We start from the raw sequence: 72,076 nt of genomic DNA, 5'->3' as shown, positions 1-72,076 counted from the left end.
CAGGCTCATACCTAATATTTCAGCTCTGCTTTGAAACTTACTATCTCTGTGACCTTGGACATGACACCTAACAACCTCTGAGCCTGAGTATTCTCACTTGCAGTAAGGCAATGACATGTCAGTTGTAAGTATTAAATGATTCAAATAAAGTGTTTGCACATTAATACAGGCTTCAGAATGTTCATGCATGAACCACAGACTGCTCTGCACACAGCCTACCCCAGACAGTGGCACCCCATGCTCTTGGTATGCCAAGCTTGGGCAGTTCTCCAATTACCTTGCAGGCAAACTTGAGGACTTTCATTTTGCTGGTTTCATAATAAGAGCGCAGGCCCCAGAAGAACTCATATTCAGGGGGATTGCTATTAGGGACTCTGACATAGTCCAGGTACCTTGAAAAGAGAGGGTCAAAGCCTTTATGTCTATAAGACCACTAATGGCCCATTCATGCATTTAGGTGGCAAACTCCCCCACTGACTACTGCAGCTTTTCTTCCAATCTTCAGCCCTACCTCACTGACCCTACCCAGCAGCCATGTGGAGGTACAAGGGGCCTGTATAGAGTATTTCTTCATAGGAAGGCCACAAGTTTTGTGCCCCTGTCACAATAACCCAGATTCCTATTGGGTGTATTGCAAATAGAGAAGCCAGTTCTTTAGGCCCCCTGCTCTGAACACACCCCACCAATGGGCTCATCCGTGGCCTGGCTGAACCCTGGTACAGTCCATCCTAGGAAATGACTGTATGGGACAAAACAGTCAACCAAGAGCAGCGGATTCAATGCATACTCTCGAACATTTGTGTGTGAGCATACAGGTATGTGGGCTGGTACAGCTGCGTGAGTGCACACATGTTCTCCAAGGACCAAGAACAGGGTGGGACCTGGCCAGAAAAGTCAGGAGGACTGGGCTTCAGATCCAAATGGGTCCTTTACCAGCCAGGGCCATGTTCAGACTTCTACTCTCTGAGCCCCAGGCTCCTCAACTGATACTGGGGTTGGGATGATGGCAGCTATTCTGCAGAGTAGCTATGAAAATGAAATGAGATGTTCAAGTCAAGACTCCAGGACAGTACATTGCTGCCTAAAGCTACCATTCTATGGCATTTCTTTATGGAAATTAATTTCTATGAATCCCCAGCTAGCATAGTAAAAAGAATCAAGGTATTGAAGTCAGGATTTAAATACAACTCTTCTATCTGCTGCCTGTATAACCCTGAGCAAATTACTTCACCTCTGTCAGTTTCAGTTTCCTCACACATACAATACTGGTGATGACAATCCTTCCGCTGAAGAACTGCTCCAAAGGCATATATGAGAGCACAAGTAGGTCGGTAAACGTGTACTCATGTTCTCTGCCACTACCTCAGGAATAAGCTACCACTTGCATATGCACTTATATAACATGCACAGGCACATGCACATGCACCACAGCTTTATCACTCATTTCGAAGACAGGCAAAATGCATGGAACACAGCAACACCATACAGACTTACTTCTGCTTCACAAACTCATCGGTAATGAGCTTCTTCACATCTCCAAAAAGCGAATGATGTATCCTTACAGTAGAGAATGATAAAATAAATAAATACATACATAACTATATACACAGATAAATATAACTGGGGCTACAGCACTTCCCAGATAGGACAGAGACATTTCCCACATGGAAAAGAAGCTTCCAGCATAAGATGGAAATTCCATAGAAACCCAAGAGTCAGTGACATAGAGCAGAGTTCAGGACCATTTCCCCATCCACCTAGGTCAGAACCCTGGACCCAATCCAGCACCCCCGCCCACCCCACCAGACCACCAGGCTGATGCAATCCTGGGACCATCCTCTCTTGCCAAAGGACAACACGGACAGCAAGTGCTGACAGAGTCCAATCATACCCAGGGCGCAGCCCCAACTTGCGTAGCACCTCCCAGATGACAGCTGCAAGGGGAGAAAAAAGGAAACAGGGATAGAAAATGAACATGTGCAATTCTGACCATGACCCCCCCATCCAGCTGCCAACCCAGCCACTCACCCTCACTGGATCGATTTCCATTCATGAAGATGATGCTAAGAAGCACCATGAGGAGACCGAGCTTTGGTGAGTCCTTGGTCCTAGGAGAATAATGGGACAGAGAGAAGGTTTACATCCAGCAGCCATCTGCAAAAAAAAACTCACTAGCCAGCTCACTAGGCTAGCTTTTCCCAGATTCTTCAAATATGGGAGAATTCTGCCCAGTCTATACTTCAAGCTCTATGTATCCTGGGTAAGGCACTTAAGATTTTGAGCCTAGTCTCCTATTCATAAAATGGGAAAAACACATCCTTCTCTTCCTGTGTTGCTGAGAGAATAGAAGAATGGTATGATCTGAGCACCCAGTCAACTCTGAGTCCCTTCTTACTCCCCTAGACCCATCAGTTTCAAGAAAATTCTAGGCATAGCCCCACTGATGCCCCTGCCCATCGAGCACCATGATCCACTCATACCAGGAAGCCCTCCTGTGAGAACTATTCTACCAAGGCCAATATGAAGAGACAAGTTATGACAAGTCTGCTTTCTTGGAAAGCTTCTGGAAAACCAGAAAATCTTACAGTAAGAGTGCTTCTACCCGAGGCTTCTACACGCTACAATCATAATCAGGTACCACTCCTGTGTGCAGGGCTCCAACTATGTGTGGATGATAGAAAAGGGGTCTGGGGTTCTGTCCTTCCTATTTCTTAAGGGGGTATAGGGAGAAGATAGGGATGAACTAGTACCATGAACGAAAGCAGATGCCTCCCTCCCATCCCAGCCCTATCCCAGCTTACGTTCCCAGTATGCCTGCATCAGTGGGCTCTAAGGTGCTGAGAAGAATGTACAAGTGATCATTCTTATCAATCTCCTTTAATTGGATCCCAAAAACCTGTGGATGGGCAGAACAGTTTGTGAGACCACAGAATTCAGCTTCCTTGGCATCCCATAGCTCCCCATGTACTCAGGAGTCTGTGTGTGTGTGTATGCTTGTATGTGTGTGTGTATGTGTGTGTGCATGTGAAATCAGTGAGATAATGCACATAAAGCACTTAGCTGAGTGGCCAGCACACAGCAAACAGACAACAAATGCATTACTGTTATTGTCATCTTTGTGATCAGTGGAATCCAGGGAGCCAGAGAGTGGGTAAAGAAATTGAGAAGTGAGTATCTGAAGTACATTACAGGACTGTCCAGCAGTGGACAGAGCCAAGACTAAGCTGGGTAGCTTGGGTTCTAGCTGTGCTTTTACCATGGACTTGCTGTGTGACCTCAAGCTAGTCTATGCCCCTTGCTAGGCCACTGTCTTCCCATCTGCACAGTGATGGGGCTGGATTAGTCTCTGTGGTGCCCCCCAGAAGAGACATGTACACCTTTGTTTGATTCAAGGTTTCCCCATTGCACCCATCCCCCAGGTCTGCCCCTTCACCTTCTCCAAGGAATAGCCTGCTCGTTCAATGATTTCAGGGTACACATCAGTGTATTCTTTGATGATGTCCTTCAGCATGTCTGCAAGGGGAGAGTGTTGCGAGCACCTGGGCTGAAGTGAAGCCAAGTGGCCCCCATACCCAAACTATACACCCTTTACCAACCCTGCTGTGGGTAGCACAAACAGGTTCTGAGCTAGTGAACAGAGATGCTACTACTGCCAAATTAGAACTTTGAGAGGGCATAAGTGGAAGCAAGAGAGCAAGAAATGCCCTCAGCATGTGGGGGACAGGGCAATGGAGGGCAGAGCTGGAGGAAGGAAGGGGTTAGTAGGACTCTACCTGAGCGTTTGATGGGAATCTTTGTCTGGTCTTTAACCAACAGGTACTTCACCAAATCGTTTGCCTGGGAGAAGTGGAAAAGATGGAAAGATCAAAATGTGTTTGCAAAAAACTTGACACAATGGCAGAGAAGAAGGCAGGCAAAGCAGAGAATAATGCAGAGTGGAGAGGACAGGGTTCTTACCCTCCCTTGCAAAAGGGCCACATCCCGGGGTGGTGGTGCTTCAGGCTCTTGGGATGACTGGAGCTTGGCAGCTCTGCGGCGAGCCTTGCCCCTACGGGCCTTGGGTGATCTCAGAGAAAGCAATGCTCTCCGGGCCCAAGCAGCCAACCGAGTCCTTGATGCCCTGCGGGCCCAAAATGCTATGGGGCCCCTTGAAGCCCTGCGGGCCATTGAAGCCATTAGGGCCTTTGAGATCCTTCGGCCACTTGTGGTTCCAGAAGCCTGACTCTGATCACTGCTGCCATCCTCTTCCCCATTCAGATGCTTCACCTGCATCAAGAGAGCAAACACAACATTGCCAGATGAAACAGATGGTCCTTTTTCCTTCATCTTCTCTCTTCCAGAAGTCCCCTCTAATCCCACCCTTGTAGTAACAGCCCGACTCACTAGATATTGGCCATGTTGAGTCTTGGATTCATCTTTCACTGGTTTCCAAGTAGGAGTTTCATCTTCCCACCAAGACAGGAGCAACCCAAGTGTAAAGCCTGAGGCTTCTCCTCTTCCTGTGTCCACCACTGATTCTGTTTATATCACCCTGGACAAGTCACTCCACCTCTCTGGGACTCAACTTCCTTCTCTACAAAACTAGATCACTTTCAGGATTTAATGAGATAACCTGTGTGAATATGCCTAGCTCAAGCCCTTGACATATGGTAAGCTACTACGTAAACATAAACTGCATTTTGTTTAGATTTCAGCTATGTGTATTCCTATCTCATGTCCAGTCTATGAGCTTTCTGAAGACAGGAATTATAACAAATTCCTCTTTGTGTCCCCCCACAGCTATTATGAGGAGAGGGAACCAACCTTCTAAAGGTTTACAGAACCAGGAACCAACTAAGAGAAGTAGAAAAGCAAAGATCTTACCTTTCGGGCTTTCTTGGCCTTGATCTTGGGCCGGGTATCCTGATTCTCCTGAGCCTGACCAGCTGCACCCTCAGGCTCAGGTTCATCTGCCAGAGCCTGAGAGGCAGTAGACTCAGTCTCCAGGGTCTTTGTATTGACCTTTGTATCAGCCACAGAGCTAACCTTTTTGGTCTCAGTAGCAGGCACTGTCACAGCCTGAGGGTCAGTATGCTGCATGTTGGTGTCAGCTGCCAGACTCTTCTTTTTGGCTGCTAGAAACTGGGTATCGGTCAGCTTAGTGGTAGGTGAAGCCTGAGTGGCAGATACCTCCTGAGCCTCAGTGGCCTTTGAGACGCCTGCAGCATTTGAGATCTTCGTGGCCTTTGAGACCTCTGGTGTCTTTGAGCCCTTCGGTGTTTCTGAGGCCTCTAAGTTCTGGGTCACTGTCAGTACGGTCTGCATCTTCAAGCCAGGGTCCTCTTCTGAAGCTTCAGCCTGCAAGATGAAGCAGGGAAGCTCACAAACTTTCTCCCCACCCCTAGTTAAGCAAATGGCTCCAAAATTCCAGGGCCTCACTTCTCTTACCTATACTAATTCCTATTTGCGGTGTGCTCTGACCACCTCTGCCCAACAAGGCCTCTCCTGAGCAGAAAAGGGGCGGGCCCACTCTCCCTCTAGCGTTGCTTCCTCCCTCCTTCCTTCCCTCCTCCTTCCCTCTACTTGGGGGAGGGGGGCAGCACCCAAGCAAGGAGGTAGGTGGAGAAGGATTAGGATGGGAGGGGAGGTGCCAAGGGATTGGGGGCAGCAACAAGAGCTGGAGAGCAAAAGCAGCTAGGGAGAGGGCAGAAGGGCTTACCTGGAAGCGGGTTGGACCCGTACCACTCTCGCTTGTGTCAGACATGTCTCAAGTCGGCCTGGCAAGAGCTGAGCCTGAAGGGGAGAAAGCCTGGGTCAAGAGGCAAACCCACTGAACGTCTTCTCTCCCGCTCTGCCTGGAGGCTGATCCCCATCCAATCCCAAACCCTCCCACGCCCCCCACCCCCACCCAAAGACTTCGTTCTCAAATTCAGTATTCCAGAACGTCTAGGTCTCAATTCTCTGCAGCCGCACCCTCCCCTTCTCCAGGAAGATGTGCCAGCGCGGCAGCCCTGAGGACCCCGCCCCCTTCCCTAGTGCACCCCCCTCCCCAGCCGCAAGTCGACAATGCGCATGCGCATCCGTTGCAGGGCCCATCTCAGCCCCACCCGCTTTCCCAGCAGAAGCCCTTTCTTTGATGTCCACCCTGCACATGCGCACTCTGCAGCTGGTGTCTCTCCAAGCTGGCCCTTCTCTACACGCCCCTTTCTAGCGATCCATAGTGCGCATGCGTAATAGTCGAGGACTCAGTCCAACACCTTTTTTCCAACACGCCCCTCTCCAAGTTCATAGTATCATTCGGTCCCGCCCCCTCCCCAACAAACCTCACTCTCAAATTGTCGCAGTGTCCGTTAGTCCTGACTCCTCCCCTACTGAATACACCCCAAGTCCAGAACACCGCCTGGTCCCGCCCTTTTTCATAATATGCCCCCCCTCCAAACAGTGCCCAAGTGCATCTTGGTTCTTCCCCGTCTCTAATACACCCCCTCCTCAAATCAGTACTGAGCTAGTGATTCCATCTTTAGGCCCAGCCAAACAGGGTCCGGTCCCCTCCCTTCCTGACTGGATGGATCCGGTATGATCCGGTCCTTTAGAGTAGGATTTCTGCATATCCCAGAGGGTGGGGCAGATCCCTCCCGGGCTCAGATCCAGGGCTGCTCACCTCGTCCTTCTACAATTCCTGAGTGCGTCCACTCCCTCTGAGCCCCTCATAAACTCAGAGACTTCCCTCTCCGCTCCAGGCCGGAAGTGGCCCCGCCCCTTTCCGCCTCCCTAGGGGGGCCTCCGTCTGCCCTTCCCCCGCTCCCTACTCCTCATTCCTTATCCCCCACTTCGTACCAGTCCGTATTCCCTCTGCCTTGATCCCCGCTCCCTAGTTCTCCATTGACTTTCCTATTTACCCCACAGGATTCCTTATTTCCATTCCTCACACCATCCTCCTTCATGTTACTACTGCACTCCCTCCCCTAGTATTCCTTAACCATTCTCTACACTCCCCTATTTTCTTTTCTGAATTTCCAGTTCCCCTCAGCATTCCCCTTCCCCCTCATATTCCCCATTCACCATTCAACACGCCCAGTTCCCAGTTTTTCTCCCCTCCCTTCCTCAACTACTCTCTGCTCTCCAGTCCATAAACCTACTACTCTCTTGGTCGTCTTCGTTGCCTAAATCCCACTCCAAGTAACCTCTCCCCTAGCTGCAGTGGTGCAGTAAAAATTGCCCACCTGCCTGGCTCTATGTTCGAGAGGACTGGAACTACTGTCTGGAAAACCTCAATCTCAACGTCCCTCACCTTGTCCTCCAGCGAGTCCGGAATTTGTCTTCCGTCTCTTAGTCCCTCTGGAAGTCAGCGTCCTGGACTAGAGCTGCAGACAGCCCAGCCCAGCCCCTTTCCGCAGCCCCCTGCCACCCCCCTTCTCCTTCCTCGGGGGGTGGGGCAATGGGGCCCAGCTCAGGGCTGTCTGACGCCAAAGCCCGTGTTTATGCCACTGTACCAGGCTCGGTCTGAAGCCATTCCAAACCAAAACCACCGCCTCAAAGCGATTCATTCATTGAATATATTTATTTTTATATCTTTATTTTTGTTTATTGCAAAAGTAATGTAGTTGTGAAATTTCAAATAATACAGAAATTTGTAACATACTTAGCTCATGCCCCAGAAATAGCCACTATTAATATTTTGATATACATTCTTCCAGATTTGTTTCTATTCATATACTGATTATTTGAGTTTTCTCCCCACAAATGGTACACTGTATCTGTTACTCTGTGACCTGGGTTTTTTTCCCAGTTGTATATTCTTTAGAATTGAGCTGTTTACAGCTTTCCATAGTGTACGTTTTTCTTAACTGCTCCATAATCTTTTTTTTTTTAATATAAATTTATTTATTTTAGTTGGAGGTTAATTACTTTACAATATTGTATTGGTTTTGCCATACATCAACATGAATCCGCCACATGTATACACGTGTTCCCCATCCTGAACACCCCTCCCACCTCCCTCCCAGTACCATCCCTCTGGGTCGTCTCAGTGCACTAGCCCCTAATTTTTTCTGTATAAATGTCCCATAATGTATTTAACCAGTCCAGGGGTACATAGACATTTAGATTGTTTCCATTTTTTATTTACTGTTACAAGCAGAGCTGACTCCATTTTGATACACGAACTTGTCAGCTTACTCTAAAAAGATACACAGAATAACATTTCCACAAGCAATGTCTCTTGCACATTTGTGTGCTGCATATATTACAAATATCTTTCATGTTATTTATAATATTCTTAGCTGTACAAAAAGGTTTAATTATTATGTAGTGAAATGTATCAGGTTTTCCTTTATCGTGACTGATTCTGCTTCATGCTTACAGATGCTTTATAGACTTCTACTGTATAATAATCAGTTTTTTCCAGTTTTATGGCTCTATTATTTACATTTAAAAGTTTGATCACTCCAGCATTTGTATAAGGATTATTTTCAAAAAAAAAAAAATGCAGCTTCTTCCCTACACCATGTGCAGATTCATCCATCGTTCCCCCAAATGATTTGAAATGGTACTTCTACCACATAACAGATTCATATAAGTAATTGAATCTATTCAGGAGAACAGAATAAGATGTATAAAAAATGGAAAGACAACATTATTATTAATTACAGAGTATATGAATGCAAAGCTGGACAACCTGAGAGCATCAACTGATATTATTAGAAACCATAAAAATTTCAACATAGTGGTCAGTTATAGAATTAATATTCAATGCCTTTCCTACATCCAAAAATAATTTAAATGGTTATGCCTTCTGCTTTATGAAGTCACCCTTTCCTCATTTAAGCAAATGAAATGTGAATCCCTATGTTCTGTGAACAATTCAACATATGTATACACATATACACACTTTATAGATATTCACAGTGGGTTTCTATTCTCCTGGTTTTTTCTCTAAATTGTTGCTTCCTCCAAGTTTGTGACATCAGCTCACGACTTTTCTGTCTCCTAGGTTCTCTCCCCCAGCTACTGCTGCTGCTGCTAAGTCACTTCAGTCGTGTCTGACTCTGTGCAACCACATAGACGGCAGCCCACCAGGCTCTCCCGTCCCTGGGATTCTCCAGGCAAGAATACTGGAGTGGGTTGCCATTTCCCTCTCCAATGTATGAAAGTGAAAAGTGAAAGTGAGGTTGCTCAGTCATGTCTGACCCTCAGCGATCCCATGGACTGCAGCCTACCAGGCTCCTTCATCCATGGGGCTACAGGGCTTTATTTTGCACTAGACACAGCCCTTCCATTCTTCCAGTTCCAGTACTCTAAATCCCCATTCCTTTCAAATCACGGCAAGCCTTGAATGCCAAGGTAAGGACTTTGTTCTTGATCTTGAGAACACCAAGAGGTTATTGAAGGGTTCTAGGCTTGGATACAGCATAGATTTGTTTTAAAGAAAGAACACCATTCTAGTTGCCTAGCCCATTAGAAGTATGACTTAGATGTCTTCCTGGAAAAATGGAGAGTAGTCATCCAGCTAAGCAGTGACTGTGGTTAGGCCTAGAATGGTAGCAGGGGAGGTGGTGAGAAATGGCTGAATTCAGAAATATTAAATTAAAAATGACAAGACCTTATGAATAATTGGATGTAGGAAAAGAAGTGAGGAGGAGGGAAGTGTCAAAGGGAACTCTTGGGAATCTAATTTGAGAGATCAAATGTGTAGAAGGTAACCCCTTTCAGTAATACATGGAATACTAATGGAGGGGACCATTGATTTTGAGGTACTTGCGCAACAGCCAAATGGAAATGACCCACATGCAGGTGAATATACATATCTGAAGCTTATAAATGAGGTCTGGACTGAGGTTACAGATCTATAATATGAACAATTCTTTAATCCATGGGAAAGAGCAAGAGCACCTGGGAAGAATGAAAACCTTAAGAAGAGAAGGAGGCCAGGGAAGAGCCCTGGAGGCCAGCAGTGACCTCAGCATATGCAAAGGAAGAGGAGCCCAGGAGAGAGACAGATAAGTAATGACAAAGGAGATTGAAAAGCAGGAGAAAGTAATGTCACAAAAGCAAGGGAAGAGAATATTTCAAAGGGAGGGAGGGGTCAATAGCATTGAATGCTACCCAGAGGTCAAGAAAAGGCCTGAAAAAATGGTTAGGGATTGTAACAGTCAGGTGGTGGTCTGGTCTCTGGTGACCTTGGAGGGGATAGGTTCAGTACAGACACTTGTGGCATAGATTTCTAATTATTTACCTCAATATACACTCCCGTCTCCTTCCCTAGTGATAGAACATCTGATTTTTACCTGGACACAGGATGTCTTCTGGAATAAAGGCTCTGAGGACAAAGGTCATCACCCTAAGGATAGTGGAGGAGTAAACTAAAAAGAATAGGGACCTCTAACAATTTCAAATTGCCAACATCCGCTGGATCATGGAAAAAGCAAGAGAGTTCCAGAAAAACATCTATTTCTGCTTTATTGACTATGCCAAAGCCTTTGACTGTGTGGATCACAATAAAGTGTGGAAAATTCTTCAAGAGATGGGAATACCAGACCACCTGACCTGCCTCTTGAGAAACCTATGTGCAGGTCAGGAAGCAACAGTTAGAACTGGACATGGAAAAACAGACTGGTTCCAAATAGCAAAAGGAGTATGTCAAGGCTGTATATTGTCACCCTGCTTATTTAACTTATATGCAGAGTACATCATGAGAAACACTGGGCTGGAAGAAGCACAAGCTGGAATCAAGATTACTGGGAGAAATATCCATAACCTCAGATATGCAGATGACACCACCCTTATGGCAGAAAATGAAGAGGAACTAAAAAGCCTCTTGATGAAAGTGAAAGAGGAGAGTGAAAAAGTTGGCTTAAAGCTCAACATTAAAAAAACTAAGATCATGTCCTCTGGTCCCATCACTTCATGTGAAATAGATGGGGAAACAGTAGAAATAGTGTCAGACTTTATTTTGGGGGACTCCAAAATCACTGCAGATGGTGCTTGCAGCCATGAAATTAAAAGATGCTTACTCCTTGGAAGGAAAGTTATGACCAACCTAGACAGAATATTCAAAAGCAGAGACATTACTTTGCCAACAAAGGTCCATCTAGTCAAGGCTATGGTTTTTCCAGTGGTCATGTATGGATGTAAAAGTTAGACTGTGAAGAAAGCTGAACACCGAAGAATTGATGCTTTTGAACTGTGGTGTTAGAGAAGACTCTTGAGAGTCCCTTGGACTGCAAGGAGATCCAACCAGTCCATCCTAAAGGAGATCAGTCCTGGGTGTTCATTGGAAGGAATGATGCTAAAGCTGAAACTCCAATACTTTGGCCACCTCATGCAAAGAGTTGACTCATTGGAAAAGACTCTGATGCTGGGAGGGATTGGGGGCAGGAGGAGAAGGGGATGACAGAGGATGAAATGGCTGGATGGCATCACTGACTCAATGGACGTGAGTCTGGGTGAACTCCAGGAGTTGGTGATGGACAGGGAGGCCTGGCGTGCTGCGATTCATGGGGTCGCAAAGAGTCAGACACGACTGAGCAACTGAACTGAACTAAACTGAACAATTTCATAGGGCCACCTCACCAGATTTGGACTGCCTAACTCTGAATTTCTTTTAGGTGAGATCAATATGTGTAGGCCTTATTGAATCCACTGTTTGGGAATCTATGCCATATGGAAGGTTTCTTTTTTAAATTTTTGATGTTATGTTTTTAATACAATTTTGAAAGGCTACTTTCCTTTTACACTTACTACAAAATGTTAACTATATTCCTTGTATTATACAATATACCCTTGTAGCTTATTTTTTTCCTAATAGCTTGCATGTCTTAATCCCCTTCCCTCTCCCCACTGATAACCACTAGTTTGTTCTCTATATGTGAGTCATACAGCAGTTCTATGATTGCAGTGAGTTGAAATGTGAATTGCAGGTGAAGTATTCCTGACAGTGTGTATAAACTACTTTTTAAAGAAATGTCTGACTCTGATTCTGAGCCTCTCCCAAAATATAGCCCTGACTAGTTTTTCAGCCTTTTTCTTGCTATTTTTCTGAGTGCTGCCTATATTCACTATCACCAAACATGTCCTGCCTTCTCTTATGTAGGAGCCTTTGTTCATACAATTTCTCCCCGTGGAATGCCCTCTGTTACATCTACCTTCTGTTATACCTCCATCATTTTAAATTTCACAGCATTTTAAGTCCTGGTTGTGGCCATTAGGATCCTGGAGTAACTTTAAAAGAATATAAAGTCAGACTCTTAGCAGTTATTGGACTCAAGAAACTCAGCCGAACTCTCAGTCCATGTCCATTGGAGAGGCATTCCCCAAAATTTTCAAAGTCAAACTTCCTAGACTTTGAAGTTTGTCTAGAACTATCACCACCTTCCTAGAAAAATACTATAACTGCCCTTATCTTATGATCTGGGGGGTCAAAGGACAGGATGAAACTTTATCAGGAGAGAACAAAACAAATTCACTTACAATCTTCACCATTTGACTAGAGAGATTCCCCAGTGATCTTCTCTCCTTGTGAACTCTTGGAATCTTTTGATCTTCAGCACCTGCTCAGAAACTCTGAACAAACCTACGTCACTGGGTCCCAGATGGGTTTCCAGCATTCACGGATCAGCAGGCAAATACCTGCAATCACATAGATCCTACACATTTACTTGGAACAAAGATGAAAAGCTGAGTTATTACCAGGTAGCTTTGTTCAGGAGATAAGGAAAGGCAAGCTAAAGACTGCTTAGTGCAGAATATCAGGGAATGAAACTGCCTAATACTGGAGCAGTCAAGATTTCAGACCCCTAAAGTTCACATGGAAAGCCCAGAATATCCTCACCACCAGTCCTCTCCTAACACATTTCCCTTTCCCCAAACTATATAGAATCAGTACCTCTGAATGTTGGAAAATTCTCAAAGCTGGGAGCAAGTGGCAAAGGTTTCCTTCCAAGGCTACCTATCACTTCTTTAGTCATCTAAGTTGTACAGCACAGCATAGCAATCAAGTTAATATTGAACATCAGACTTTCTTGCTCTTCACATTTCCTAAGCTGTTCACATCACTGAGACAGGCTTCCTAACCAACCCTTCTCCTGGACCCCAATCCATATCTCTGTTGGGCTCTTTCTGTTCCCAACATGCAGAGAGAGGAGGTCCCCTCCTTTCCATTTCCAGGCTTATGTGCCCTCTCCCTTGAGCTGCTAGTGAACTCTCATTGTTTTCTCCCTTTTATGTACAGGGCAATTTAATTAAATTTGTATCACTTTAAGCCCTGAGAGCTATTGTTTCCACAATCAAAATGACTACATTTTGTTAAACCAAAGGCAAATTTCTCTTAGACAAGGAAACCAGCTACCCACTTTTGGACTAACACTCCTCCTCTTCTCTTTGCACACACCTGTGAGGCAGGTTCAGGCCTCACATGCAAACACTGAACACCAACTATATATTAGGCACCTCTACAGAGGTGACTTTTTCTCTTCAGGGGCTTACATTTGACACCTCCACAGAGGTGGCTTTTTCTCTTCAGGGGCTTACATTTGACACCTCTACAGAGGTGGCTTTTTCTCTTCAAGGGCTTACATTTCTACTGTATGAGCATTAGCCTCACTTTCAGTTCAGTTCAGTTCAGTTCAGTTCAGTCTCTCAGTCATTTCCGACTCTTTGTGACCCCATGAATCGCAGCACACCAAGCCTCCCTGTCCATCACCAACTCCCAGAGTTAACTCAGACTCATGTCCATCGAGTCAGTAATGCCATCCAGCCATCTCATCCTCTGTCGTTGTCCCCTTCTCCTCCTGCCCCCAATCCCTCCCAGCATCAGAGTCTTTTCCAATGAGTCAACTCTTTGCATGAGGTGGCCAAAGTACTGGAGTTTCAGCTTTAGCATCATTCCTTCCAAAGAACTCCCAGGGCTGATCTCCTTCAGAATGGACTGGTTGGATTTCCTTACAAAGGACAAATCGAGGATAAGGGAGGTAACTTGCCCATGACAGATCAACTAGTGAATTGCAGAAAAAGAACTTGAACCCAGGTCATTGTGATGCCAAATACCAGAGACTTTACCACTATATGGGATATTAAGTCCCATAATATCCTTTCCAACCCTCTTCATGAACATATGCAAGGCACATTACAGTATCATTTCCCTCTCTGGAGGGCAAGTCTAATTGGATATCCACATACCCTTTCTGATATTGTCATAAAGTATCATAGGATATATAAATATTTTGTTGTAAAATCATTATAAATTTTTAAGATCTTATTTTTATTAGAATAATGTGTATACAAGGCAAAAATCAAACAGTATGGAAGGAGAATGACCCTCCTCATCTCCGTCCCACCCCTTCAAAGCAAACTTTTAACAGTTCTTGCGCTTAGTTCTGCTGGTGGTTGCCTTACAACTCTAGATAACACCTATATACTTTAGGTTTTGGTTTATAAAATTCAGACAATATCCTGTTGACTCCCAAGTATGACAATGAGGGCTTTGCTTATGTACACTGCCTCACTTTTCCCTCGACTCCCCTGCAATATTTAACACTGATATTCCTCTTTTGTTCCTAGTTGACTTTGTAACTTGAAAAGACTATATACTTAAACTTTATTCCATTTATTTTTGACAGTTAATTTTGACCACCCACTTTTTAAGACAAGGATATTAGAACCACCACCCTCCCTCTACCATTCAATGACCCACATTGTCAGTCTCATCTTTCCTTTACATTGTCTAGGTTATTAACATTTACATTCTGTTCTGCGGCCACATCCAGGTCTTCCCTGCTTTGTCCCCAGATTGACTTTAAAACTTGAAAACCAATAAACAGCATCTACACTATCGTGACTGTTTTTAAAAACCAAGGTAAGTGGTGAGCCAGGAATACAGTTACTTCTCTACAAGTCCAACATCACAATATCTGGGCATCTTAAAAGAGAATGTTTCTACTATTAAGGCCAGAAGGAGTCCCTCTTATATTCTATCAGCTGCTTATAATCATGTTGCATTTCATTTAGCTTTGTAGTTAGCCCATGATTTTCTTGAACAGTTACACACACACACAAACACATACACATGAATTTTCTAATAGCCTTTCTTTTTTCTTTGAATTGTTTGCCTTTGTTGTATTCATTCTTTCAACAAATATTTACTGAGTATCTACTATGTGCCAGGCATTGTTCTAGAATCTGAGGATACAGCAGTGAAATAGACAGACATCCTTGTCCCCATGGAGTAATATTCTAGCGAGGAAGAAAGAAAATGATCAGATAAATAAGTGAAATACATAACAAGTTTAAGTTTGATTAGTGCCATGGAGGAAAAAAGTGAGGGAAAAAAGGACAGGGAATATTGCAATTTTAAATAGGTTGGTCAGGGAAAGATTCACTGAAAAGGTAGCACATGAACAAAAACTTGCATGAAGTGAGAGAACTAGCCAAGTGGATACCGGTGGAAAGAACATTCCAAATAGAAAGAACAATAAATGCAAAGGCCCTAGAACAGGACTGTGCCTAGCATTGCCTCCTGCTCGTCATTTTTTGAAGAATATAAAAGTCAGTGTTGCTAGACAGGTGGAGGAAGGCAAAGAGGGAAGTAACAGAAAATGAGGCCAGATAGGTAATGAGGGCCTACTCTTATAGCAAGCCCCCCGCCCCCATGAAAGGCACAGTGGGATCCACAAGAGGGTTTTGAGCAGAGGTGGGAGAATATCTGACTTGAGTTTTTAAAGGTTCCCTCTGGCTGTTGTGCAGATATACTGGGGAAGTGGGTGGGGCGGGAGGTGAGGAATGACAAAATAGAAAACTTGAAGACCTGTGAGGGGGCTGTAGCAATAACTGCTTGGGTTGGATCCACTGTTTCCTGGGTTCATTTTTCTGGGTTCATTTTTCTGGGGACTATTCTGGAGATCCTTCTTCAGCTTTGGAAAATTAACTTCTAATATGTTGTCCTTCATTTTTGACAAATTGTCCTTCATTTTTTCTGTTCCCTCTGGCTGAAACTCCTGTTATTCAGATGCTGAACCTGCTGGATTAATCTTCATCTCTTAAATTTTCTCTTGTACATTGTGTTTCTTTGTGTCTTTTTGCCCTAAATCCTGAAAAATTTCCTTAATTTTATTTCCCAGTCCTCATGTTGCTTTTCTTTTAATTTCAGCAACTTACTTCCACTCCTGAGTCTTTCTTTTCTCTCATTGTTCCTGTTCTGTGGCATTTTGTTCTTGTTTTATTTCTGTTTTACCCTCTTGAATTTTGCTGAAGATCATTTCTTTTATGAAATTCTCTTTTCTTTCAACAATTTCCAAATTTCTCTGGGGTCAGTTGTTCTATTCACTTACTTCAGTCTTTTGCTTTCATGCTGCAGGTTCCCTTAATTTACCTGAGGACCCCTGGTTATCCATCCCAGTTAAGGGAAAAGGACTGGGAGCCAGTTGTTATATAAGCAAGACTGTGTTCTAGCTAGGGCTCTCTCCCATGAGGGAATTCTGACAGGAAACCTCTTGTGGACTTGGGAGAGGTGGCAATTAACAGGCCATGGATCACCCAAATACAAGAATGAGGAGGCCTTGTTCTGTGGTACCAAATGCCATAGTAGAAGTCTGAATGTTCCCTATGCAGTTGGTAAAATGTCATTAGAGATTTTGCCTGAAGGTAAGTGTTGGAGCTACATGTTCTCTATGTGGGTGGAAAGGGCAGAGAGATAGGGGTTCTGATTGATGCTGACCTCTTGTGTGCAAATCTTCAAGTAATTTTCTTTCTAGGCTCCACTTCTCACTCTTGCCCTCCACAATTCCTACAGACACAGTCCAGAGCACCTCTGGGTTCCCACAGACAGACTGATGCCAATCAACTCAGCATCTCCACACCCCTCCCCAACCTAGGTCTCCGGAGGGAGTTTCCCATACTTTTGAGCTCAATCAGGCCTCATCCCCCTCTAGTCCTAGAAGCTAATGTTCACTGAACACTTACTGTGTGTCAAGCATTCTGAAAGTACAACCTTAGTTAATCTTCATAACAACTTTATGAAGTAGGTGCTATTATTATTCTCATTGTATAGGCAAGTAAACTGAGGGTACAGAGCAATTAATTAAATTTCTCAATATTACACTGTCAGTAAGTGGCAGAATCAAGACTCAAACCCAGATGGTCTGAGTCCAGCAGTTCTATTTTGAACCATTATCTTATTTTCTCAGTCCTGCTCTAGACTGTCTTGGCCTCTGACTATTCTGCACATTGTAAGTTTCATGTCCATGAGAGTCTTAATTTTTATGGTACCATAAGTCCTTCCTGTCTCAAGGCTAATATCTGTGTCAGAAAGGACCAGGATTGGGACCTTGCCCCACCAACCCCTTTCTCATATCTGCTGCTGCTGCTGCTGCTGCTAAGTCGCGTCAGTCGTGTCCGACTCTGTGCTGCTAGCTTTTAAAGATCATCTGTGCTAAGTGACCTTTCTCTGGCCTCAGTTACTGGGCTCCTGTGGATGTTTATAGGAAAGAAAAATCCCACCCTGAGCCAACCCAGCAAACAGACAGCCCCAGAACTCCAGTATGTTTAGTTTCCATTCATCTTACATCTAGATGACGGGGATAAGGGAGACATGGAACTGGCCCCTCTCCAGGCAAGATGCCAGCCCCAGATCTTGGACAATCCTGGCTTATGTGTATTCAATGCCACATTCAGAGCCTTCCTCACCCTGCAGGATAGTCCCTCCTTCTCAAGAGAAGAGATACCTGGAGACTTAAAAGAACACAAGTTTGGAGATTGGGTTCAAATCTTCTGGACATGAACAACAGCACCAGGCCAGAGATATCATCATGTCTAAGTGGAGATGCTTCATCCACATCAGCTTTTTGTTGACCATTCTCCTGGAACTGATATACCAGGGTCCTTCTGGGCCCTCCTCATCAAACACAAATGTTGGTTCTGGGGTGATGGAATAGAGCTTTTGGATTTGCAAGGAAATTAACTCTTTGAGGGAAAGAGGGGATGGTTATTTAGCCTGCTTTCTCAGTCCTAGGAATCTAGGGAAGAGTTAACTATTTTCTGAGCACATGTCAGTTGCTGCATCAGGGATTTTAGAGTTATTATTTGAGTCCTTACAGCTTCCCTGTGAGCTAATTTCTACTATTATCCCTGTCACATAGAGAGGGAACTAAGGCTCAGTTTCTGAGATTAAATACAGGAAGTGGCAAAACCAGAATTTGATTCTAGGTCCATCTGGTCACAAATGCCCTACTCCCACTGCCCCACACTGAGAATGAACTAGATATGTGGGTAGATGGAGGGATCATGGCTTCAGAAAAGGTGAGGAAGGAAATTGATAAGTTACTTGCTGTGTGGCCTCGGGTGCTGGGCCCAGTTAACACATCCATACAATATGAACAAAAATATTATGTAGCCCAGGGAGCCAAGGTGAGGATTAAGTAAGATCATGGGTGCCAAATGCTTATCTTGCTTTCAGTGCCTGATTGCACTTATCAGGTGCAACTCTTTTTTTCTCTCTGTATCTTTTGGCCATGCCTTGCTACAGGCTTATTTGCAGATTGAACTTCTATGCAGAGTACGTCATGCGAAATGCCAGGCTGGATGAAGCACAAGCTGGAATCAAGATTGCTGGAGAAATATCAGCAACCTCAGATATGTAGATGACATCTTAATGGCAGAAAGTGAAGAGGAACAAAAGAACCTCCTGATGAAGGTGTACAAGGAGAGTGAAAATGCTGGCTTAAAGTTCAACATTCAAAAAACTAAGATCATGCATCCGGCCCCATCACTTCATAGCAAATAGATGGTTGGGGGGGGGGGTGGCGCGGGGAGAATGGAAACAGTGACAGACTTTATTTTCTTGGGCTCCAAAATCACTGTGGACAGAGACTGCAGCCATGATATTAAAATATGCTTCCTCCTTGTAAGAAAAGTTATGACAAACCTAGACAGCATATTAAAAAGCAGAGACATCACTTTACCAATAAAAGTCCATCTAGTCAAAGCTGTGGTTTTTCCAGTAATGTACAGATGTGAGAGTTGGACCATAAAGAAGACTGAGAACCAAAGAATTGATGCTTTCAAACTGTGCTGCTGAAGAAGACTCTTGAGATTCCCTTAGACAGCAAGGAGATGAAAGGAGTCAATCCTAAAGGAAATCAACCCTGAATGTTCATTAGAAGAACTGATGCTGAAGCTGAAGCTCCAATACTTTAGCCACCTGAGGTGAAGAGCTGACTCATTAGGAAAAGACCCTGATGTTGGGAAAGATTGAGGGTAGGAGGAGAAGGGGGTGACAGAGGATGAGATGGTTGAATGACATCATCAACTCAATGGACATGAGTTTGAGCAATATCTCGGAGATAGTGAAGGACATGGAAGCCTGGTGTGCTGCAGTCCATTGAGTAGCAAAAATTCGGACACGACTGAGTGACTGAACAACAACAATGCAACATGCAAGATACTAGTTTTCTAACCAGGAATAGAACCTGCACCCTGCAGTGGAAGTGCAGAGTCTTAACTACTGGACAGCTAGGGAAGTACTAAGGTGCAGTTCTTTACACTTGAGTTCCTAAAAAGGGAATTGAGAAAGGAAGTGTCAGTTGCTCAGTTGTGTCCGACTCTTTGCTACCCCATGAAGAGTAGCCTGCCAGGCTCCTCTGTCCATGGGATTTCCCAGACAAGAATTCTGGAATAGGTTGCCATTTCCTTCACCAGGGGATCTTCCTGAGCCAGGGATTGAGGGTCTCCTGCATTGCAGGCAGATTCTTTACCATCCAAGCCACCAGGGAAGACTTTAAAAAAGGGGGAATAGATTTGGTGATATAGAGCTAGACATGTATATCACAGTATCTTATATAGAGCAGAGCTCAATGAATGACAGCCACTCTGTTATATTCTAAAGCCTTGTTACTCAAAGTAAAATTCATGGAGAAGGAGCATCAGCATCACATGGGAGTTTGTTACAAAGTCAAAATCTCAGTCTCCACCAGAATCTGCATTTTAAAAAGATACAAGAAATTCATATTCGCGTTACAGTTGGAGAAGAACTTGTCCCTTGATTTGTGATCTTCTGTGAGTCTTCTGTTATGAGACTTTGCAAAGCTCACTCAAATATTAGGCAGATCCCCCAAATGAATGAGAGAGTGTGTTTTCTCTCTTCTCTGGGCCTCAGTTTCTAAACCTGTACCTTCAGGCTTGTCCAGGAGCCCTGGGCCAAGGATAGAGTCTACCTAACCCAGCTTCCTGTTTTTCCCTCCGCTGTTGATGAAAAGCTATTCTATGCATTCTACCATGGTTTCCCACTATGCCCATAGCTTGGTCACCTCTGTTCAGGCCCCATGCCGAGGCCCATGAAGCCATCTTGGACCTGGATCTGCCTCACTTTGCTTTTATCTCCAATTTTACCATGTAAATCTGCTTCCAAAATCACTGTTTTATTCATATGTGCAAACATTTATTCATTCTTTTGTTCATTCTTTCAGCAAGCATAGTGATAAAGAGCATGCACTCTTGAGTTTGAATCTTGGTCCTGCCAGCTATGGGACTCAGGACAAGTCATGTCACTTATCAGCATCTAATTTTACATATCTGTAAAATGGGGATAAGATTGAACCCACTTGTGAGGATTAAATTAACTAATTATATGTGAAAATATATGCTAAAATTAGTGGCAGGCAGATAATATGTCCTTGATAATATTTATTTGATTCTTTTTTAACCAAACATTTCTTGAGGCTGACTGTGTGACTTAAACTGGGCTTGGTATTATGAAAAGAGGAAGATTAATTGCAGTGGGCCTGCTCCCAGAGTTCACAATCTAATGGGGGAAATAAAAATGAAAACAGATAATTTTAATGAAGTATGCTGGGAGGAAAGAGAAGCAAGAATGTGGAATAATAGGAATGGTGAGGCCAACCAGGAGACACTGGTCAGTTCCCCTGCCCCATACCAATGACAAAAATGACACCTAAACTGAGTTTTGAAGTATGAGCTGTCATCAGGAAAACAAGGTGAGGGCAGGGCTGGGGAATCCAAGCAAAACGAGCACAGGAACAAATGTTTCCTCATTAGGGGAACTGGAAGGCCTTCAGTGTCACTGGAGTGTAGGGCACAAGCAGTGGTAGAGAGTGGTCAAAAGTGAGACTGGAGAGGTAAGGAAGAACTATGTGGTAGAGGGCAGCCGAGTACCTGGCACTTACTTGATGGTCTCCAAACCATCTTATCTGTTTGCACACCCATCAGAAAAAACTTGATCATGTACTTCCCAAGTATATATTATTTATTAATTTATATCATCTATAAATATACTACTCAGCAAATAGGTTTATCGTGAAGCATACAAAAATATAAGGCACTCAGAACAACGACCACATAAGAGCTGCTGAGCGCTAGAGCAGTGCAGTGGGCTGGGATTTGAGAAACCATAAAGAGGGAGAAACAACCTGGTGCACACATGTCGGGAGTGAGTAAGTAAACATAGAGGGTGCCCACCTGATTTTGGCTTGTCTGACCCAGTAGATGACAGTGCCTTCTTTGAGATGGTTAATGTGAGAGGAGGGGCAAATAAGAAGAAGCTTACTGGGGCTTCATTGGCTTATAAAATACCTTAATATGAATTAGAAAATGGCTCCTGGCTTGTAACTCAGATTTAGCAGATGAGTGAGTTCAGCACAGGCAGAGATTTGGCCTTTGCTCAGACCCCCTCATGAGAAGTGTGCTTTGTGCTATAAAGAATCTATAACCCTCTATTAACAGCAGCTCTAGGGCTTGAGCTCTGTCATTTGGAACCTCCTGGCCTTGGCAGACAGATGGCACTCCCCTAAAGCGAGGAAAGGTTGGAGGAGGTAGGCAGTGTGCACCTGCCTAGGGATTTTATGGGGAAAATGCTGAGGTATTAAAGAGGGCTTCCTGGAAGCATGATTTCCAAATAGGTAAGATTGGAAGGAACCAGGATCACTGTACATGGATAATTCAGGAAAATCGAAGGAAAGAAAGATGGCATGGGTTTGGCATATGAAGACTAACCAGGGAGGTTGCTGACCAAATGATGCAAGAGCTAAGCAGTCAGACAGAATGTGGATTTTTGCTCTAATAGAAAAAAAAAAAAACCCTCCAAAATAATATTTTTTTTAATTAAGCAAACCAGGCTGGAGGAAATGCTCTTGGGCAGACTCCATGGAAAGTATGCTTGCTGGAGGCAGCACACACACAGAGGTCCCAGTGTGCTGCTGCCTGACTAGCTCCACCCTACACCCCCACAATCCACCAGGAGACCTTGGGGCAATGCCAGCTCAGCCCACCCCCACATGAGCCTAGCCACAGCAATAGTCTGTTTCAGCTGCCTAGAAACACTTCCTGCCTGAGTGGTCTCTTCTGCAGGTTGCAAATGCTCCTCAAGTGTTCCTAGAAACTGCTGCTTTGGGCAAATAAGTTCATTCTACCCCAACCACTTCCTGGTATGTGTGCATTAGTTTATCCATTTGTAAAATAGAAACTGTTGTTCCTGCCTCTTACAGAATTACAGTAATATTTTTTAAGACACTGAACTATCTATCACTCCTCAAAAACCAGGTCTGACCCATCCCCACTTCAAGATTTATCTAGGACTCCCATTCTCCATATGAAGTTGTCAGTGCCATATGAGCGCATTGATTCTGGTGTTCAAAGCTTTTTATTGTCTAGGCCTACCCAACCACTCCAGACTTCTCTCCATAACTCCTTTCCCTACCTCTCTGTTCCATCCAAATCTAACTTTTTTATTCCCTAAAACATGGTCCCTGTATTTTCTTGCTGTCTGTGGGGAATGCCCATTCCAGAAATAATTGCTGAATGCCCACTATGTGCCAGGCAGCATTCCAGGCACTGGGGATACAGCAGCAATTAAGACAGACAAAATCCCTGTCCTCAAAGAGCTTACAGTCCAGTAGAGAAAATAGATAAGGGAAAAATAAACAAAAAAGTATATGTCAGTTTGTGAATGAGAAGTGCTACAAAGAAACAGAAAGTAGAGCAAGGGAGATAAAGAGTAGAAAGATGCTGTTTTAGTGATCAAGGATGTCTCTCTGAGGAAATGACATTTGAACAAAGACCTAAAAGAAGAAAGAATATAAGATTTGTGAATATCTAGAGGAAGAGTGTTCCAAGCAAAGGCTTTTAAACAGGAGTATGCTGAAAAAATTTTCCAGAAACAGCAAGGAGGCCTTTGTGGCTGGAGAAGAATGAATAATGGGAAGAGAAGGAATAGATAGAGTTAAGGAGGTGACAGTAAGCCAGAAAGCATAGGGCCATGGAGGTCCTGGGAGGACTTTGGCTTTTACTCTGAGTTGAGACAAGAGCCACAGAGAGTTTTGAGCAAAGAAGGGACATGGCCTGACTTAGGATTTAATAGGATCTGTCTAACTGCTGTGAAGAGAACAGATAATAAGGCAGCAAGACTTTAAAGAGGGAGGCCAGTTAGTATAAATACTGCACTTATCCAAGAAAGAAAGAGCCTCCCTGGTGGCTCAGTGATAAAGAATCCACCTGCACTGAAGGAGATGTGGGTTCGATCTCTGGGTCTAGATGATCCCTGGAGGAGGAAATGGCAACCACTCCAGTATTGTGACTGAGCACACATGCAAGTATTCTTGCCTGGGAAATCTCATGGACAGAGGAGCCTGACAGGCTACACCCCATGGGGTCGCAAAAGATTTGGATACAACTTAGCAACTAAACAACAACAACAAAACAAGAAAAGTTGGTAGTTTAGACTAGAGTAGTAACTGTGGGAGTAGTGAGAAGTAGATTGTTGATGTATCTAAAGATAGGATCAAAATTCCCTGATGGATTAGGAGTGGAGCATGAGAGGAAGAAGGGAGTCAAACATGACTCTAAGATTTTCAGTGGAACAACTATTTCCTGAGATAAGGAAAACCAGGGGAGGAGTGGAATTGAGAGGTAGGGGAGATACAAGGAACTCAGTTTGGGATACCTTAAGCTTTAGGTGCTTAGTGGAAATGCTAGTGAAATGTAAAATAAACAATATATAGGTCTGGATTTCAGAAGACATGTCCATACTAGAGATACAGATTTGGGAGTCAACTGTGTACAAATGATATTTAAAGCCATGGAACTAGATGACCTCACCTACAGAGTGACTGTAGAAAGAACAGAGGAGAGGAAGGGGAGGTCTAGAATAGCACCTCCAAGTGTCCCAAAGATTTAGACTCAAGAAGAGAAGGAGCCAATAAAGGGGACTGAAAAGTTATGGCCAGGAATGATCATCTGTCCAAATCTTCCTTGATTTGACCTCCCACACAACCAAGGCTGTCTCCTCTAGGACCTTTTCTGTAAGACTTGAGCAAAGGCGATCCCTCCCTTCTTTGAACTCCATATATTTCACTACCTTCCTTAGAACAAAAAGAAAAATGTAGGTGAAACAAGTCTGAGTATCTCATCGGTCTCTGAGCCCCTTAAGGTCAAGGTCAAGCCCCCTAAGGTCAAGATCAAACTTAGATGCCTTTGCAGTAATTTGCATTCTGCTTTAACAATTTTTACTGCCTGTGCTACCCACTGTATTATTTACTTAGTTTCTTTAAGTAGATACACTTTTTAATATTACTTTTTCAGTTCAGTTCATTCGCTCAGTCATGTCTGACTCTGCGACCCCATGAAATGCAGCAGGCCAGGCCTCCATGTCCATCACCAACTCCCAGAGTTCACCCAAACTCATGTCCATCAAGTCAGTGATGCCATCCAGCCATCTCATCCTCTGTCGTCCCCTTCTCCTCCTGCCCCCAATCCCTCCCAGCATCAGAGTCTTTTCCAATGAGTCAACTCTTCGCATGAGGTGGCCAAAGTATTGGAGTTTCAGCTTTAGCATCAGTCCTTCCAAAGAACACCCAGGACTGATCTCCTTTAGAATGGACTGGTTGGATCTCCTTGCAGTCCAAGGGACTCTCAAGAGTCTTCTCCAACACCACAGTTCAAAAGCAGCAATTCTTTGGGACTCAGCTTTCTTCACAGTCCAACTCTCACATCCATACATGACCACTGGAAAAACCATAGCCTTGACTAGACGGACCTTTGTTGGCAAAATAATATCTCTGCTTTCCAATATGCTATCTAGGTCAGTCATAACTTTCCTCCAAGGAGTAGGTGCTTTTTAATTTCATGGCTGCAATCACCATCTGCAGTGATTTTGGAGCCAAGAAAAATAAAGTCTGCCACTATTTCCACTGTTTCCCCATCTATTTCCCATCAAGTGATGGGACCAGATGCCATGATCTTAGTTTTCTGAATGCTGAGCTTTAAGCCAACTTTTTCACTCACATCCTTCACTTTCATCAAGAGGCTTTTTAGTTCCTCTTCACTTTCTGCCATAAGGGTGGTGTCATCTGCATATCTGAGGTTATTGATATTTCTCCCAGTAATCTTGATTCCAGCTTGTGCTTCTTCCAGCCCAGCGTTTCTCATGATGTACTCTGCACATAAATTAAATAAGCACGGTGACAATATACAGCCTTGATGTACTCCTTTTCCTATTTGGATCCAGTCTGTTGTTCCATGTCCAGGTCTAACTGTTTCTTCCTGACCTGCATATAGGTTTCTCAAGAGGCAGGTCAGGTGGTCTGGTATTCCCATCTCTTAAAGAATTTTGCACAGTATATCGTGATCCACACAGTCAAAGGCTTTGGCATAGTCAATAAAGGAGAAATAGATGTTTTTCTGGAACTCTCTTGCTTTTTCCATGATCCAGCAGATTTGGCAATTTGATCTCTGGTTCCTCTGCCTTTTCTAAAACCAGCTTGAACATCTGGAAGTTCACGGTTCACATATTGCTGAAGCCTGGCTTGGAGAATTTTGAGCATTACTTTACTAGCGTGTGAGATGAGTGCAACTGTGTGGTAGTTTGAGCTTTCTTTGGCATTGCCTTTCTTTGGGATTGGAATGAAAACTGACCTTTTCCAGTCCTGTGGCCACTGCTGAGTTTTCCAAATTTACTGGCATATTGAGTGCAGCACTTTCACAGCATCATCTTTCAGGATTTGAAATAGCTCAACTGGAATTCTGTCACCTCCACTAGCTTTGTTCATAGTGATGCTTCCTAAGGCCCACTTGACTTCACATTCCAGGATGTCTGGCTCTAGGTGAGTGATCACACCATTGTGATTATCTTGGTCGTGAAGATCTTTTTTGTAAAGTTCTGTGTATTCTTGCCATCTCTTCTTGATATCTTCTGCTTCTGTTAAGTCCATACCATTTCTGTCCTTTATCGAGCCCATCTTTGCATGAAATGTTCCCTTGGTTTCTCTAATTTTCTTGAAGAGATCTCTAGTTTTTCCCATTCTGTTGTTTTCCTCTATTTCTTTGCATTGATCGCTGAGGAAGGCTTTCTTATCTCTCCTTGCTATTCTCTGGAACTCTGCATTCAGATGCTTATATCTTTCCTTTTCTCCTTTGCTTTTCACTTCTCTTCTTTTCACAGCTATTTGTAAGGCCTCCCGAGACAGCCATTTTGCTTTTTTGCATTTCTTTTCCCTGGGGATGGTCTTGATCCCTGTCTCCTGTACAATGTCCATAGTTCATCAGGCACTCTATCAGATCTAGTCCCTTAAATCTATTTGTCACTTCCACTGTATAATCATAAGGAATTTGATTTAGGTCATACCTGAATGGTCTAGTGGTTTTCCCCACTTTCTTCAATTTAAGTCTGAATTTGGCAATAAGGAGTTCATGATCTGAGCCACAGTCAGTTCCTGGACTTGTTACTTGTTAGGCTTATTCTAAGCAACAATATCTATGATCTCATGTTTTCAACATGCTAGTTATATTTTTAATACACATTATAGTCAATATATGGCAACTAAAATAAAAACGTTCAATTGTATTCCTCCTAAAGTTATTTTATGCGCCAAAACAACAAAATTCATTCAACACTTTTGAAAACATAAACTCCTAAAACCATTCCACCACATACCAACTGTGTGGTCTCTATTTCCCCACCTGACAAATGGAGATAATGATAACTGCTTCACCTGGTTTTATCTCCCTGGCCTCTCCTGGCCTCTCCTACTCTGGCTCTATGGTTCTATTTTGCTCTTTTTCTCTCCCCACTCCCCATCTTCCTCCTCTGTCTTCTTTGTATATCTCTCTTTATGTCTCTGACCATCTCTTTTTTCCTTTGTTTCTGTCTGTCCTTCCTCTTTTCTGCTCCATTAGGACCATCAACAATAAAGTCTACATTACAGAAGTCAAAAAGAAGGACCAGGCAAAGAAAATCTATGAAGAGAAGCCTATCAGCAAGGAAAAATAGCTGCTCATATTGGCATCAGGTAAGGCTCCATTCAGTATGAAACATGACAAATTCATCTTAGATGTGTGATCAGGGGATTACACATGGTCTCACTTGGCCTCAATCTCTGCCTTTGTAAAGTGGGGACAGTGATCTCTACTTCATAGGATTACATGAAGATAATGTGAGTTAATGAATATCAAAGCCTATAAGACAGTAAGTGTTCAATAAATGGGAATTTATTCCTCACTTCCACCTTCCTCCCGCCAGCAGGATGTGGCTTATTTAAGAATTGGCATTTTCCAGTAAAGTTATGTTCAAGTGAGATTTCTCTAAATCAAATCCTGTTTTCTAACTGAGTTCTATTCTGCTGGCAGAAATGTATTGCCTTCCTTCAGGGTTTCCTCTTAGCCTCCAAAAGAGCTTTATCAAGGACAGAATAGGTTTGGCTATTGAATACTGAGGAATTAATGCCACATAAATAAGTTTAATCTAAAGCATGGGGGAGGGGTGAGTGTCAGGAGTTATTTGAAGAGCAAGAGGTATTGTGTATAAATTGAAAGCTCATTTTGTAAAACAAATCATTAGCCTTTTATTGTTTTATTGTAGATTCAGATTTTCAATAACATAGTTTTGTTATGGGTAAATTGCCTGTAATAAAATTTGTTAGGCAGAATATTTAAAGGCGTGAATGAGGGAGAAAGACAGTTTTAAAAGTAGTTTTAAATACTCACTGTAGGCGAGGGACTTAGTAGAAGTCTGAAAAGTTCTGCTGGGGCCAGAGAGGGGGCAGGCAAAACTAGATCATCTAACAGCTCCCCTCACCTTCATGAGATCCTTTCTCTGGACCAGTACCAGCTGGTGGTGAGCTTGAGGCCTGGCCAATTGGTGAAAAGGCTGAGTGCAGAGGTTACAGTGCTGGAAAAGACAAGCATTGGATATGTTCATGTACCACCTCTGAGGACAACTTGCTTGTGCACAAATACCACACAACTGTGGGGGCGGCACTATGGGTCAACCATAAGAGAAACCTTTCCTGATAAGGAACCTGCCCCTTTTCCATCTGCTTACCTCTGATACCACTTCTATCCTACATTCCTTTCCCATTCAAGGAGTAGAGGGCATGTTTGAAGTTGAAGATAGTTTGGTTACAAACTTGGTCTCATTTGAACCAGCTGTGTGAAATCATTAACTGTCATATTTCCACACTGGTAATTTCCCTCCAAAATTGTAAAAAGTGGGGAAGGGTTTCCTGGCTTGGCTCCATGAAATAATATATTAACAAGACTAGGGGATTCAGAAGCCACACTTGCTTTCCTCTGGAATTACTACTGAGAATGGGAGGCAATGAGATGACAATGTTAAGGACAAGCTGCCCCAGAGGATATCTCAGGCCCTATAGGCCAGAGAAACACTGAGGCTGCCAGCCTTGCTTCAAACTTCATCTCGAGGCATTTGAAGGCCACACTGGCTACCGCAGAATCGTTATATGAGCTGTCCAAATATGGATTCCTGGGCCTCACCCTACTGGAGTCTGCATGAGTAGGTTGTGGAGGGGCCCAGGAATCTATCTTTATAACCCATTTGCAAGTGAGCTTGATGTCCAATCATATTGGAGAACCAGTGATCTGGGCTAGAGGCCTCCTCTGAGGGACGAGTGGGACAGACACAGAGAAATCACCCATGTTATGTGGCCACTCTCACTAAACTGTTTATCTGCGAAGGTCCTACCTAATTTGACCCTGCTCACCCAGAGAGACAGTGTGGAATGTGGAGGGGGGAAGACACAGACACAGACCTGGGTTTAAATCCCAGCTTTGACCTTCTGTGAAGGTGAGGCAGCAGGCAAATCACCCACTGGCTCTCCTTCACTTTTCCCATCTGCACAATGAGCATGCACAATCTTCGGCCCAGGACCACTGTGAGAATTTGAGAAAATTCCTCCCCACAAATCACTGGTACCCAGGAATGAAGACCTGATGATAATTGTAATCCTTAGCATTATCAAGAGATAATTATCAGAGAAGGCAATGGCACCCCACCCCAGTACTCTTGCCTGGAAAATCCCATAGATGGAGGAGCCTGGTGGGCTGCAGTCCATGGGGTCGCTAAGAGTTGGACATGACTGAGCGACTTCACTTTCACTTTTCACTTTCATGCATTGGAGAAGGAAATGGCAACCCACTCCAGTGTTCTTGCCTGGAGAATCCCAGGGACAGGGGAGCCTGGTGGGCTGCTGTCTATGGGGTTGCACAGAGTCAGACACGACTGAAGTGACTTAGCAGCAGCAGCATTATCAAGCACTTACTAAGATCCAAGTATGGTTCCAAATGATTTACATAAATGATCTCACTGAATTTGCACTAACTTTATCTATGAAAGAGGAGCTATTATCCTTCCCATGCTACAGATGAGGAGTCTGAGGTGTAGAGAGTGTGAATAACTTGTCCAGGGGCCCACAGGCAGCAACTGAGTCTTTGGAGCCTGCACTCTTAAACCCTAAGCCATAAATGGCAGCTCCCTCCTCCCCCCCCCCCATTCTCCTTAAGGGTTAAAACAGAGGGGAGAGCCAATCCTGTTGAGATCAAACAGAACAAAGACCTCTGAAAGGAAGGAAGCCAAGGGAATGTATGTAAGCAGGCACCTCAGAGAGTATGGGGGCTCAGTTTGCCCCTAAGCTTCCTGACAGCTGTAGCAGGAAAGGGGGTGGGGAGCAGAATTCCCTAGTTTCCATGTTCTGGGGTGGGGGGGTGGGAAAGGAGGCACAGAGGCATATCTAAATGGACATTTGTCTTGGACTGAAATTCCAGAGGAGTTGATCTTGTGGCCAGCTCAGCAAACATCCGGGACCAGAAATTCATCTGTGATTTCATGAGGCGCTAAAAGGCTTATTCACACACGTGATTCTGTGAGAGTCAAAAGGCAGAGGGGGAAAAAACATGAAATTCTATCTAGAAGAGAACCTTGCTAGACTGTAAGTTCCCACAGCAGTAAGGGGTGTTGGGGGAGACTGAGGCCCTGTCTGTGTATCGGTTTCTCTCTGCAACGCACAACACAGGGTCTCTCCAGGAGGAGATCCAGGCTCATGAGGACATGACACTCCTCCAGAGCCTGGGCTCCAGGATGGATGGCAAATGAGCCAGGATGAAGTTGTGAGTGATAGCCAGACTGCCAGAGCCTGGAAGCTGAGTGGAGGCTGGGTCTGTCAGGCTGGGCATGCTTGGAAGAGGCAGAGTAGGGGCAGCTGATTGTAGGTTTGGGAGAAGCATGTGGTATTTGGCAGGTGGGGTGGGGCATTGCAGGCAATGGAGCAGCAGGTGGTGCAGAGCTCACTTCTCATCCTCCCCAGATATTGCCCCTTTTGATGTCCCTTTACTTGGCTTTCTGCCTGGTGGACTCTTCTTACCACCACCCATGCAGGTGAGGCTGACTTGCCCCCATCCACTATGATTGAGAGGGGAGAGACCTGTGTCCGAATTACCTTCTGTCCATCACTGCAAGACCAGTCTGCCTTCCCCAGCTCAGGGATCATGGCCAACTTTGTGGTCCAGAATGATGTAGCATTCGAGGACATAGTAGGAGACGTGCACGTGATAGGGCCAGCAGAATGGAAAGTGGGCTCAGGAGTCAGACAGTCCAGGGAAACAAGGCGCTGGCCTCCACGAGGTACTTGTTTGTTTCTCCCTGGGGATCAGTGAGGACTGGTGCACGCAGACAAGATGGTGTGTAGCAACACATGACTTCACAGCGGGGAGGCACGTGTACCCCAAAGGCTTAGAGACCTGGAACTTGAATTCAATAAATGGAACTGAACTCCAGGTAAACACGCTCCTAAGTGAAGCAAGCCATAGCCCACTCCTAACCAGTCCTTTTAGGAAGGGAAATATCGGCCAGTGATTAGACTCTCACACTTTCTGCAGCTCTGATACTCTCATGTTCTCTTGGGCTTTCTGGATGTCTCTACATTTTAAAAAGCCTTTTAGCCTCACTTGAGCCATTTGCCTAAACTGGGAGCCCTTAAATTCTGAGCTCACACACTCACAAAGAACATGCCAAGGTCCCGTCCTCTTCCAGAGGAGTAGAGGCTGATCCGGGACGCTTGTCTTGACAACAATTGTGTGGCAGCCTGAGATGTCTGGTCCCAGCCTGCTTGTTCCACAGCACCTCTCACTGCCTCCAGCACACAAACCATCCTCCAGCTGCCCCCACACCATGACACATCACACACCGTTGTCCCAAAGCACCCGAACCTACCAAACATCTGTGCCTGAGTATGTGCTCCAACTATCTGCCACCTTGGGAATGTCTTCTTCCTTTCCCCACTGGTGCGTGTCCTCCTTATCCTGAAGACTGTGCTTCAGTGCCGCAAGCTGACTGTGGCTCAGATTATGAACTCCTTATTGCCAAATTCAGACATAAATTGAAAAAAGTAGGGAACATCACTAGACCATTCAGGTATGACTTAAATCAAATCCCTTACATACAGTGGAAGTGACAAACAGATTTGAGGGACTAGATCTGATAGACAGAGTGCCTGAAGAACTATGAACAGAGGTTCATGACATTTTATAGGAGGCAGTGATCAAGGCTATCCCCAAGGAAAAGAAATGCAAAAAAGGCAAAATGGTTGTCTGAGGAAACCTTGCAAATAGCTGAGAAAAGAAGAGAAGCTAAAGGCAGAGGAAAAAAGGAAAGATATACCTATCTGAATGCAGAGTTTCAAAGATGAGCAAGGAGATATAAGAAAGCCTTCCTCAGTGATCAATGCAAAGAAATAGAGGAATCAATGGAATGGGAAAGACTAGAGGTCTCTTCAAGAAAATTAGAGAAACCAAGGGAACATTTCATGCAAAAATGGGCTCAATAAAGGACAGAAATGTTATGGACCTAACAGAAGCAGATGATATTAAGAAGAGAATGCAGAGAACTGTACAAAAAAGATCATCATGACCCAGATAATCATGATGGTATGACCACTCACCTAGAGCCAGACATCCTGGAATGTGAAGTCAAGTGGGCCTTAGGAAGCATCACTATGAACAAAGCTAATGGAGGTGATGGAATTGCAATTGAGCTATTTCAAATCCTGAAAGATGATGCTGTGAAAGTGCTGCACTCAATATGCCAGCAAATTTGGAAACAGCAACAGTGGCCACAGGACTGGCAAAGGTCAGTTTTCATTCCATTCCCAAAGAAAGGCAATGCCAAAGAATGCTCAAACTACCGCACAATTGCACTCATCTCACACGGTAGCAATGTAATGCTCAAAATTCTCCAAGCGAGGCTTCAACAGCATGTGAACCGAGAACTTCCAAATGTTCAAGCTGGAAAAGTGTTCAACCTTCCACATGTAAAGCTGCCTTTAGGAAAGGCAGAGGAACCAGAGATCAAATTGCCAACACCCCCTGGATTATAGAAAATGCAAGAGACCTCCAGAAAAATATCTACTTCTGCTTTATTGAGTACTCCAAAACCTTTGGCTGTGTGGATCACAACAAACTGTGGAAAATCCTTAAAGAGATGGGAATACCAGACCGCCTTAGCTGCCTCCTGAGAAATCTGCATGCAGGTCAAGAAGCAAGAGTTAGAACTAGACATGGAACAACGGACTGGTTCCAAATCGGGAAAGGAGTATGCCAAGGCTGTACATTGTCACCCTGTTTATCTATCTTATATACAGACTACATCATGTGAAATGCCAGGCTGGATGAAGCACAGGCTGGAATCAAGATTGCCAGGAGAAATATCAATAACCTCAGATACACAGATGACACCACCCTTATGGCAGAAAGTGAAGAGGAACTAAAGAGCCTCTTGATGAAAGTGAAGGGGAGTGAAAAAGCTGGCTTAAAACTCAACATTCAAAAAACTAAGATCATGGAATCCAGTCCCATTATTTCATGGCAAATAGATGGGGAAACAATGGAAACCCTGACAGACTTTATTTTCTTTGGCTCCAAAATCACTGCAGATGGTGACTGCAGCCATGAAATTAAAAGATGCTTGCTCCTTGAAGAAAAGCTATCACCAACCTAAATGGCATATTAAAAAAGGAGAGGTATGAATTGTGAATAATTTATACCTATGGGTTTCTGAAGCCATTTCTTTAAAAATAAAAATAAATAAAAAGCAGAGGTATTACTTTGCCAAAAAATGTCTGTCTAGTCAAAGCTATGGTTTTTCCAGTAGTCGTGTATGGATGTAAGAGTTGGACCATAAAGAAAGCTGAGCACTGAAGAACTGATGTTTTGAACTGTGGTGTTGGAGAAGACTCTCGAGAGTCCCTTCGACTGCAAGGACATCAAATCGGTCAATCATAAAGGAAATCAGTCCTGAATAATATTGGTGCTGAAGCTCCAATACTTTGGCCACCTGATGTGAAGCACTGACTCATTGGAAAATACCCTGATGCTGGGAAAGATTGAAGATGGCAGGAGAAGGGGACGACAGAGGACGAGATGGTTGAATGGCATCACTGACTTGACAGACATGAGTTGAGCAAGCTCTAGGAGTTGGTGTTGGAGAGGTAAGCCTGGCATATTGCAGTCCATGGGGTCGCAAAGAGTCGGACATGACTGAGCGGCTGAATTGAACTGATACTCCCATCCAGGGTGTGCTCTGATTCCTGCATCCCCAAAACAAGAACCCTTCAATCCACCTACCTACCATTTTGCTTGAGTATGCCTGCCTTTCAAAGCCCAACCCGCTCACTCCATGAACACCTAATCCGTTATGCCCACTACTGCCTGTGTTGGGAACCCTGAAGTGAATCACACACTGATCTTATTTACTGTCTCCAGGTGAAACAGAGACATGCAAGAATGACACAAGATGAGAAGTGCTTTGTCAATGACAGCTTAAGTATGATGGAAGCCATTGTGAGGGCTGAGGAGGTCAGAGAGTGCTCCCTGGAGGAAGTAAAGACATACTGTGGTCTTAAAGAATTCAAAGACATGTGCCAGGTTGGGAAGGACGCTCTCAGAGGCAAAGGCGATCTAGTAAACTGAGGGTTGCATGATACAAAGAATGGAGGTTGGAAAAATCCACGGGTGTGAAGGGAACTACAAGAGGATTGGAGCTCCTGAAGCGTTGATTTGAGGCTCATGGTATGTTCAGAGGTGAGCCTGAAGGCCATGAGTGCTGCAGGGGCTTGATAAGGAATATAAAATTTATGTTGAGAGGTTTGAGCCATCCAAGGGAATGGGTCCAGTGGTGAGTGGGTATGAATTTGTGGAGGGGGAACGAGTGAAGAGCATTGGACTGGAGAAGGACTTGTGGGGTCAGCAATGGAGATCCATGGGTTGCATCCAAGAGAGCTAGGGAGGTGACCCAAGCAGAACGTCTAGAGCCAGAAGAGCAGATCTAGGATGGCAGTTGCTAAAGCAGAGCTTCCCAGTCTAGCAGCTATTGACCTCCACAACCCTTGGGATATCCAGCCCCACCAACTGACATTGGGCTGTTCAGGGTTCTAAATGCCCACCACTTCCCCCATTGTGCTACACAAATGTAATCATTTTCTTTGCATGCCACGACTGACAAATATTAGGCAACACTGCTTATGGAACACGGGGAGAACATGGAGCTGAAGAAAGAGACTGAACCCTATGGGCCTGAGAGCCTGTAGGAGAATAAGGAGCTTTCGTCATCTCTGAATCCCAGGGGACAAGATTCTTCTAAGGACCAGAAGTGATTGTCAATTGTGAAAACATCAGGCAGGTGCAGTCTGAGGAGAACTGAAGTACATCCAGTGAGTTTTCAAACCAACTAGTCATTGCTGCCTTTGGTGAGAGAAGGATCAGTGGTGAGGGTGGGAGCTAGGCTCCAGTAGGCAGCGGAGTAAACTGGAGGTGAGAAGACCGTTACAGCTGTGAGTTCGTTACCTCGGCATGCTACTGGGAAGAAAGGAGCTGGTTTGAAGTTTGTGTGGGATTGGGATGAATGGAGGTTGTCTTAGTGGATGGAAAAGACAGCAACATTTTTAAATTCTAAAGAAGACCCGGTCGGGTGCATGGGTGGGGTTGGAGAGTAGGAGTCTGGCTGGTGGAAGAGGTCCTGGAGGCTGGGCATGCATGGGGTCAGGGAAGGATTGTTTTGTCTTTCAGTAGAGGGATGAGGCATATAGGCATGTGGACCTTGTGCAAGAGTGGAGTGGGCAGTCCAAGGGACATGGCCTGGTACCCTTACTGTTCTCCTGTGGAGGGAAGGGAGATGGTTCCTGAGAACAGCGTGGCATGATAGCTGAAGGGAGTGTGAGAGGTAATGCCGCTGGTTTATAAGATGTGAGGTGTGGCACCACCAGTGAACCTGGGTGCATGGAGAGGTAGGGATGTGATTTTCCCAGAAGCTCTCACCTACACACGTATGGGAAGAACATGGAAAGAGAGCTGGACTCTGCCTCTTGCTTGGGCAGTTGCAGGATGTTTGACTCAGGCTTTGGGGGACTGCTGTAGTGTGCAAGGGAAAAGTGCCTACAACACCTAAACTTGTGCTTGTGAATTAATTAAAAGGCTGGCATGGAGGAGAAGAGCAAGATGTCCTCCCACCTTCCTTCCTTCTCTCCACTCCCAGCTCCCTCCCTCCAAGAGGGGAGGAGATAGTGTGTCCAGCTTTGTGATCAGAGAATGCCTGAATGTCTGAGAGGAGAATAAGCTGGTTATCCTGGGGTAGAGCCTGCTGCAGGCTTCTGGGCAGCACAGACCCTCTGCAAGCCTATACTTGCTTAGGCTGAGCTGCACTGGTCCTGGGGGCCCTCCCAATTTCCCTCTCCTTTTCCCTCAGCTGTCCCAGGCCCCAGGCTCTGCAGAAAGAGAGATGGAGTGGGGGATGGGGGTCAGCAGCCAATCACATACCTGATAGCCCAAGGCATCTGCACCTGGTCTAACCAATCCCTTCTGAACAAACTGCTCACTCAGACTCCGCTCCCTCCTCCCCTCCCTGTTCTGCCCAGCAACAGCAGAAAGCAGGCTGAAGGAGGAGAGGGAGGCCCTGCAAACTCCCAGCCCCTGGCAGCAATGGAGCTGGGCCTCAGACTCACTCTATAGAGAGAGGCTGAAACAGTACTTACATTTCCTGGAACCCAGGCAAATCGTCCCTAGGGGCCCTCAAGACTGTGCAAGCCCAGCTCTCACAGACAGGAACTCACATATTACAGACATCCTGATCCTTGGAGCCTTTGGCCTCAAGCCAGTCTCATTCTCTCCACACTCAGGGGCAGGCCCTGGGCTGGCAGTCTGACCAGCAGAGATACATAGTTCTGGTGGAGGAGACGGACATTGAGCAAGCAGTCCCACAAATGCCTATTTAATGGCAACAGTGGTAAGGCCTAGGAAGGAAAAGAGTAGAGTTTTATGTAGCAAAATAAGAGAGGACTTGATTTAGATGCTTCACAGTTTTTGTTGATTTCACTTCTGTTTTCCTCAGATTTACAACGGCTATTTTATTTATGACTTTGCACCCAGAGGCCTTCCACCTGTTGGTAAAAATGTGGGGTTTGTTTTTGACATGAGTGGCTCCATGTGTGGTACCAGGATGAAGCAGGTAACAGGGGCCCTGGGGGTCTTTTGATTTAGAAAGCTCAGAAAGCAGAGTGCTGGAACAGTGGTTCCCTGAGACCGGACTCCCTGCCATCCCATCACCCTTTGACCTTATAGGCCTAGGCGTACCTTAGTGTCTTGGTTCCTTGTCAATCAGAACCCCCATAGACATGGAGCCACAGAACCCTAGGAATACTGAAACATAGGACCACACGGCCTGAGCCCATCGATAGCCTCCACCACAAGCCTCCAGGTCTCATAAGGGCTCAGAGTTAAAGAGCCTTTGAGCTAGAGCACTCTGGCATCATAAAGACTGAGTCAAACATATTAAAACTTTGATCATTTTAGACTCTGAACTGTCAAGGGACCACAGCTTTGTTTTCTTGTTTTTTGACTACATAGCCAAAAGAGTACTGTGCCCTGGGCTTATAATTCTTAGGAGCCATAGATATGGAGCCAAGTATGGCTAATATGCTGAAGATTCTAATGGGAAAAGTGGACAACATGCAAGAACATATTGGAAATTTAACCAGAGAGGTATACTCTAAGAAAATTTATAAGAATGCTAGAAATATAAAACACTGTAACAATAATGAAAAATGCTTTTTATGGCTCATCAGGGGAATGAACATTGCCAAAGAAAGAATCAGTGAACTTGAAGAATGAGAATAGAAACTTCCCAAACTGAAAAGCAAAGAGAATGAAAACAAAAATAGAAAACCAACAGAATATCCAAGAACTATGTACTTATACAAAAGTGTAATGTGTTTAATGGTATTCCCATAAGGAGAAGAAAGAAAGTTGCGTAAGAAATATTTGAAGGAATAACAGGCACAGATTTTCCAAATAACAAATGACATCTATCAAATCAGAGATCCTAGAAGCTCAGAGCACACTAAGCAGGATAAATGCTAAAAGATGTGCATGGAGGCATATGCAGAAAATCAAAGACAAAGAGAAAATCCTGAAAAAGTCCAAAAGCCCACAGAAAATAATATCTTTCTTATAGAGGAACAAGGATAAGTATTACATTGAATTTCTCTTGAGAAACCATGCAAGGAAAAAGAGAGTATAGTGAAATATGTAAAGTGTTGAAGGAGAAAACCACCCAATTTGACAACAAAATTGCCCTTCCAAAATGATAAATAAAGACTTTATCAGCCAAACCAATATTGAGATAATTGTCACCAACCTGTCTTGCACAGCTAAGTTAAAAGAAGTTCTTCAGAGAGAAGGAAAATGAGATGGCTCAGATACTTGGATCTATATAAAGAAAGGAAGTTTGTTAGAGAAATAATAAATAAAGGTAAAATGATATATTTTATTTTTAAACTAATTGATCTAACAGATAACAATTTACTCAGAATAATTAGAGCAACTATGTATTCAGTGATTATAGCATATTAATAAGTGAAATTAATGATAGCAGTGGTATAAGGGACAAGAGAAAGGAATTGGACTACCCTGTCACAAGGTACTTGAACTACGCATGAAGTCATAGAGTGTTATTTGAATGTGGACTTGGATTAACTGTAAAGGCATATTTTAAACTCTAGGGCAACCTCTAAGAAATTTTCTTAACGTAATGGATATGCTAAGAGACAAGAGAAAACAGGACCATATAAAACACTCAATTAAAATCAAAGAAGTCAGAAAAAAGAGTAGGAGACAAAGCAAAAAAGGGAAATGAAGAGAAAGCAGTTTTAAAATATAGCAAATATTAATCTAGCTATATCAGTAATCATTTTAATGATGACTTGTCTAAATATACCAGTTAAAAGATAGAAGCTGTCAGTGTCAATTAAAAGAAAACAAAACAAAAGAACCAACTATATGTTTTCTACTAGAAGCCCAGTTTAAATATAAAGACACAGATAGATTAAAAGTAACAGGATAGAATCATATGCTATGCTAACACTAACCCAAAGAAAGCTGAACAGCTATACTAATTTCAGACCAAGTACACTTCAGAGCAAGACAATTGTTAAGATTAAGAAGTGCATTATATTATGGAAAAAGGTTGAGTCTCCAAGAAGACATAATAATCTTTACTGTGTATTCAATTGAAATTACAGTGTCAAAATATATGTGGCAAAAATTAATAGAACTGCAAGAAGAAATAGAAAAATCATTAATATAGTTGGAGACTTCAATTTCCTTATATTAGAAATGGACATATCCAGCAGACAGAAAATACATAAGGACACTGTTGAATAGCACCATCAATTAATTGGATCTAACGGACATCTATACGATGCTTCATCCAACAATACACATTTGCCCCAAGCTCACATAGAACATTTGCCAAAATAGTCTACATTGTGGGTCATAAAACCCACCTTAACAAATTTAAAATAATATAAATCATACAAAGTATGCTCTCAGACTAAATGGAATAAAACTGGAAATCAGCAACAGAAAGACAGCTGGAAAATCTCCAAATAGTAGGAGATTAAGCAACATACTTCTAAAAACATAATCTGTCCCTGGATAGGAGATTCTTAGGAAAAGCCATCCTTTATGTGACAGTCCTCTCAATGGAAATAAGAATATGATGCTCAGCTTCTGATCCCAGAATGTGTGACCTATCCCATCTTATGGCAGGAAAACTTGTGACCTACTTAGGAGCACTCAAGGCATCTTCTATCAGTTTAAGATGTAGAGAGAAAGGCAAGCCACAAATGTTCTTCGTGTGGTTTCTAGAATCCACACCTATATAAAAGGTTATGCCTTAAATCACTGGATTTAACACCTCCAAAATACACATTTGAGGCCCTGGTCCATCAATGACTAGCCACTTCACTCTCTGAGCCTCAATGTCATCACTTGTAAAATGAGGATATTATTAGCACTTTGTTTATTGTGTTGCTGTGAAGATAAAATGAGCTTATGCATCTAAATTACAGTGCCAGGAACATAGCAAGTATCCTATAAATGATACCTAATACTAGAACCTACATACTATATTCCTTGAGTCTAGCCCTATACTAAATACATCATGGAGAAGGGAGCCAAGGGGAAGTAGCATTCTAAGCCCTGTTCTCAGAGGACACAATATCTGTATGGAGGATGAAAATATTCCACATAAGATAATCAGCAAATTGCCAGGGACAGAGAATGTCTGGGTGTGAAAGGCATGGATCAGAGTAGGCAATCAAGGAAGGGCTGCCCAGAGAAAGAGCAACTGAAGTAACTGTGAAGATATAAATAAAGAGCAAAGTTGTGGAGATGAAATGGAATCTAGGTTATCTGGGGGCTGGTGAGAAGACCAGCCTGGAAGAAACAGGTGGTAAGGTAGAAGAACAGATTAGAGAGAACTGCAACCAAAGCATGCAAAATCATTGACGTGTTAGTCATCAGTCATGTCTGACTTTTTGCAACCACTGTAGCCCACCAGGCCCCTCTATCCATTTAATTCTCCAGGCAAGAATAATGGAGTGGATAGTCATTCCCTTCTCCAGGGGATCCAACACTCTTAAACTTTAGGGCAGCCCTGGAATCATTGAATCTTGGGTCACGGGGTTCAGAAACCATAGGAACATGAATCCTAGTGCTCTGAAAGCACAGAGCTTGAACCTTCTAGACCACCACAGTCCAGTAGAACTTTTTTGATGATGGAAATGTTCTAAAAGTATGTACTTTTAGATGTACTAATTTACTGTTGAATACAGTAGCTGCTGTCCACATGTGGTTATTGAACTCTTGAAATGTAGCTACTGCAAGTGAAGAAACAGAATTTTGACTTTTTCTTCAATTTTAATTAATGTACAGTTCGTTAGTTAAATATACTCCAAAGGTAAACAGTAGTTAAATGCTGACAAATATCAGTCTAGTCAAAGCTATGGTTTTCCCAGTAGTCATGTGTGGATGTGAGAGTTGGACCATAAAGAAGGCTGGGCACAGAAGAATTGATACTTTTGAACTGTGGTGTTGGAGAAGACTCTTGAGAGTCCCTTGGACTGCAAAGAGATCAAACCAGTCAATCCTAAAGGAAATTAACCCTGAATATTCACTGGAAAACTGGTGCTGAAGCTCCAATACTTTGGCCACCTGATGTGAAGAGCCAACTCACTAGAAAAGACCCTGATGCTGGGAGAGATTGAGAGCAGAAGGAGAAGGGGATGACAGAGGACGAGATGGTTGGATGGCATCACTGACTCAATGGACATGAGTTTGAGCAATCTCAGGGAGATGGTGATGGACAGGGAAGCCTGGCATGCTGCAGTCCATGGGGTCACAAAGAGTCAGATGTTACTGAGTGACTGAACAGCAACAACGTATGTTTACATTTAAATAACTACATGTGGCTAGCAGTTACCATTGGACAGTGCAGTTCTAGGCTTTGCGCCATTAGAGCCTATAGAGCATTTTGACTTAGGTCTTAGGACTTCTAGATTTACAGAGTGCTAGAATCAGAAAGGAGAAGGCAATAGCACCCCACTCCAGTACTCTTGCCTGGAAAATCCCATGGATGGAGGAGCCTGGTAGGCTGCAGTCCATGGGGTCGCAAAGAGTTGGACACGACTGAACGACTTCGCTTTCACTTTTCACTTTCATGCATTGGAGAAGGAAATGGCAACCCACTCCAGTGTTCTTGCCTGAAGAATCCCAGGGAGGGGGAGCCTGGTGGGCTGCCGTCTCTGGGGTCGCACAGAGTCGAACACGACTGAAGTGACTTAACAGCAGCAGCAGCAGAATCAGAAAATGTTAAAACCCTACAACACTTAGACTGCAGTACTTTGTATAGAAAGTGCCTTTCAGTCTTGAGCAAGACCTCAGGTCTTGGTCCATCTCCTTTACTTCGTCTATATCCTACAGACTAAAAAGGCAATGAATGTTATCCCTGGTAACCTGTGGGCCAGTGACTACTTCAACATCATCTCCTTTTCTTACACAGTTAGTGTCTGGAAAGCTGGAGGCTCCATCCAGGCCACCGTCCAGTATGTCCACAGTGCTAAGGACTACCTGGGCCATATGGAAGATGCTGGTTGTAAGTGTTAGACCTATCTACTCAAATCGGCAGACTCTGCTGACATGGGAAATTCTCCCATCATTCACCCATCAACTTTACCTCTCATAATGTCTGAAATATCACTTTTAAATTTTACACAAATATCTTCCTTCATCCTTTTGTGCTTCTTTGCCTAACAGAGCACAGCTTATTCTCCATGTATTTTAGGGCACATTCCTCTTTGGGGCTGAGTTTCCTCCTCCTTAAAGCATATACTCAGTTTGCTAAAACTTTCGTTTTGTATTTTATCAATAATCTAGATATTTATTTCTAAGTATTTTGAGTAAGTTTCTGCCTTGATTTTGGCTTTTGATCAATCCTCTCTCAGACAGTTACTGAAGAATCCCCCTCCTACCACCTCCTGACCACGCAGCCCCTTCTTCCCCTGTAGCATAGAGGTGGGGATGCTATCCTTGAGGAGCTGCCAATCTGACTAAAGAATGAGACATCCCCCCAGGAAACAGGCAAAGCAATCTGAGACAGGAAGTGATAAAAGCCAAGGACATGTGGGACCCACAGTCAGATCTCAGGGAGTTTGTGTGGGAGTGGGGAATTGGGAAGGATAAGCAGCGGAAACAGTCTGAGCAAAGATAAGGAGATGTGACTGAGCCTGGGAGGTTAACGAGGTGCTCAGTGTGTCTGGAATGGGGGTAGAAATTACTAGAAAAGGTAGTCTCACAGTCTGCTCTCCAATTAGAGACTGACATCAACATTGCTCTGCTGGCAGCTGCTTCAGTGCTAAAGCATAGCAACCAGGAGCTTGGGAGGAGCCCCATTGTGGGGGAGGATCCCTCTCATCATCTTCCTAACAGATGGGAGCCCACAGCTGGAGTGACAACTTCCAGTGTGATCCTCTCTAACATCCGTCAGGCACTGGGCAACAAAGTGACCCTTTTCAGCTTGGCCTTTGGGAATGATGCTGACTTCCCACTGCTGTGTTGTTTGTCCCTAGAGAACTGAGTAGCAGCCTGGCACATATATGAAGATACCAGTGCAGCCCCTACAGCCAGAGGCCTCTATGAAGAGATTTCCATGTCTCTGCTGGCAGATGTGCATCTGGACTACCTGGGTGGCTTGCCTGGGGCCTCTCCTTGGGCCCTTTTCCCCAACTACTTTGGTGGTTCAGGGCCTGTAGTGGCAGGCCAAGTGCAGCCAGGCAAGAAGGAACTACACATCCACCTGAAAGCCCATGGCCCCAAGGGTCAGCTTCTATGGCCTGCCACAGTGAAGTGGCCGCCAACAGCAGCCAAAAGGTCTTTGGTTTCCCAGAGGAGCCAGCCCCCAGTGTAGCCCACTTCATACACTGCCTTTGGGCCTACATCACCATTAGAGAGCTACTGGAGGCATGCTTCCACGCTTGTGATGCCAGCACTTACCACATGCTGGCTGCCAAAGTCTTCAGTCTGTCCCTTTAACAAAATTTTGTCACACCTCTGACTTTACTGGTCGTGGCACAGCCCAAAAAAGCCAGTGAGAAAGCCAGGAAACAGACTTCTACCACAGATGGACCAGGCACCATCATGCCCTTAGTCATGGCCTAGGGGCAGGCACAACCCAACCAACCTAGTGCCCTTTGTTTCTCCCAAATAAAGGCTTGTGAAATCAAAGTTCTACTTATCCTCAACTACTCTTGTCTCTACAAAGAAGATGCCCAGTTCCAAGGAATTAAGGCCACTGGGTCGGAGCCCTAGTACCCCATACACCATTGCATACCCAATGCCCCAAATTCCAGCATAACAGGATTCTGGAACCTTGGTTCAGCCAAAATTTAGGACAAAGCCTGCTGTCCTTGTGCTCTCAAATTTTGGTGCCCTATTGCTCCTTAAGTCCAGCACACCATTACATTAGAACCTTGGTACTGTATTAGCCATGAATTCAAGACACAAGTCCCACCTCTGAATTATAGCATTCTAGCCCCTCCCCAAACTGGCCTTATGAAACACGCTACTCTGCTGCATTCCAAACCTGGTGCTCCATTACAAACTAAATGAGATGCCTCATCACTCCCACAACCTGGGGGTACTTATACCACAATCAAAAAGCCTGTCGCAGCCCGGGCCTGAATTCTCCACACATCAGATCCTTATATACCCACCACACACCACAGCAAGGGTTCTTGCTCCTAAGACCCCAAACAACATGCCATATCCTAGACCTGGGATCCTCTTACCTAAGACCCCTAAAATTCCATCACCTCTTAAACCTAGTGCCCCACCTCACCAACCTTCCCTAGGTTTATCACTTTCCAATCTAGGACACCAACTCCTAATAAACCCAAAATCCCATTACCTTCCAGGCCTGCCAAGCTCAGGCCCCCACCTCCAGAGGCTTTGCATACTCCCAAGCACAGTCTCAAGTCCCACAAGTCCCAGCAGTACCATGACCATTTCTGCCCTTGGAGAATTCCTCACTACTCCTTTTCACCCCACCCTGCCCTCTCTGCTGCCCCCTGGAAGGCTCTGGCATCAGCATGACCTGTTGCCAGAGCCCCAAAGCACCACCTGTGTCTATGAACAAGAGGTCAAGCCACAAGGGAATAGAGAATAGAGAGCACTAAGAACCAGAAGCCCGTACAGATTTTTATGATTTAAGCCACTTGCTTGCTTGCTTTGAGACTTTAAATGAGATACTTAACTTCTCTGGGCTTCAGCACATAGGCAAAGAATTAGAGGCCCTGGGAGAGAAGAGATGTTAAGACTGAAACAAACTGGTCAAGCTGTGGCTTTGACATTTGCTTTGTTGGACAAGAGAATTGCTTATACTTCACAAGCAGAGAAGGGATGTGGGGCTATAAATGGGAGCATCCCTGGGCAAGGTAGGTCTGATTCGTTGTTTTGTGCTCCATAAACACCCCTGTTTAATGAGAGGAATATAAAAAATGAGGAAGATGATGACAGTTGTCTTTAAATTTTCCAAAGGCTGTGAAATAATGTTTACATTTTTTTTATTTTTAATTGAAGGATAATTTCTTTACAGAATTTTGTTGTTTTCTGTCAAATCTCAACATGAATCAGCCATAGGTGTACATATATCCCCTCACTCTTGAACCTCCCTCCCATCTCCCTCCCCATCCCACCCCTCTAGGTTGATACAGAGCCCCTGTTTGAGTTCCCTGAGACATACAGCAAATTCCCATTGGCTATCTATTTTACATATGGTAATGTAAGTTTCCATGTTACTCTCCATACATCTCACCCTCTCCCCCACTTTCCCCATGTCCATAAGTCTGTTCTCTATGTCTGTTTCTCCATTGCTGCCCTGCAGATAAATTCTTCAGTACCATCTTTCTAGATTCCATATATATGCATTAGTATATGATATTTATCTTTCTCTTTCTGACTTACTTCACTCTGTATAATAGGCTCTAGTTTCATCCACCTCATTAGAACTGACTCATATGCATTCCTTTTTATGGCTAAGTAATATTCCATTGTGTATATGTACCACAACTTCTTTATTCATTCATCTGTCAATGGACATCTAGGTTGCTTCCATGTTCTAGCTATTGTAAATAGTGCTGCAATGAACATTGGGGTACAAGTGTCTTTTTCAATTTTGGTTTCCTCAGGGTATATGCCTAGGAGTGGGATTGCTGATTCATATGGTGGTTTTATTTCTAGTTTTTTACATTTTTTAGCTCTTCCTATGTACAGGTACTGATCTACATACCGTACTTGTAGTCTTCATTTAATCCTCACCAAAAGCCTCTTATTATCTGGATTTTACTCATGGGGAAACTGAAGCACAGAGAAGTGACACCACTTCACACCACTAGTAAGAGATTTGAACCTACACACTTTGGTCCCATGATGAATGTGATTCACTACTTCATTATTCACCTTGCTGAGAGGAGTGACATTTCCTGGGTGACGTTATAGGGCAGGATTAGAACAAGTTGGTGGTGACAATAATTCACAGGGATATAAATTTGGGCATGACATTCTTGACATACCCCTCTCCTTCACCATCCTCCCTCCCAATATCCCATCCATCTTCAATACCTGACACAGTTATCTCTGTTTGTCAAATGCATCCACTTCTCACTACCCCAACTGTCACTATCTTAGGGCAGACTACCATTGTGCTTCACCTAGAAAACTGTTCCAGACTCATCACTGGTTTTCCTTCTTCCCTTTTTGAGATATTCTCTTGGACATTCTTCCCCAGCAAAGGGATCATTTAAAAACATATATCACTTCATGTCTCTTCCCTACTTAACTCCCCTCAAGGGTTTCCTATTGCACTTATCATTTCTTATCATACTTTTTAGAGTAAAGTTTAAAGTTCTTTTAATGAGCTCCAAGTCCCTGCATGACCTGCCCTATATCTCATACCTCTCTGACCTCACCTTCTCCCACTCACCCTCTGAACTCAGGCCACACTGGCCTCCTGTTCCACCAATAGGCCCTACCCTCTCCCCTGCCTCCACACAGGGACCTCTTCCAAGCTGTTCCCCCTGCTTGAAAATTGCTCTGACCTGCTTTGCCCTGCTCCTGCCTACCACCCTCATTTCTTCCATTGTCACTCAAGCTCCAGATCATGCATTAAATCTCAACTCAGATGTCCTTCTTACCTCTTACTACTGCTTCAAACTATGTTGAGTACCTGCAACTCTCTCGGTCAATCTATTCTTTTTTTCTTATAGCATTTGCACAATTGGTAATTATAATTTCATTCATGCCTGCCTTCCCAACTTAAATATGAGCTTCACCACATCAGAAATCATGACTGACTTTTTCACCACCATGTTCCTGATACTTAAACAGCACGTGAATGAATAAATAAATGATCAAGTGAATGCATGTCATAAATGTTATACTGCTGCTGCTGCTGCTGCTGCTAAGTCACTTTAGTCGTGTCCGACTCTGTGCGACCCCATAGACGGCAGCCCACCAAGCTCAGAATTTTGAATGTAACTGAGCTTGCACTCATCTCACATGCTAGTAAAGTAATGCTCAAAATTCTCCAAGCCAGGCTTCAGCAATATGTGAACAGTGAACTTCCTGATGTTCAAGCTGGTTTTAGAAAAGACAGAGGAACCAGAGATCAAATTGCCAACATCCGCTGGATCATGGAAAAAGCAAGAGAGTTCCAGAAAAACATCTATTTCTGCTTTATTGACTATGCCAAAGCCTTTGACTGTGTGGATCACAATAAACTGTGGAAAATTCTGAAAGAGATGGGAATACCAGACCACCTGATCTGCCTCTTGAGAAATCTGTATGCAGGTCAGGAAGCAACACTTAGAACTGGACATGGAACAACAGAATGGTTCCAAATAGGAAAAGGAGTACGTCAAGGCTGTATATTGTCACCCTACTTGTTTAACTTCTATGCAGAGTACATCATGAGAAACGCTGGACTGGAAGAAACACAAGCTGGAATCAAGATTGCTGGGAGAAATATCAATAACCTCAGATATGCAGATGACACCACCCTTATGGCAGAAAGTGAAGAGGAACTAAAAAGCCTCTTGATGAAAGTGAAAGTGGAGAGTGAAAAAGTTGGCTTAAAGCTCAACATTCAGAAAACAAAGATCATGGCATCCAGTCCCATCACTTCGTGGGAAATAGATGGGGAAACAGTGCCAGACCTTATTTTTCTGGGCTCCAAAATCACTGCAGATGGTGATTGCAGCCACGAAATTAAAAAACGCTTACTCCTTGGAAGGAAAGTTATGTCCAACATAGATAGCATATTCAAAAGCAGAGACATTACTTTGCCAACAAAGTTCCGTCTAGTCAAGGCTATGGTTTTTCCAGTGGTCATGTATGGATGTGAGAGTTGGACTGTGAAGAAGGCTGAGCGCTGAAGAATTGATGCTTTTGAACTGTGGTGTTGGAGAAGACTCTTGAGAGTCCCTTGGATGGCAAGGAGATCCAACCAGTCCATTCTGAAGGAGATCAGCACTGGGATTTCTTTGCAAGGAATGATGCTAAAGCTGAAACTCCAGTACTTTGGCCACCTCATGGGAAGAGTTGACTCATTGGAAAAGACTCTGATACTGGGAGGGATTGGGGCCAGGAGGAGAAGGGGACGACGACAGAGGATGAGATGGCTGGATGGCATCACTGACTCGATGGACATGAGTCTGAGTGAACTCAGGGAGTTCGTGATGGACAGGGAGGCATGGCGTGCTGTGGTTCATGGGATCACAAAGAGTCGGACACGACTGAGTGACTGAGCTTGAAAAACTAAGATGCCATGGGGAGCATAAGGTCTCAGTCTTGGCAATGTTCAAGGTCAGATTGGGAAGCCAATGAAGACTCTCCTAATCAGAAGGAAGGTATGCCTTTTGGTGGGCTGGAGACCTCTTTGCCCTCAGAGTGTGAAGGATTTCTCCTATTTCTTTTACACTTGGCAGGGAATCTTCATTGGGACAGCAACTCTGAAGAGATCTGTGGAGGAGATGGAGGCAGCATGAAATCTCAGGAAAGTTCTGCAGTACTAGCGAAAGGTGAACAAAGAGCTCCGCTGACAAAGACCCCCAAGCTTTCATTTCCACTTATGTTAATAATATATAACAAAGTTCTAGAAATCTGCAGTAAGAAAAATGAGGACAATCCAATTGAAAATTGACTTAAAACCAGCACTTCAAAACAGAACAAATGTTCAACTTCTTAAGTCATAATGAAAATGCAAATTAAAATATTAACGAGACTTCCCTGGTGGCACAGTGGATAGGAATCTGCCTAACAATGCAGGAGACAGCAGTTCAATCCCCGGTTTGGGAAGATCCCACATGTTGTGGGGCAATTAAGCCCATGTGTCACAACTACTGAGCCCACACTCTAGAGCCCACATGCTGCAACTACTAAAGCTCACTCACTCTAGAGTCCATGCTCTGCAACAAGAGAAGCCATCACAATGAGAAACCCATGCAGCACAAGTAAGAGTAGCCCCCACAACTAAAGAAAGCCTACACACAGCAAGGAAAAGCCCCAGGTGCTTCAACGAAGACCCAGTGCAGCCAAAAATAAATCAATAAAATTTTAAAATAGCATTTGAGCTGACCTAGAAGAATGACTAGAAATTGATTATTACTAGTTAAAAGAACGAGAGCATTCCAAGTAGCAGGAGAAATAGAAACAGTGGGGTCACTAGCAAGATAAGGCAAGGTACCCATAAGAATATTCAGTTCAGTTAGGCTGGAGCATACAGAGAAGAGTGGAGAGCTAGGCAGGGACTAGATATCAGAAAAGACTTAAGTACTGAGCTCAGGAATTTGGGGTGACTCAGAGGCCAGGGGGCCACAGAGTTACTAGGAATGTAATAATCAGTCTCCTATCAACACAGTCCTCCTATCTTTTGCAGGCATGTTGCCAAGCATCTTCACTTTCTCATCCTTAGATAAGCCAGCCACCCTTGCTGACTTGAGTATAGGACAGCTTGTGCACTGGGACTGGGGCTGAACTGTCTCTCTGGGGAGATAAACATGGCCTCCTATCTTCCCCTACTCTCTCTTTCCCTCTCCTCATCTCCCATACCTTCTAAGGCTATAACTACAGAGTTGTGCCTCCTGCCTTGCAATAAATGGGACCCCCCTTTGTGATCCACATCCCACACTCAGAAGAGAAGATCTTCTTCACACTGGATGAGCATCCAGGAGAACTACTACAACTCATAGATGACCCAAAGGCAGGGGAGAGCACCAAAGACTCTATCTCATAATAACTCCACAGCCAAATACACAAGTCAACACCTCCAGACATTTGTGGACTAATACAAACACATAACAGTGCACCTCACAAACACACAAGTGCATATTCAGACACATTAAAACACAAATACACTCTAACACCAAGACACTCATAGATACACATACACATACCAGGGCATACAGTAAACTCACAAAAACACACACCCAGGGACATATATTTTGACACTTTCCACACCTACAAATAGTAACATACAAATATGCATCTAGACACATATTGATGCATAATACATGCCCAGATATACACAATGACACATTTATCAACATACATACACTGATAACCCCAGATTCATCCCAATTCACAAGAATTTAACACACACAGGCACACACACTCTGCTACTCTAGATACATAAAACACACCAATGCACACAAATTCCATGATACACAGACAGATGCATACTCAGTAACACCCCAAGATACATAATATTTACCAACACACAACCAGACACACACGACATAAACTATTCACCAAGATTTATAACACTAAGATATCCAGCATGAGTCCCAAGTCTATTCAGTTGTGTCCAATTCTTTGCGACCCTATGAACTATAGCCCACCAGGCTCCTCTGCCCATGGAATTCCCAAAGCAAGAATGCTGGAGTGAGTTGCCATTTCCTCCTCCAGGGAATCTTCCCAGGGATCGAACCCCAGTCTATTATGTCTCCTGCATTGGCAGGTAAGTTCTTTACCACTAGTGCCACCTAGGAAGCCCAGAAACACATATCCAGAGACGTATATAAACATACAACCAAAAAAATATACATTCTACCATAACATTTTTCCCAAATATACAGATGCACTGATATGCCCAGAGATATTCAGATGAATGGAACTAAACCACACATTTACACATTCAGAGGCAAACACACATGCAAACAGCCCCACTGGGGTAAGCATGCACACATATACATACATGCTCACACACTGCACAGGAAGGAGCAGCTGGATAGGCTATGGTAGAAGCACTATCCTCAGGAGCTAGCATTCTAATCACAAATCTGCACCACTTCATCTGAATTTCAGGTACTGAGACTTCACCCTTCTTGTGCTATGGGTGACCATGTGAATAACCATGTGAAACCCTGTGCTCCTGGTAAGCATTCTTCTCCCCGCAGGGCTGCATGTGAGTAGACAGCTTCTTGGGACACCATCAAGTCCAGGGCACAAGGACCAGATCTGTACCTACTTCCAGGTAGGTCTGTAGTCCTGTACCAACCCTGTGTTGGCCCTGTAGACCCCTGTATACCCTGGGCCTACACTGTTTCCATTACCCACATTTCCATATCTGTTCAAGGTAAGGGTACCTTGCTTCTATCCTGGGACCAGCCTGCACTACTGAAAAGGCCTTAGCTGGAGCTCCAGTGTGACTGCTGCAGCATGTGAAACCCTCTACGTTGGGCCTTACCTTGAATTCCTAGGTCTCCAGCACCACTACCAGAACCCCAGCATCCTGCAACTACCACACCTGGGGTTCTATGTGGTCAGTGGCTCAAGTCTCAGCCCCTTGGCCCATGGCCTACTGGCTAAGTGTTACTGAGGCTGATAGTGGCCAGGGAGCACCAGTCCCAAGAGAAACTCTGCCACAATGAAAGGTCAGTTAGCCCCCAGCATCTTGACCCTCAAACCACAAAGAAGAATCAGAACCAAGCTCTGCCCTTGGAGAGCTCCTGATCTAAGAAGAAGACAGACCCAGACATGGATAGTGATCCCAGTGAGTATCAGTGCTAGACAGAAAGCAGTCCAAAGAGCTGGAGGAATCCAGGGTGAGGCACCTTGCCCAGCCTTGGAGCTCAAGAAAGATCTCCTGTAGGAGAGAGACCCACACTGAGTATGGAAAGCTGAGCAAATGTGTAGAGGAAAAGAAAGGAGATTGGAGGAGATGGAGCTGGAGTAGTCAGACCAGAGTGCCCGCATGAAGAATTTGACTTTTCCTGAAGACAATAGGAGTCATGAAAAGACATAGGCAGGAGAAAGTGAAAGTGAAAGTTGCTCAGTTGTGTTGGACTCTGAGACCCCATGGACTGTTGCCCATCAGGCTCCTCTGTCCATAGAATTCTCCAGGCAAGAATACTGAAGTGGGTACCCATTCTCTTCTCCAGGTGATCTTCCCGACCCAGGGACTGAGCCTGCATCTCTGCATTGCACACAGATTATTTACTGTCTGAGCCATCAGGAAAGCAGGAGAAAGATACAGTCAGATCTGAGTATTACAAAGATCCCTCTGGATGTAAAGGGGTTTTGCAGGAAGCCAGACTGTAGGTCAGGAAACACTAGCAGAACCTGAGGCCGAGACCCCCACCAAAGAATTTGGGCAGTGTTGGTGGATTGAACAGATATTTTTACTTCCTTTGAACCTCCTCACTTCTCTAATCTAACTTGTCATCTCCTTCAAGCCAGACTATACCCTATCTGCTGCCATCTCATCCACTTTGGCCCTCTACTTTCATGCTACACTCCTGTCCCATCTGACTCCTCCACAAATCACACAATGCTCAGTCTCTTCCCTCCTCCAGGCCTTTGCTGCCTCTTCTCCCTCCTACTTTTCTTTCAAGGTTCCCTGCTTTAGGATCCTCTCAGAACTATCAGTGGGACTCAGGACACTGATCTGACTGGTATTCCATCTCTCTCCCTCAGGACAGTTCCAGCATGCAGACATCAAGCTGGTGGCAGGGCTTATGGGGCCAAATCTGAGAAGGCACCAGGGCCCAGATGTGCCTGTGGTCATAGGCAAGAAGCTGCTGAAGGATTCACCAAGACTGTTGCCCCACTGAGCTTCCTACTGGCTGGTGGGATGCTCTCATGTACGGTGGTTTCTGGGCCAACCCTACATTGCTTATGTCCTGTGATGGTCCCTGAACCCCACAGCCAAGAGACCTGATGACTCAGAGGCCAGGGCAAAGGGTTGACCAGGAACAAAGCCCTGAGGACATGAAAACACACAGGGACACACACATTAACACAGGCACTAAGTGGTACATTCACCAGATCACATACACAAAGATATGCAGATCTATGGAACTAGAGGCTTTGAGACTCCTGCCTCCTCACAGTCCTTACTGTCTCCAGTCTCTACCCTTTTTAGTCCATAGTCCAGAGCAACCTTAGAAGTGACTTCTTTAAAACAAAAACCTGAAGCACCAGTACTCCTCACAACCTTCTCTGGCTCCCATGGCTTATTTAAAGCTCTTACAGTTCCCCTAGGGTTTCCCAAGTGACTCAGTGGTAAAGAATCTGACTGCCAAGGCAGAAGATGCAGAAGATGTGGATTCAGTCCCTGGGTCAGGAAGATCCTTTAGAAGAGGAAATGGCAACCCACTCCAGTATTCCTGCTGGGAGAATCCCATGGGCAGAGGAGCCCATGGGCTACAGTCCATAGGGTCACAAAGACTCAGACATGACTGAGCGACTATGCATGCACACAAACATGCCCACCAATCAGCCCTTGTATGTGCTTTTCCTTCTATGTGGGATTCCCTTCCTTGGCTTCATTCAGGTAAATGTTACACATTCTTCAAGTCTTAGTTGTCACTTCCTCTAGGAAGTCTTCCCTGACCCCTCCCATAGATTGAGTTTGGTCCCCTGTGTTCCCACAGCCCACCCCCATTCCATTCAAATTCATCTTTCATACTATGTACTTACTTGTACATACTGTGTGCATACTATTTACTTGTCTGGATCCCTTACTTAGACTGTGAGCTACTTGAGAGCAAGGACCTTTTCTAAATCATCTATGTATCCCCAGTTCTTAGCACTTAGTAGGTGCTTAGTAAATATTTGCTGAATAAAGAAATGAATGAACAAAAAAGGATCCCATGACACAGCAGAAGGCACACACATATACTACTCACAACCAAAGTCACAAGATCACACACAGAAACAGCAATGAGGACACAGATATGAATTGGTAGAGATAGAGACATATGGAAATACAAGGATTTCAAAATAAAGAGAATAGACATAGGGGCATGTAGACGTACAAAGATGGGGGCAGGAAGCCAGTGTGACAGCATCAGGTACATAAACCCAGAGATACAGATGCTCTCTGGCTGAGCTTCTATATCCCCGTTTTGAGGTGCTGTCTCTGTCACAAAGATAATGGCAGAGAGACAAAAATGGGTCACCCAGAAACAGGCACACAGTGAATAATATGAAGACACTGAGACATAACAACATACAAAATGAAAAGATAGAGATTCAGACACAGGGACACAGAGGTAACCAGGGAGACATTGGTCAAGATCCTAGTCTTGGTCTTGACATTGACCAAGACCACAGTCTTAGTCTTGTTTTTGGCCAAGATCACACCAAGGACAGAAAGGTAGAAACACATAGACATGATGGCATGCAGACATGGGATGTGGGATAAGAGAACACAAAGACACAAGACCCAAAACCTATAAGGACATAGAAACAGATTCAATGTTACACAGATACAGACTTGGTGATAAAGACCCAAAGACACACACACATGCAGAGGAACACACTAAGAATGAGACAGAAACATAATTTATATAATTAGAGATCCAATGACAAAGACATGGGAATGCAGACATCTCAACCATGACAAACACCATTGAAGAGATAAGTTTCAGATCAGGTAACAAACATAAGGACAGGCAAGATAAGCCCAGGAATAATGGGGATATTGTGACACAGTGACAGGGATACAGGAATTCAGAATGAGAAATCTTAGAACAAGTAGACATGGGGATGTGAACCCACAAACACAGTCGTATAGAATAGACATAGGGACAGAAACATAGACACTTCTGGAAGAATCAACATAGGAATAAAGAAACCTAGACATAGAGAAACAAACACACAGAACATAAGCAAATGGGTAAAAACACTGAATAAAGATACACCTGGGGATGCCCAGAAATAGAGACACACAAAAAAGGAACCAAGGCCACAAATGAAGAAATAGGGACAGTGAGTCAGACCCAGGGACACAGAGATAGTGGGTAAAAAATAAAAAGACATGGATCCAGACACTAGACACAAATAGAGAGACAGTGACACAGACATGGTGAGTCAGATCAAAACAGAAACAGGGACAGAGAAAGACAAAAAGAGGAACCAATACAAAGAAACACCCTAACAAACAGACCCACAGAAACAAGAACACAGCCATGAGAATCTAGATAAAAAGATCTATGGACTAGGAAAGAATGGTATTGAGGCACAGAACAACTTAAGACACAGCCATAGCAATATCAAGAAACTAATACAGAAACATTGGCAAAAGTTGCAGAAAATAAATGGAGAAGTAGGGTAAATGCTAAATCACAGACATGGAGAGCCAAGCCCCAGAGATGCACAGACTCAGGGATTCACCAACAAAGGGCACGTGGAAGGAGGCATATGCAGATTCGTGAGTACAGACACTAGAACACAGAGGCTCAGAGAGAGACACCCAGAACAGCAATACAGAGATTCCAGGACACACTTACAGTGCATCATGAAAGTTCAGGGATATGCAAAACTTGGGGATGCAGAAAGATAGAAACACACAGATACTGGAACACACAGAGGCTCATGAACGCCCTGACACAGTGATGCACAAACACTAGATCCTAGATCACATGCAAAGACTCAGGGACATGCAGATTCAAGGAGGAGCAAAGACACAAGGACACAATAAAGACTCAGGAAAATGCAAAGATCCAGGAACATGTAAAGATTCAGGAACACAAAAATTCAATGATGAACAGAAAAGGGGATGCACCAACACTCAAACAGAAAGGCTCATTGGATGCCCAGACACTAATATGCAGAGATCCATGGGCACACAGAGACAGGGAGATATAGACCACTAGAGCACAAGATATGCAAAGGTTTAAGATATGCAAAGACTCAAGTACATTGAAGAATAAAGATACACAAATACTAACATACAGAGATCAAGGACACACAGAAACAACAGATAGAAGCAGGAGAATACAGTCAGAGACTCCAAGAAACCCAGAGAGGTGAACATACAGACACTGAAATAAAAAGACCAATAGAGTGTATAAGACATGTGCATAAAGAACAGGAAACAGAAACTCACAGAATTATGGGGAACCAAGGATATGCAGATAGTGAACTACAATATGCAAAGGAAACCACAGACACCAGAACACAGAGACATTGAAACACAGAAACCTTGAGAAACTAAAATATGTAGACACTGAAACACAGCCAAACACTTGCTCATACATACATTAAGAGGCACATAGCCATTGGGAAATATAGCCAACCAATAAAACACAGAGAGACACTGGAATATACTAATGCAACACACAAAGATACTAGAACAGTCATCAGAACACACTGGGATGCTGGCACACAGAAACAATGGGACCAGACACTGCCACACAGGTACTGGTATACACAGACACTGGGATATACAAACAGAAGGATACATAGAACCTGGGACACACACACACACTGGGACATAGCACCACTGGGACACAAGGAAACTGAGGCATAGAGACTTAAATATGAAAAAAATGAAACTCAGGATCATACAGAGACTAGAATACACAAAAATAGAATACAGATATTGAAGCACAGAAACATAAGGACATTTAAAAACACTAAGACATACAGACACTTTACCTCACAAACAGTGGAACAAGCAAACACTGGAATATACACACACTGAGGTACACTGACATCAGAACACACAGAAATTGGGACACATCCTGGGACATGCAGTTATTGAGGCACATACAGACATGGAACCGTCATAGAACCACCACAAAACTGGATCAAACAGATGTTGTGACACACAGACACTGGGCTACAGGTACTGAAGTATACAAGCACTGAAATTAAGAGACATACACAACATGCAAACAGTCACTGGGGTTCACAGGCCATGGGACATATAAAAAATCTGTGCATCTCTGTGTCAGGGCATTTGTGAGCCTCTGTGTGTTCCAGTATCTGTGTTTTCCTATCTGTGTGCACAGATATTGGAACATACACAAACATAAAGACACACAGATACTAGAACATACAGTCATTAGGGCATAAACAAATATTGGGACACCCAGCCATTAGAGTACAGAGAGGCTGTGATCTATAGGTACTGGGAACTATATATACACTGTGACACACAGTCATTTTTTTAATATAAATTTATTTATTTTAATCGGAGGTTAATTACTTTATAATATTGTATTGGTTTTGCCATACATCAGCATGTATATATACACTGTGACACACAGTCAATTTGACACACAAACTGTTGCACAGTCAGAAGTAGACAGAAATAAGGACTTGTAGATTAAAATACATAGACACTGGGATACATAAACATTTAGACACAGCTACTTGGGCGTATAGACAATGGGACACAGCCCCTGACACACATAGACACTTGGATATACAGAAACACTGGGAGATACAGTCACTAGGGACACTAGTGAAATGTGAAGGACCTAGACACTGGGAAACAAGGTACATAAACACTGAGAAAAAAAATCACTGGGACATACAGACACTGAGACACACAAACACTGATACATAGAGATGTGTGGTACACAATGGAATACATAAACATCAGGGTCCTCCCAAACTAGGACATACAGACAGCAGAAAACATACAGACACTGGCATACACAGTAGCAAACACTTAAGCCTACAGATACTGGAACACACAAACACTAGGACATACAGTGTGATATAGTCATGAGGCACACAAACACTGAGACTCAGACAGACTACAACATGCTAACGAAGGGACACAGTCATTGAAATATGTAGACACTGGGATACACAGACTCAAACACACAGAAACTGGGATACAGTCACTAAGCACACAAAACACTGAAATACATAGACACACTGAAACATGCTTACTCTGGAACACACAATCACTTTGGAACAAAGTGGGACAAATACTGGGACAAACAAACACTGACACAGATAATAGAACATACAGTAAATTGGCACTTGCACAGACACTAGGATACATACACACTGGAACTTACAGACATGGGGATATACTGACACTGGGACAAACAGACACTCTTTTCACAGATACTGAGATACACAGACACTAGTACAAAAACACTAGGGCACATAGAGTGGGATAGACACTGTGATTGAGGCACACAGAAACACTGAAACTGAGCTATACAACAAACATGCTGGCACACAGACACTGGGGCACATGGACACTAATGCACTAATTTACAGAGATAAAGAGAAACTGGTATACATAGACATCATGGTACACAGATACAGACAGAACTTAAGATACATAGAAACTTTGATATATAGTGAATTGGGGATATATAGTCATTGCGACAGACACTGGGAACATAGATAATGGTGCATAGTCACTAAGAGACAGACACTGGGATATATAGGCGCTGGAACACATGGATATCAGTGCCTACACATGAGGTACACATACATTGGGACACACTAACACTAGCACCTTTTCCAGTCCTGTGGCCACTGCTGAGTTTTCCAAATTTGATGGCATATTGAGTGCAGCACTTTCACAGCATCATCTTTCAGGATTTGAAATAGCTCAACTGGAATTCCATCACCTCCGCTAGCTTTGTTCGTAGTGATGCTTTCTAAGGCCCACTTGACTTCACATTCCAGGATGTCTGGCTCTAGGTCAGTGATCACACCATCGTGATTATCTGGGTCATGAAGATCTTTTTTGTACAGTTCTTCTGTGTATTCTTGCCACCTCTTCTTAATATCTTCTGCTTCTGTTAGGTCCATACCATTTCTGTCCTTTACTGAGCCCATCTTTGCATGAAATATTCCCTTGGTATCTCTAATTTTCTTGAAGAGATCTCTAGTCTTTCCCATTCTGTTGTTTTCCTCTATTTCTTTGCATTGATTGCTGGGGAAGGCTTTCTTATCTCTCCTTGCTATTCTTTGGAACTCTGCATTCAGATGAGTAATTTTTCTTTTTCCCCTTTGCTTTTCGCTTCTCTTCTTTTCACAGCTATTTGTAAGGCCTCCTCAGACAGCCATTTTGCTGTTTTTGCATTTCTTTTCTCTGGGGATGGTCTTGATCCCTGTCTCCTGTACAATGTCACGAACCTCATTCCATAGTTCATCAGGCACTCTATCAGATCTAGTCCCTCAAATCTATTTCTCACTTCCACTGTATAATCATAAGGAATTTGATTTAGGTCATACCTGAATGGTCTAGTGGTTTTCCCTACTTTCTTCCATTTAAGTCTGAATTTGGCAATAAGGAGTTCATGATCTTAACCACAGTCAGCTCCCGGTCTTGTTTTTGCAGACTGTATAGAGCTTCTCCATTTTTGTCTGCAAAGAATATAATCAATCTGATTTCAGTGTTGACCATCTGGTGATGTCCATATGTAGAGTCTTCTCTTGTGTTGTTGGAAGAGCATGTTTGCTATGACCAGCGCATTCTCTTGGCCAAAGAATGCTCAAACTACCGCACAATTGCATTCATCTCACACGCTAGTAGTAATGCTCAAAATTCTCCAAGCCAGGCTTCAGCAGTACGTGAACCATGAACTTCCAGATGTTCCAGCTGGTTTTAGAAAAGCCAGAGGAACCAGAGATCAAATTGCCAACATCCGCTGGATCATGGAAAAAGCAAAAGACTTCCAGAAAAACATCTATTTCTGCTTTATGGACTATGCCAAAGCCTTTGACTGTGTGGATCACAATAAAACTGTGGAAAATTCTTTAAGAGATGGGAATACCAGACCACCTGACCTGCCTCTTGAGAAACCTATATGCAGGTCAGGAAGCAACTGTTAGAACTGGACATGGAACAACAGACTGGTTCGAAATAGGAAAAGGAGTATATCAAGGCTGTATATTGTCACCCTGCTTATTGAACTTATATGCAGAGTACATCATGAGAAATGCTGGGCTGGAAGAAGCACAAGCTGGAATCAAGATTGCCGAGAGAAATATCAATAACCTCAGATATGCAGATGACACCACCTTTATGGCAGAAAGTGAAGAGGAACTAAAAAGCCTCTTGATGAAAGTGAAAGAGGAGAATGAAAAAGATGGCTTAAAGCTCAACATTCAGAAAACTAAGATCATGGCCTCTGGTCCCATCACTTCATGGGAAATAGATGGGGAAACAGTGGAAACAGTATCAGACTTTATTTTTTGGGGCTCCAAAATCACTGCAGATGGTGATTGCAGCCATGAAATTAAAAGACGTTTGCTTCTTGGAAGGAAAGTTATGACCAACCTAGATAGTATATTCAAAAGCAGAGACATTACTTTGCCAACAAAGGTTCGTCTAGTCAAGGCTATGGTTTTTCCAGTAGTCATGTATGGATGTGAGAGTTGGACTGTGAAGAAAGCTGAGCGCTGAAGAATTGATACTTTTGAACTGTGGTGTTGGAGAAGACTCTTGAGAGTCCCTTGGACTACAAGGAGATCCAGCCAGTCCATCCTAAAGGAGATCAGTCCTGCGTGTTCTTTGGAAGGAATGATGCTAAAGCTGAAACTCCAATACTTTGGCCACCTCAGGCAAAGAGTTGACTCATTGGTAAAGACTCTGATGCTGGGAGGGATCGGGGGCAGGAGGAGAAGGGGACGACAGAGGATGAGATGGCTGGATGGCATCACCGACTCGATGGGTGTGAGTTTGAGTGAACTCCGGGAGTTGGTGATGGACAGGGAGGCGTGGTGTGCTGTGGTTCATGGGGTCACAAAGAGTCGGACACGACTGTGCAACTGAACTGAACTGAACTGAACACTAGGACATTCACAGATTCTACAACACACAGACACCAGGAATCACAAGCATTGGGATATACAAACACTTGGGCCTACAGCTATGAGAACCATGGAAAGTAATGCTCTTAAACACTGAAATACATTGTCACTAGGAAATATACAACATTGGAACATATAGTAAATAGGATACATAGACACCAGGAAACAGGAATTAGTATATACTGACAATAAGAGAGCATATTAAAAAGCAGAGACATTACTTTACCAACAAAAGTCCATCTAGTCAAGGCTATGGTTTTTCCAGTAGTCATGTATGGATGTGAGAGTTAGACTATAAAGAAAGCTGAGCACCAAAAAATTGATGCTTTTGAACTGTGGTGTTGAAAAAAACTCTGAGAGTCCCTTGTACTGCAAAGAGATCCAACCAGTCCATCCTAAAGGAAAGCAGTCCTGACTATTCATTGGAAGGACTGATGTTGAAGCTGAAACTCCAATACTTTGGCTACCTGATGCAAAGAACTGACTCATTTGAAAAGACTCTGATGCTGGGAAAGACTGAAGGTGGGAGGAGAAGGGGACAACAGAGGATGAGATAGTTGGATGGCATCACTGGCTCAATGGACATGAGTTTGAGTAAATTTCAAGATTTGGTGATGGACATGGAGGCCTGACATGCTGCAGTCCGTGGGGTTGCAAAGAGTTGGACATGACTGAGTGACTCAACTGAACTGACAATAAGAGGGACAATAAGAACAATTGACTGGGACACAAACACAGGCACACTTGGCCCATGGGACACACAGAGACCCTGGGATACACACACTGGGACACACAGAGTAGGACAAACAGTCATTGGAACATACCCAGACCTTGCAATTCACAGACCTAGGAAACACAGACATTGAGGTATACAGCCACTAGGAAATACTGAAACTGTAAAAGCAAAGATTCTGAGGTATACACAGATGCTAAGACAAAAACACTGTTTAATATAGTCATTGTGACATGTACAGAGACTGGGGCACAGAGACACTGGCATTTACACATAAGGGTAAATACCAACAGCAGGAAACACAGATGCTGAGATATCCAAACACTAACCCCAAGACACATAGATACTTGAGCATACAGAAAAGCTAGGACATACAAACACTAGGATATACTAACACTGAAACAGAAAGACACTAAGGCATAAAGACATTAGGACACACAGAAGCTAAAACATATTGACACTTGGGCACATTGTCACTGGGATATACACAAACATTCTGATGCTCAAACACTGAGACACAAAGACACTGGGATATACAAACAATGGGAGGCATAGACAGAAATGGGACACAAAGAATCTGAGAAACAAACAAAAAAAAAAGAAACTGAAAAACACAAAGAATCTGAGGTGTTTTTGATGTCAGGCCTTGTAGGAATTTTACCATTGCTTTACCATTAACAAAGAGGAGGAAAGGAAAGACGAGGAGAGGGTATGGTCTGATCCTGAGTCTTGGGACAGGGCTAAGCATGAGAGTGCTCTTATGAAGAGGGTGATGGATGACTGGAGAGGAAGGTGGATGGAAGGGTAGAACAAGAGAAGTGAAAAGAGGGAGTGTGGATGAGAAATGTGAGTTTTCTTCCAGGCCAGTGGAACCAGTGCAGCTTGGGGCAAGGGATGAGGTATTTGAAGCCCCACTAAGGAGCTTGGTCTGATAGGATGGGAGGAGAAGAGTAGGGAGAAGAATGCCTTTCTGAGTGTTAGTGGGTGAGAATGAACAAACACAAAGCTTCTATCCTTGACACATATTCACACTCCTTTTCTTAAAGCTGATGTATAGTTCATTTACAATATTATATTAGTTTCAGATGTACAACATAGTGATTCAATATTTTTATAGATTATACTCCATTAAAAGTTATTATAAAAATGGCTATAATTCCCTGTTCTGTACATTATACCTTGTTGCTCATCTATTTTATACATACTAATTAGTATCTCTTAATCCTATACCCCTAACTTGCCCTTTCCCTCTTCCCTCTCCCTACTGGTAACCACTAGTTTATTTTCTATATCTATGAGTCTGTTTTCTATTTTACTATATACATTCATTTGTATTATTGTTTTAGATTCCACATATGAGTGACATCATATAGTATTTGTCTTTCTCTGTCAGTTATTTCACTTAGCCTAGTATTCTGTAGGCTTATCCATCCACAATATTGCAAGTGACAGAATTACATTCCTTTTTATGGTTATGTATATAAATATATATATGTGCGTGTACTTATACATATATAAATTATAACTTCTTTAGCCATTCATCTGTTGATGGATACAGACTGCTTCCATATTTTGACTATTGTAAATAGTGCTGCGATGAACATAAGGTGTGTGTATCTTTTGAATCAGTATTTTTGGTTTTTCCAGATATATACCCAGGAATGGAATTGATGGATCATATGGTAGCTCTATTTTTAGTTTTTTGAGGGACCTCCGTACTGTCTTCCATAGTGGCTGCACCAATTTATATTCCCACCAACAGTGTACAATGGTTCTCTTTTCTCTATATCCTCTCTAGCATTAATTATTTGACTTTTTAAAATAGTCATGCTGACAGATGTGGTTTGATATCTTGCTGCTGTTTTGATTTGCATTGCTTTTTTACTTAGTGATGTTGAGCATCTTTTTATATGTTTTCTTTGGAAGAAATGTCTATTCAGATCTTCTGGCTCATTTTTTAATTGGGTTTTTTGATTTTTTGGTGTTGAGCTGTATGAACTGTTTATATGTTTTGGATATTAACTGCTTATCAGTCATATCATTTGCAAATGTTTTCTCTTATTCAGTAGGTTGTCTTTCATTTTGTCAATGGCTTCCTTTGTTGTGCAAAAAAAATTAAGGCTAATTAGTTCTTATTCCTTTATTTTTGCTTTTATTTTCTTTGCTGTAGAAAGACCAAAAAAAAAATTGCTACAATTTATGTCAAGGAGTGTTCTGCCTGTGTTTTCTTCTAAGTGTTTTTTTGGTTTTACATCTTACGTTTGGGTATTTAATCCATGTTGAGTTTATTTTTTGTGTATGGTGTGAGAGAATGTTCTAATTTCATTCTTCTATATGTAGCTATCCAGTTTCCCAAGCACTACTTACTGAAGAGACTCTCTTTTCTCCATTAAATATCTTTTCTCTTCCCTTGTTGTAAATGAGACCATAAGTGTGTGAGTTTATTCCTGGGCTTTCTATTCTGTTCCACTGACCTATGTGCCTGTTTTTGTGCCAGTATCATGTTATTTTGATTATTGTAGCTTTGTAGTATAATTTTAAGTCAAGGAGTGTAAATACTTCTAGCTTTGTTCTTTTTCTTCAGTATTGCTTTGGCAATTCTGGGTCTTTAATGGTTCCATATAAATTTTAGGATTATTTGCTCTAGTAATTTTCTCTGAGTAATTTGATAGGAATCACATTAAACTTGTAGATTGCTCTGGGTATATGGCCATTTTAACAATATTAATTCTTCCAATCCAAGAAATAGTATGTCTCTCCATCTATTTCTGTTATTTTTTATATCTTTCATTATCATCTTATATTTTTCAGAGTAAAGATGTTTTACATCCTTGGTTAACCTACCAGATAAAAAGAATGCTAACTGAATTAGGGGAAAGAATAGATGAAATCAGTGAGAATTTTAACAAGGAACTCAAAAATATAGAAAGGAACCAGTCAAAACTGAAGACTACAATAATTGAAATGAAAAACACACTATAAGAAATGCCAGCAGACTAAGTGATATAGCAAAATGTATAAGTGATCTGAAAGCATAATGGAAATCAACAACACAGAACAGCAAAAAGAAAAAATTGATCAGCAACTATATGCCAATAAAATGGACAACTTGGAAGAAATGGACAAATTCTTGGAAAAATATAACTTTCCAAAACTGAACCAGGAAGAAATAGAAAATCTTAACAGACCCATCACAAGCACAAGAAATCAAAACTGTAATCAGAAATCTTCCAACGAACAAAAGCCCAGGACCAGATGGCTTCACAGCTGAATTCTACCAAAAATTTAGAGAAGAGCTAACACCTATCCTACTCAAACTCTTCCAAAAAAATGCAGAGGAATGTAAACCTCCAAACTCATTCTATGAAGCCACCATCACGCTGATACCAAAACCAAACAAAGATGCCACAAAAAAAGAAAACTACAGGCCAATATCACGGATGAACACAGATGCAAAAATCCTTAAAAAATTCTAGCAAACAGAATCCAATAACATATTAAAAAGACCATACATCATGACCAAGTGGGCTTGATCCCAGGGATGCAAGGATTCTTCAATATTCACAAATCAATCAACATGATACACCACATTAACAAATTAAAAGATAAAATCTGCATCGATAGAGAGAAAGCCTTTCACAAAATTCAACATCCATTTATGGTAAAAAAAAAAAAAAAAAAAAAAAAACCCTCCAGAAAGCAGGACTAGAAGGAACATGCCTCAACATAATAAAAGCCATATATGATAAGCCCACAGCAAGCATTATCCTCAATGGTGAAAAATTGAAAGCATTTCCCCTAAAGTCAGGAACAAGACAAGGATGCCCACTCTCACCACTACTATTCAACATAGCTTTGGAAGTTTTGGCCACAGCAATCAGAGCACAAAAAGTAATAAAAGGAATCCAGATTGGAAAAGAAGAAGTAAAACTCTCACTGTTTGCAAATGACATGATCCTCTACATAGAAAACCCTAAAGACTCCACCAGAAAACTACTAGAGTTAATTAACGAATACAGTAAAGTTGCAGGATATAAAATTAACACACAGAAATCCCTTGCATTCCTATACACTAACAATGAGAAAACAGAAAGAGAAATTAAGGAAACAATTCCATTCACCATTTCCAACAAAAAGGATAAAATACTTAGGAATAAATCTACCTAAAGAAACAAAATACCTGTACACAGAAAACTATAAAACACTCATGAAAGAAATCAAAGATGACACAAATAGATGGAGAAATATACCATGTTCATGAATCAGAAGAATCAATACAGTGAAAATGAGTATACTACCCAAAGCAATCTATAGATTCAATGCAATCCCTATTGAGCTACCAATGGTATTTTTCAGAGAATTAGAATAAATAATTTCACAATTTGTAAGGAAATACAAAAAACCTTGAATAGCCAAAGCAATCTTGAGAAATAAGAACTGGAGCAATCAACCTGCCTGACTTCAGGCTATACTACATAGCAACAGTCATCAAGACAGTATGGTACTGGCACAAAGACAGAAATATAGATCAATGGAACAAAATAGAAAGCCCAGAGATAAATCCACACACCTATGGACACCTTATCTTTGACAAAGGAGGCAAGAATATACAATGCAGAAAAGACAATCTCTTTAACAAGTGCTGCTGGGAAAACTGGTCAACCACTTGTAAAAGAATGAAACTAGAACACTTTCTAACACCATATACAAAAATAAACTGAAAGTGGATTAAAGATCTAAACATAAGACCAGAAACTATAAAACTCCTAGAGGAAAACATAGGCAAAACACTCTCTGAGATAAATCACAGCAGGATCCTCTATGACCCACCTCCCAGAGTAATGGAAATAAAAGAAAAAATTAAAAAATGGGACCTAATTAAACTTAAAAGCTTTTGCACAATGAAGGAAACTATAAGTGAGGTGAAAAGACAGCCTTCAGAACGGAAGAAAATAATAGCAAATGAAGCAACTGATAAATAATTCATCTCAAAAAAATATACAAGCAGTTCCTGCAGCTCAATTCCAGAAAAATAAGTGACCTAATCAAAAATGGGCCAAGGAACTAAACAGACATTTCTCCAGAGAAGATATACAGATGGCTAACAAACACATGAAAAGATGCTCAACATCACTCATTATCAGAGAAATGCAAATCAAAACCATAATGGGTACCATCTCACGCCAGTCAGAATGGCTGCTATCAAAAAGTCTACAAATAATACATACTGGAGAGGGTGTGGAGAAAAAGGAACCCTCTTACACTGTTGGTGGGAATGCAAACTAGTACAGCCACTATGGAGAACAGTGTGGAGATTCCTTAAAAACCTGGAAATAGAACTGCCACACACTCAGCAATCCCACTGCTGGGCATACACACCAAGGAAACCAGAATTGAAAGAGATGCATGTACCCCAATGTTCATTGCAGCACTGTTTACAATAGCCAGGACATGTATGCAACCTAGATGTCCATCAGCAGACGAATGGATAAGAAAGCTGTGGTACATATACACAATGGCATATTACTCAGTTATTAAAAAGAATGCATTTGAATCAGTTCTAATGAGGTGGATGAAACTGGAGCCTATTATACCGAGCAAAGTAAGTCAGAAAGAAAAACACCAATACAGTCTATTAGTGCATATATATGGAATTTAGAAAGATAGCAATGATGACCCTATATGCAAGACAGCAAAAGAGACACAGATGTAAAGAACAGACTGTTGGATTCTGTGGGAGAAGGCGAGGGTGAGATGATTTGAGAGAACAGCATTGAAACATGTATATTATCATATCTTATATAGATTGCCAGTCCAGGTTCAATGCATGAGGCAGAGTGCTTAGGGCCGGTGCACTGGGATGACCCTGAAAGATGGGATGGGGAGGGAGGTGGGAGGAAGAGTATGGATGGGGAACATATGTATACACCCATGGCTGATTCATGTGAATGTATGGCAAAAACCAACACAATATTGTAAAGTAATTAGCCTCCAATTAAAACAAAAAATTTTATATTAAAAAATAAAATAAATTAAAAAATAAATTTTACAAAAAAGAAAAAATTGTTTTAATGAGAACAGTTTAAGGGATATTTGGGATAATATCAAGCATATCAATACTTGCCTTGTAGCGGTTCCAGAAGGAGAAATGAGAGAGAAGATAGTTGAAAATGTATTTAATGAAACAATGGGTGAAAGCTTTCCAACCTGAAGAAACAGTTATATAAGTACAGGAAGCACAGAGGGTCTCAATCAAGAGGAACTCAAAGAGACTCACACCAAGACATGGCATAATTAAAAAGGAAAAATAAATATAAAGAGAGAATTATAAAGGCAGCAAGAGAAAAGCAAAGAGTTATATACAAGGGAACCCCTACAAGGCTGTCAGTTGATTTTTCAATAGATACTTTGAAGGTCAGAAGGGAGTGGCATAATCAAAGTATTGAAATGGAAAAACCTGCAACTTAGAATATCCTGGTGGCTCAGGTGATAAAGAATCTGCCTGAAATGCAGGAGACACTGGTTTGCTCCCTGGGTCAGAAAAATCCCCTGGAGAAGGTAATGGTTACCCACTCCATTATTCTTGCCTAGAGAATTCCATCTACAGAGGAGCCTGGCAGGCTACAGTCCACGGGGTCACAAAGAGTCAGACACAACTGAGCGATCAACACTAAAATACTCTACCCAGCAATATTATCATTTAGAATTGAACAATAGATAAAGAAGTTCTCAGACAAGCAAAACCTAAAAATGTTCATCAATACTAAACCCATCTTGAAGAAATGTTAAAGGGTCTTCACTAAGTAGAAAAGAAAAGACTGTAACAAGTAGTAAGAATTTATAGAAAAGAAAAAATCAGAATAGTAAAAGCAAAGGACTGATGTTCAACCAATTAAATAAGCTAGCATGAAAATAAAATGATAAAAATTGTAAAACCAACTACAACTACAATAAACATTTAAGGGATAAACATGAAGATATAAAATATGACATCAAAAATGCAAACTGTAGGGGTAGGCAGTAAATGTGTTTTAGAATGTCAAACAGGGAAAGGAGTACGTCAAGGCTGTATATTGTCACCCTGCTTATTTAACTTATGTGCAAAATACATCATGAGAAACGCTGGGCTGGATGAAGCACAAGGTGGAAACAAGATTCCCGGGAGAAAATCAATAACCTCAGCTATGCAGATGACCCATGCCTATGGCAGAAAGCAAAGAAGAACTAAAGCGTCTCTTGATGAAAGTAAAAGAAGAGAGTGAAAAAGTTGGCTTAAAGCTCAACATTCAGAAAACTAAGATCATGGTCTGGCCCCATCACTTCATGGGAAATAGATGGGGAAACAGTGGAAACAGTGGCTGACTTTATTTTGGGGGGGCTCAAAAATCACTGCAGATGGTGACTGCACCATGAAATTAAAAGACACTTACTCCTTGGAAGGAAAGTTATGACCAACCTAGACAGCATATTAAAAACCAGAGACATTACTTTGCCAACAAAGGTCCATCTAGTCAAGGCTATGGTTTTTCCAGTAGTGAGAGTTGGACTATAAAGAAAGCTGAGTGCCGAAGAATTGAGCCTTCTTAACTGTGGTGTTGGAGAAAATTCTTGAGAGTCCCTTGGACTGCAAGGAGATCCAACCAGTCCATCTTAAATGAAATCAGTCCTGAATATTCATTGGAAGGACTGATGCTGAAGCTGAAACTCCAATACTTTGGCCACCTGATGAGAAGAACTGACTCATTGGAAAACACCCTGATGCTGGGAAAGATTGAAGGCGGGAGGAGAAGGAGATGACAAAGGATGAGATGGTTGGATGACATCACCAACTCATGAGTTTGAGCAAACTCCGGGAGTTGGTGATAGACAGGTAGGCCTGGCATGCTGCAGTACATGTGGTTGCAAAGAGTCAGACACAACTGAGCGACTGAACTGAACTGAACAGAAACAGAAATAACTTACTTACAAAACATAAAGAGACTCACAGACTTAGAGAATGAACTTATGGTTGCCGGGGGGGTGGAGGGTGGAATGAAGGGAAAGTTAAGAAGCTTGGGACATGTACATTGTTATATTTAAAGTGGATAACCAACAAGGTGACAGAGCAATATCTTTACAATTCTGAAGGAAATGCAATTTCCAACTCAAAATTCAAATTATTGATCAAGTGAGAGTATAGGAGGAAAAAAAACATTTTTCTTCAGATAAGGAATCAGCAAATTTATTTCCCACGTGTTTTGTATATTTTTCTATTGCTGCTGTAATAGTGTACCACAAACTTGCTGGTTAAAACAATATACATGTATTGTCTAACAATTCTGGATGTCAGAAGTGTAAGATGGGCCAGCAGGGCTATATTCCTTCTGGAGGCACTATGGGAGAATCTGTTTCCTTACCTTCTAGATGTTTCTTGCATTCCTTGGTTTGTGCTCCCTTTCTGTATCTTCAATACTGGTGTTGCATCCAGCATCTTATCTGTTCTCTGACTTTCTGCTTCCTTCTTATAAACACCATTGTGTTTACACTGGACTCACATGAATAATGCAGGATATTCTATACATCTCAAGGTGTTTAACTTAATAATATCTGCCATGTCTCTTTTGTGATGTAAGCTAACATATTTACAGTTTTCTGGGATTAGGACATGGGCAACTTCGGTGAGTCTGTGAAGGCTGATTTTGTGTGTCAACTTAACTGATCCAAGGGATATCCAGAAAGCTGGTAAAACATTGTTTCTGGGTGTATCTGTGAAGGTGTTTCTGGAAGAGATTATTAACTTTTGATTCAGTAGACTAAGGAGATCTGCTGTCACCAATATGAGTGGATGTCATCAAATCTATTGGGAGCCTGAATGGAACAAAAAAGTGAAGAAAGGTTAAATTATCTCTTTCTTCTTGAGATGAATGTCCATCTTCTCTTGTCCTTGGTCATTGGAGCTCCTGGTTCTTGGGTCTTCAGACTCCAGGACTTACACCAGTAGCCACCTGGCTTACAGACTTTTGCTTTTAGACTGGAAGTTACATCAGCAGTGCTCCCTCAGCCTTCAGGCCTTGTATTTGGCCTGATTTATCCCACTGGCTTTCCTGGTACTCCAGCTTGCAGATTGTGGGACTTCTTGGCCTCTACAAACATATAAGGCAATTCCTTTAATAAATATCCTCTTATGTCTAGATCTCTAGAGATACAGGTATAGAAATATCTTTTTTGTTCTGTTTCTCTGGAGAACCATAATATAGGGACCATTACTCTGTCTACCAGATACTCTTTCTTATGAAACTACCAAAACATGTGTTTCATGAAAATGAATCTGCAAAGCAAAAAAGAAGAAGAAATGGGGTGCTAGAAAGAATGGGCTCAATAAGGAACCAAAATAAAGAGAATTCCCACAGTAACAATAAACAAGTTGTCAAACTGAAGCAGGCTCTGAGAGAGGGCTCTCAAGGAAAAGTAACTGATGTGCTTGAGTAGATAAAAGCACTGATAGATGTGTAGCATAAATGTTCTAGCATTTGGGGTGAAACTTAAGGACAGACAAATAGAAAGCTAACTAGCTAAATGAAAAGGTGACAGGAAAAATGAAAAGTTCTACAAGAAAGGAAGAGCAATCACAGTACACTACATAACACAATACACTATGTAGCAGTATTTACTTGTGTGCATGCGTGCTCAGTCATTTACAACTCTTTGCAACCCCATGGACTACAGCCTGCTAGACTCCTTTGTCCATGGAATTTTCCAGGCAAGAATACTAGAGGGGGTTGCCATTTCCTACTCCAAGGGATCTTATCAACCCAGGGATCAAACCCACATCTCCTGCATTTCCTGCATTGGCAAGAGGATTCTTTACCACTGAGCAACCGGGAATGCCCATTTATATATTTATAATAATATAAATACAAGTTATTTACTCAATAAAAATTTAAGGTACAACACTTATAAGGGATAAAAGAAGGGGGAATGTGGAAAGGGGCATGGGATATACAAGTCCTCATTTATCAAGGATAAAGTCTACGATTGATAAATCAAGAAATAGAAGTATACTACAGATTCAATGAAATGCATATTAAAAATCTCAGCTAGTTTTTTTTTCAGTGATTGGAAAAATGATTCTAAATTTCATAAATTTAGAATGACTGAATCAACCTTGAGAAAGGGATAAAGTTGGAGGACTCCCATTTTCCAATTTAAAAACTCACTAAAAAGCTATAGTAGCATTGAAACATGTATATTACCATATGTGAAATAGATCGCCAGTCCAGGTCCGATGCATGAGACAGGGCACTCAGGGCTGGTGCACTGGGGATGGGATGGGGAGGGAGGTGGGAGGAGGGTTCAGGACAGGGGACACATGTACACCCATGGCTATTTCATATGAATGTATGGCAAAAACCACTACAATATTGTAAAGTAATTAGCCTCTAATTAAAATAAATAAATTAATTTACCAAAAAAAAAAAGCTATAGTAATCAAGACAACATGGTACTAATCAATGGAATAGACAGATAGATTGATAAAGATTAACACTCTACAAATTAACCTACATACTTATGACCAATTGCTTTTCAACAAGGGTACCAAGGCAGTTAAATGGGAAGAAGAGTCTTTCTAACAAGTGGCACTGGTACAACTGGATATCCATGTGCAAAGAATGAAGATGGGTCACTATCTCACATCATATACAAAAGTTAATTCAAAATTGATCAAAGATCTAAATATAAGAGCTAAAACCATAAAATTCTTAGAAGAAACAGGCAAAAATCTTCATGGCATTGAATTTGGTAATGACTGCTTAAATGTGAGGCTAAAATAAAAAATGATAAAAGAAAAAATAGATGAATTGAATTTAAAGTGTTCATACTCAAAGATGCCATCAAGAAAGTAAATAGAAGACTCCCTGGAGACCCAGTGGTTAAGACTCCACATTTTCAATGCAGGAGGCATGGATTCAATCCTTGGTCAAGGAACTATGATCCCACGGATGCCATGAGGTGCAGGCAAAAAAAGAAGTAAAAAGATAATACACCGAAAACATTTATAAATTATATGCATTTTGCTCACAAGATATAAGGAATATAATAAAAAAAACATACAACCCAATTTTAAAATAGGCAAAGGAT

At 42.8% G+C, this 72,076-nt stretch overlaps 2 protein-coding genes and 1 non-coding gene across 7 annotated transcripts in view; 1 reads left to right on the top strand and 2 right to left on the bottom strand.

Annotated features, from left to right (window-relative positions):
- MAGED2 (MAGE family member D2) overlaps nt 1-7,326 on the bottom strand; it is an 8,206-nt gene extending 880 nt beyond the window's left edge. The window contains exons 1-11 of one of the 5 annotated variants that reach the window (XM_059883374.1): nt 7,203-7,326; nt 5,699-5,772; nt 4,864-5,337; nt 3,958-4,266; nt 3,774-3,837; nt 3,434-3,513; nt 2,802-2,896; nt 2,029-2,108; nt 1,892-1,934; nt 1,495-1,557; nt 278-392 (exon numbers count right to left, since the gene is read on the bottom strand). In XM_059883374.1, the coding sequence (XP_059739357.1) occupies nt 278-392; nt 1,495-1,557; nt 1,892-1,934; nt 2,029-2,108; nt 2,802-2,896; nt 3,434-3,513; nt 3,774-3,837; nt 3,958-4,266; nt 4,864-5,337; nt 5,699-5,743 (1,368 nt within the window). In that variant the 5' untranslated portion in view covers nt 5,744-5,772; nt 7,203-7,326. Of the gene's footprint in view, nt 1-277; nt 393-1,494; nt 1,558-1,891; nt 1,935-2,028; nt 2,109-2,801; nt 2,897-3,433; nt 3,514-3,773; nt 3,838-3,957; nt 4,267-4,863; nt 5,338-5,698; nt 6,697-7,202 lie in introns of those variants that run through there. The other 4 variants (XM_005228225.3, XM_005228226.5, XM_005228224.5 and 1 more) reach the window with 4 other exon arrangements.
- Nucleotides 554-681, bottom strand: LOC112445261 (small nucleolar RNA SNORA11). Its single transcript, XR_003033627.1, has one exon. It is a non-coding gene; the product is annotated as a small nucleolar RNA SNORA11 (small nucleolar RNA).
- A 10,451-nt stretch (nt 7,327-17,777) lies between the features above and the next one.
- ITIH6 (inter-alpha-trypsin inhibitor heavy chain family member 6) lies at nt 17,778-52,331 on the top strand. The gene is given in 27 exon segments (XM_059883841.1): nt 17,778-17,878; nt 20,208-20,273; nt 20,275-20,358; nt 27,151-27,217; nt 27,220-27,263; nt 27,365-27,407; nt 28,076-28,206; nt 30,633-30,813; nt 36,644-36,760; nt 41,575-41,746; nt 42,465-42,547; nt 42,549-42,582; nt 42,585-42,977; nt 42,980-43,291; nt 43,294-43,326; nt 43,329-43,643; nt 43,646-43,779; nt 43,781-44,015; nt 44,018-44,105; nt 44,107-44,270; nt 47,967-48,224; nt 49,082-49,121; nt 49,303-49,415; nt 50,601-50,681; nt 50,720-50,847; nt 50,849-51,014; nt 52,120-52,331. Coding segments are annotated over 27 exon segments (3,795 nt in total).
- Nucleotides 52,332-72,076: the final 19,745 nt, after the last annotated feature.

This window comes from Bos taurus, chromosome X (assembly GCF_002263795.3).
Source record: "Bos taurus isolate L1 Dominette 01449 registration number 42190680 breed Hereford chromosome X, ARS-UCD2.0, whole genome shotgun sequence".
Lineage (NCBI taxonomy): Eukaryota > Metazoa > Chordata > Mammalia > Artiodactyla > Bovidae > Bos > Bos taurus.
This window is presented reverse-complemented; position numbering and strand designations above follow the sequence as displayed.